At 47.3% G+C, this 60948-nt stretch overlaps 1 long non-coding RNA gene across 1 annotated transcript; it reads right to left on the bottom strand.

Moving 5' to 3' along the window:
* Positions 1-3173: 3173 nt before the first annotated feature.
* LOC138301211 (uncharacterized) lies at positions 3174-49048 on the bottom strand. The gene is made up of 2 exons (XR_011205064.1): positions 47415-49048; positions 3174-5726 (listed from the first exon to the last, which is right to left on the bottom strand). It is a non-coding gene; the product is annotated as an uncharacterized lncRNA (long non-coding RNA).
* Positions 49049-60948: the final 11900 nt, after the last annotated feature.

Below are 60948 nucleotides of genomic sequence, written 5' to 3'. Positions count from 1 at the left end.
AGTTTTGGCAAGTGGCAGCTTTGACCCCCATAAAGTAACGTAAAGGGTTAATATGCCTGCTGCATAGAACAGAACTGTATTTTATGGGGACAGCGGAGTGGATTAGTAAAGCCACGCTTTAAAACAAATTAATGTATGTGAAAGGGGGGCTATATACAGACGAGGGGCACATTTTCTGAATGGTAGTTAGTGAATCCGAGGAGGTGGTCATGGGGTGGGGGTGCCAAAAAAGACTGTTACACAGGGTGCCACCACTGCTAAAACCAGCTCTGCAGAGGACACTGTGATTTGTTTAAGATCACACCAAGGCCCATATTTATACTCGGTTTGCGCTGAATTAGCATAATTATTTTTTTACGCTAATTCCACACAAATTTAACTCCATGTTTATACTTTGGCGCTAGACACGTCTAGCGCCAAAGTTATGGAGTCAACGTCGTTTTCTGGACTTGAAAACCTACCTTGCATCAATGAGATGCAAGGTAGGCGTTCCCGTCGAGAAAAGGACGATATGGCCTTAGCGCCATAATTATCCCCCATGCTAAAATCCATCACAGGTGATGGTGGCCTTAAATAATGGCGCTAAGCTTGCTGGGTATGGGCAGGCATAAGAGGACCTTTAGACATATTTTTATGGTCAGAGACCATGGAAAGTGCCCACAGGTGCCCTTTCCCGGCCCAGGGACACCCCACCCACACCAGAGGGAAACCACAGGATGGGGGACCCATCCAAGGTAAGTCCCGGTAAGTATTTTTATTTTTATTTTAATTTTATTTTTACCTCTCAGGTGCCCTGACTTGGGGTCCCCTGCGCTGCACTGGCCCCGATGGCCATGCCCAGGGGACATTAGCACCATTCCATAAATATGGCGCCTGGCAGGCATCTTGGAATGGCGCTAGCCCTATACTATTTGACGCAAAACTGCGCTTAGTGGGGGAGATGTGACAAGAAAACACGTTATCTGAATCCACAGTTTCCAGTTTTGTATCGTTTCGTTTATTGAATTTTATTGTGGCTTTATCTTTCGTTTCCAAGCTTTCTTCTAAGACTGATACTTAAAAATAATAATACAAATGCAAGCTTACAAAATGACAGCCATAGATGCCAGATAGTTTTATTTCTTAAAGGAACACTTTAGCCATCTCTGGATTTTTAGCCAACAACTCTATTCAGGATATGATTTTCAGGTCTGTGCTTTCAACAATTCAATCTACAATTTCATGGAGGCCTGGAGGAGCCACTGATTTCTAGACCTTGCTTGATAGTGGAACAGTCTCCATGACCTTTTAATATAATTTTTTTAAAATATACCAACAGTGAGTTTTAGCTCCATCCAAGGGAGTATTGCACCTCAAGTTATTGACTGTTTGGTTATCATTCCACTTTCTTGGAAGTGCTTCCTTTGAAAAGTGTGAGGGGCTATTTTGCACCTGAAAACGTCACTCAATCATCACACAGTTTGTCACATTCCATTCTTTAGCTTTTATATATATTCTCTACCGAAAGTAATTTGATTATGTTCACTTCTGGAAGCTGTCTGGCAGTTTGGGATGCACAGTTCTAAGGAGAAGATTTTTTGCTCCTTTTCGTTCCCCAGAAGCCCCTTAAGAATAACGTCTTTAAATCCCACCATGTTATGCACAAAGTATTGGCAGAATGTGCTTCAAAATGTACTGTTAGTCAGGGAGCTCCAAAGATTTCCTTCGAGCTATGGTAAAATAATAACAAAAATGTATTATTTGTTGTAAAACCACAGCATGTAATGCCATTATTCCTGAAAAGTTTCAGGGGAGAACCTGCCCCAAAGCCACTGTTTTATGCTTTTATATATCTTCCGGAAGGGCGTGCTACTCATCGTAAAGCGCTTCAATGCCTCATCGGGAGTAGTACGCGCTATGTGAATTCCATTTACAATTCCGGTTACTTAATTTTGGCGACTGACTTAGCCAAAACTAAAAATGTACACAAACGGGAAATAATGTGGATAATCAAGTTAACTATTTTTTTTGAGACCTGCACATGGATGTAAATGACCCCATTGGTCTAGACAGTAATTTTACAGAAAGGCACGTTCCAGGGGGTCTGTCTTGCCAATGCCTTTCAACGCTACTGGCCATTCAAAGGCCGCAGTGCAGAGGCGGCATAAATAATGCTGTGTTAGTATACTGTATGCTTAGTACCGTATCCTTTGTAACACCCTACAATCATTGTTCAGACTTCTGAGGACACACTCTTCACCTGGCCTACAACCAGCAAGTAGTATTTTGAGATCACTCTTGACAGCATCATTCTGTGCGTACAATGGTCCCTAGGAAGAGCCTTGAAACTGGTCCAGACAGGTTGGTTATCACATGAGGTGTGTCAGAATCCAGTGGTCTTTGGCCCTCCTCGCCCACACAAGGCTCAACCCTCAAAATCTGTACAACAAGCAACTGCCAAAGGGATCGGAAAGCAAGCTATGACTTCCTTTCACACAGATGAGGGACTGTAGTGAGACCAGTCAGCTGGTAACATAGACAATGATTGTGCTCCATAATACAAAAGCAAAGCAATATCCCACTAACTGATGCAATAACAGCCACTGTGCTTGTGTTAGAGAATGTTGAAATACTCCAGCCGTATTTATTACACTTTATAAACACGACATCAAGATTCTACTGTTATAGTCATTTTTACAGTATATAAAAAAAATATGGTCCTACTTTCTGACTAATACCAAAAATCTTCTACCAACACATTCTCACCTTCCATTAAGAGTCATTCTTGACCACCCCTCGGGTCCTTGTGATATCACATAATTCAACTGACTTGGGCACTGGCCATTTTTGTGGATCCCTTAACAAATTGTTGTTTACAGGGTGAACTCTCCACTCACTCAGACTAGAGGAAGCTACGGCCAGCATCGCAGCTGCCTCCAAAAGAACCTTGTCAGAGCTGCCCAATAAAGGGAAACTCCTGGCACCCAGTCGGGGGATGAGCCTGGGAAACTGGGCCAAAACTCGTCCCTTGGCTCAGCCTCCATCTCCCCACATCCCTAGGGATGTATAATGGAGTATTCTATAGGGCTATGTGTTGAAGTAAGCCTCAGCAAGGCCTACTAGTGCAAGGGGTTCACCTTTCTCTGCACAAAGTCCTCAGACCATGTAGGAAGAAGTTGGCACGGAAACTGGAATAAAAGACAAAAGTTTATTAACCTCATGAGGTGGTACTACAGTTCAAACAGCACCCTAGGGTAATGTCTGAAGTAGCACACTGAACTGAGAGAGCATGGTCCTTTTATACCCACGCAGGGGCCAAAAGGAGATGGTACAATTATGGAAACAAGACTTGTATACATGTAAGGTCATGTGGAAAATGCACAGTCGACAGGTAGGAAGAGCTAACAGTTTCCAAGGACTAACAGCTGCAGACCTTACTGAGCATGTGCGAAAGTAAGAGATGCTAAATATAACTCGTCACTAGGCAGATTTCAAGAGCAGTTAACAGAAAGGTAGGACAGAGCACGTGGTGAGCACATGGCAGCATGTAGCAAAGAAAATGGCTGCCATGAATACAAAATGGATTCCGCAAAATGTTTACAATAGTAACTAAATACAAAATGTCTTCCGCTAATGCTTAATCTAATCACTGCTAAATTACAACAGACGACCCTTTCAGCATTAGTTGAAGACATTCGTCTTTCTGGGATAATCTAAATATTCATCCTGTATATTTATGCTCATCATTTCAGCTATTTCCTTATCTAACATATGTTGTGCCTTCATTTCTGTAACATTTCTTTTGGTAGGCATACAAGCAGTAATACACATGAAGCAGAACATTGGACCACACTGAATACAGATATAGCATGTAAAAAATATTGCAATTATTACACACAGGATAGTCAGTAGTTTCCAGCCCCAGACGGAAACAAGAGCCCAAAACCATCCAGAAAAAGTCCAAGTACCAGTCTCTGTATGGATTTCTGCAGCAATTTTATGCAATTTAGATATTGCTTCATATACTGAAGGTGAGTGATCTGGGATAAAAACACAACAACTACTACTGATGATTCGACATGCACCACCTCGATCAGCTAATATCACATCTAATACCATACGATTTTGGAGCGCTACAATCCTTGCAATTTGGAGCTCCTCAGTAATATTCCCGAGTGCCAGAGCTGCCTGATTGGTAACAGCTTCCACAACCCTAGTCAATTGTCTCACCTTCCTACTGTTTAACGCAACACCTACAAAGGGGAACAATCCTAAATTAAAATCAACATATTGTTGCAAGCTAGTATCAGTTTGGTCTACCTCATTTGTACTTATTTCCCTTTTATATCTATTGTTAATGATGTAATTGAACAGTTTTAAATCTCGGTGATATGATGCAGGAGCCAAAAACACAGGGGGTAATAGAAAAGATACATAACACACACCTGACCACCCAACAGGTAGTTGGTAATATCCATAGTTACCACAAATAAAATATGTATTATGTGAAGCTGTAAAACTACTATTATTTAATCCCTCAATAGTTAAAATCAAGGTACAATCGCTTATCCCTACTGGAATTCGTCCAATGCTTCGTATACATAAATCTGCTTTAGTTTTTGTAATAGAAATCACAAATTGTTCTTTCTTGTCAGAGTCTTGTATATTTGTGAAGACATATGGTATTGAAACATTGTCCGGTTGATACTCTTCCGATTCCCATTTAGTTCCTTTAGCTTGGGGATACCCATCTTTGTCTTGGTAGCATACTTTATTAAGACGAAAAAGAAGTCCGCCCTCTGTACGTTTTCCAGATGCAAACAAAAGCATGTACCAAGCTTGACAAGAACCATTGTGTGAAAAAGGAAGAGGAATGAAAGGTGTTCCTCCTTTCTTTTGATGCGCAGGTATCATTCCACATACCCAACAGTTAGTAGTATTTGTAGCATTATGAGTATGATGCAACATCTGATTGAAAGTATTATTGAAGTACGATTGACGGTGCTTCTGCTCCTGATAGGGAAGCGTAAAGTAATAGTGATCCTCTGGTACTGGAGTAGTGGCAACAAAAAACTCACGAGCAGGAGCCTTCTTTTCAATAAACCAGGTGATTGTTGCTGTAACCACCAAAACAACAACAAACCCCATAATACTAATGATCAATTTGTTATTCATTTTAGCAACAGTGATAATCGACCCTTTTCAGGAATGAATAAAAACAATCGTTGGAGCTCTTATCCCTGGGCAGCCGCTGATTTCTTCACCACGGGCCAAGACGGGTGTCACTACTCTAATGCACGGCTGATCCACCCCCCTTGCCACATTGGCTCTCTGTTTCACTAACCCAGGCCGGTAGCTCAACCAGTCTTTTCAAAACAATTTTCAGATTCTTTCCTTGGTCTCAAATTATATCGCGACACTCCAGAAGTCGTATGGTCCGGGAAGACCTCTGCAGATTCGTCAGGTGATATAGCACGGCCTTTCTCCGTAGTCAAAATCTCTCGATGATCGGTCAGCACAGCAGGTTCCACCAAGGTAGGTAGCACTCTCTTGCAGTGAGTACTATGGACCCAATTCTTTCGGTTCGTCACTCGAACTGCTGTCCTTGTCGCAAGGAGCACCTGTTCTGGGCCTCGCCACCTTGGTTCCAAGCTGCTTGATCTTTCAAAAGACTTAATCATCACCTGATCACCAGGTCGGAGTTCGTGGCCTTCACCTGTGGATCTGTCAGGAAGTGCTTCTCGAACCTGTTGATGAATAGAAACCAAATTGTCGGTTAACTGTGCCAAATAATCATTCATCAGGACACAAGGTACATCATATACAGATTTTGGTTTAGGAACTCCCCAAATGTTCATTGGCCTCCCGAACACTACTTCATAGGGGCTAAGGCCAAGTCGGGAGTGTGGCACTGACCTAATAGACAATAATGCCAATGGTAATGCATCCGGCCAAGTTAAGGATGTGGAAGCCTGTATCTTCGCTAATTTCAGCTTCAATGTAGCATTATACCTTTCCACCAACCCTGCTGATTGTGGGTGGAAAAACCACATGGAACTTCTGTTTGATCCCTAATCCTTTCAGGACATACTTAATAACTTCCCCAACAAAATGAGGTCCGTTATCACTCCATAAAAGTCTGCAAACACCAAACCTAGGGAAAAATTCTTTCAAAAGCACCTTCGCTGTGGTAATGGCAGTATTATCCTTTGTGGGGTATGCCTCTATCCATTTACTGAAGGCACAAACCACCACCAAGACATACTTTAAATTGTTGCAGCGTTCAAGCTGAATATAATCCATTTGTAGAACTTCAAAAGGTGCAGTTGGTGTAGCAAACCCTCCTGCAGGAGTACGTGTCCCTTTTCCAGCATTGTATTGTAAGCAGATCAAACAAGACTGTACTATTCTTTTAGCTGTACTGGAAATTTCTGGATGCTCCCAAACTTGCGTAAGCAACTTCGTTATTGTTGAAGCTCCAACATGTGCCAGTCCATGTGCCATCTGAACCATAGGTTGTACAAAAGCTATGGGCAATTTCCATTTATCCATCTGCTTATTCCGCCAACAGCCCTCATCATCCAATTCTCCATCTTTAAACCATTGCTCACGTTCTTTCACAGAAGCAGATTTCTGTATATCTAATACGTCTTGTCTAGCATTATGCCAACGTTCAGCTTGTGACTTCACTACATACATAGAAGTAGTACTTCGCTGCATCGCAGTCTCACGTGCTACACGGTCTGCAAGAGCATTACCTTGCCCTATCTTATCGGTCACTTTCTTATGTGCACTACATTTCACAATAGCTAATTTCTTTGGATATGTCAATGCAGTCAAGAGGTTATGCACTAATTCTCCGTGCATTATCTGCATCCCGTGGGATGTAAGAAAACCTCTTTCCTTCCAAAGCAAACCAAAATCATGAGCCACTCCAAAAGCATAGCGGCTGTCTGTGTAAATGTTCACACTTAAATCAGTACTAAGCTCACATGCTCGTGTCAAAGCTATTAGTTCAGCTGCTTGAGCTGACTTCTGTGGTATACGGGCTGTCTCCACTACCGTGTGTATTGTGGTGATTGCATATGCAGCTGAGGTCGTACCATCTGACAACTTCAAACAAGACCCATCAACCCACAGTTCCTCGTCTACATTTAAAAGGGGCGTATCTTGTAAATCAACACGACCCTCTGTCTGTTCTTCGGTAAGGAATATACAATCATGTGTTTCTTGTGACTGAGGCTGGGTCACCGGATATGGCAACAAAGTAGCTGGATTTAGTGTTGCACATCTCTTCAGTGTAATGTGAGGAGCCAACAATGTCAACTCATAACCTGTCATACGGGCGCTAGTTAAATGTTGTGTCTTTGTTTGATTTAAAAGAACATCAACCGCATGGGGTACTAGCACCAACAGCTTATGTGACAAAACTATCCCCTCACTCTGACGTATTGAGACAGCTGTTGCGGCAACTGAACGAAAACACCCGGGCAACGCTCGAGCCACAGGATCAAGTACTGCTGAAAAATATGCACAAGGACGCTGCTTATCGCCATGTATCTGTACTAAAACTGACAATGCACATCCATCTTTCTCGTGTACGTAAAGTGCAAAAGGCTTCATGTAATCTGGAGTACCTAACACTGGTGCAGAACAAAGGGCTTGTCGCAGCCGCCGGAAAGCAGTCTCACATTCATCTGTCCATGGGAGGGGCATTGGAGTATCTTTAGTCAAAAGTGCTAGCAAAGGTTTGGCAATGTGTGAAAACCCTAATATCCATTGCCTACAAAAAGAAGTAAGACCAAGGAATGCACGAACATCTTTCTGAGTAGAGGGTACTGGTGTGTCTAAAATTGCTTGAATACGATCTGATGTAAGTGCACGGCCCTCCTTAGACAAAAGGTGACCTAAATAGGTTACCTTTGGTCTACAATATTGCAATTTCTTTCGTGACACTTTATGATGGTGCGAAGCAAGAAAAGAAAGTAAAGACAAAGTGCACTTTTCACATTGCTCCGGGGTATCAGCTGCCAACAAAATATCATCAACATATTGTATGAGAGCCACACCTTCAGGTAAAACAAAAGAATCAAGGTGTCCAAAGTCATAGTACAAGAACTAATTGCTCCCTCAACTTCCTCATAAAAGGCGGCTGGATTTTTCCGCGGGTCAGGTAATGCTGTTTTAAGTGCCATTACATCTGCCCTATTCCAAGGAGTATACACCCAATTATAAATAAAATAACCCTTAGCATCAACAGAAGTTTTAGAATCACTTGTACCCAATCCTTTAGGAGGAACATACAAAGGCGCGGCCTCCCGCATTGGTTTCGCGTGAACTATCATAATCTTATTTGTTTCAAAGATGGAAGCTTGCGCCCCTTCGGTCTGAGATGCTCGTGCAACTGCGTCTGCAGCCCTTTTCTCCTCCTGCAAACGGACTGCCACAATACATAATTTCATTAAACGCCTGATTGCATCAGCCACCTGGGGGAAAACAAAAAGACCATCACGCATTTGCTTACGATCAGCTGCTACATCATCGGGCTCTAACTTATCAGAATATTTCCGGTATAGTTCAATCACTTCTGAGCCGAATGCTTCAGTAAAATATAGCTGCTCTTTTTCCGTCCACCCTTTCATGTTGTCTAAAAGTTCAGAAGCAGAAACAACGCTACGAATTGTTTTACAAGCAATAGATCTAAGCTCAGCCGCACGGTCAGCAGGCAGCATAGAGCGACTGTCCCGCATCTTCTGTTGCTCCGAACTGGAGACTTTAGGTAACTCATGAGGGGCAGAAGGGACGACATACGGAGGTGGAGGGTGATCTAGTAACAATAAATCATCATGTGGTTTATTAAGGATAGGATAGAGGGGTTGCCTAACAGTGTATTGGCCAGTTACCTGTAGCTTACGTTCTTTCTCCTCTAGCTCCTTTAAGTCATTTATTTCTTTCTTTCTCATTTCCAATGCTTTCACATATACATTCTTTCGCTGCTCTTTCTCAAGCAAGGCTTGCTCACGCTTCATTCGTCCACGCGCTTCTTTCTTCCATATTCGTACACAGTCAAACATATCTTGCCTAGACTTTCGCTTACGCATACATTGTTCCACATACTCAATCTTTCGCAAATCAAATGACCCATGCATAGGCCAACGTAACACAGGATCTGCGCGGGTTTATTTATTCCATAATGTGCTGTACATTATAGAAGAAAGACCATGTTTAACATACATATCTCTATTTGGCGTCCCCTCTGGGGGTGCTGGTTGCGATTCTTCCAGTCTCAAATTGGTACCATTACAAAAGCAACACATCCTACGAAGTGCGCTAAAAACAGGCATGCCAAAAATAGTGCAGAATATGCAATATTATAATCAAAGTAGCACTTAAGGTGCCGTTCAAATCAAAATTAAATTGGAGAAAATTCTCCTCATTACCTGCCTATATAAATTGCAATTTATATATCAAATCCAAAGAATACAAATTGACTAGTCACCCAAATCACAAAAGCCACAGTAAGTAGTACTAACTACATTACCAAACACAGGCATCAAAACCCACAGCAAGTGCCGTAAAACGGCTCTTACCAATCACAGGGTGTCCAGGTTCCAACTGCCAAGTTCTAAAATCGACCAAATGGTCACTGCATGACGAACGAACAAAAAAGGATCTCAGTCGAGGACCGGCGCCACCTGGATGGTCAAATCAGAAAGAAGGGAAAAACGCCGTGGTTGCCAAGACTCGGGTCTCTTCAGGCATTGATCATCCGCAGCGAGATTCCAATCCTTCGTCGCGACCAATCCGTTGGGCATCCGAGTCGCCGATGAGTCCCTGTTCGGGCGCCAATTTGTTGAAGTAAGCCTCAGCAAGGCCTACTAGTGCAAGGGGTTCACCTTTCTCTGCACAAAGTCCTCAGACCATGTAGGAAGAAGTTGGCACGGAAACTGGAATAAAAGACAAAAGTTCATTAACCTCATGAGGTGGTACTACAGTTCAAACAGCACCCTAGGGTAATGTCTGAAGTAGCACACTGAACTGAGAGAGCATGGTCCTTTTATACCCACGCAGGGGCCAAAAGGAGATGGTACAATTATGGAAACAAGACTTGTATACATGTAAGGTCATGTGGAAAATGCACAGTCGACAGGTAGGAGGAGCTAACAGTTTCCAAGGACTAACAGCTGCAGACCTTACTGAGCATGTGCGAAAGTAAGAGATGCTAAATATAACTCGTCACTAGGCAGATTTCAAGAGCAGTTAACAGAAAGGTAGGACAGAGCACGTGGTGAGCACATGGCAGCATGTAGCAAAGAAAATGGCTGCCATGAATACAAAATGGATTCCGCAAAATGTTTACAATAGTAACTAAATACAAAATGTCTTCCGCTAATGCTTAATCTAATCACTGCTAAATTACAACATATGGACAATTGCGGTAGGGGATATCACAATCCCTTTAGTAATGACCGTGGCACCCCTGCCCCGAGTTAATAGAATCTTTAATTCACCTGCCCTTAAATTTGTGATGCCTAACCTTGTCAATCTGTTTTGTGGTCCAACATGACTCCTTAACCACCACGTGATTGGTTTCCTGACCACCACATACTCCCTCCAGGTGCCGTCACCTAACGATGTGAGAAATGCTGCATTGCGATGTCCACCAAGTTCTCCACAAAAAGTTTGTTACTCTGAGCAGAAAGATGGACCCCATTCTTGTGAAATAGTTCCTCCTCCAGAAGGTAACCATGGGAAATTGTTTTTAGCCATGCTGTGTTCAGGCAATCATTTTAGCTTGCTGTTCAAATGCCTGACTGATTTATTGAGGCCCTTCGAAGACCATCCAAGCTTCTAGTCTCTCCTTGGTATGATATGAGACCATGCTGTGACCGCGCCCATATATCTCTTAGCCAGCCATGTGATTTCAACCAGCAAGGTCTCAAATAGGGCCCTTCTGCCCATTAGAGCCAAATCATTGCCTCTGATATGAAGAATCATGAGTGCCAGAAGCTGTAGCCCAGTTCTGCAACCTCCTCAGTGAGTGGGTGTAGGCCATCCAAATGAAAATCGCCCCTACAGGCCCAGTGAAAATTGAAAACTTGCGTCTGCATAAACAACTTTGTGTGAAAGTTGACTTTGCACAACGCACAACGGAATGAACAAGAACCCACACACTGGAAGTGGACATGTGCCCTAAAACAAACATATGTGAGATAAAAAAGCATTGTGTTACTAAACCATTCTAGTGAGAAGCCCTTGTGCCTATATGATATAAAGATGCACATAGGCCCTCATTATGACCCTGGTGGTCTCACCGCCAATGGGCCGGCAGTGAAGACCACCACATTATGAGTGTGGCGGGTTAGCCACTGCCAACCCGCCACATCCCGAATTGTACCGCCAAGTTTTAGCATCTCCAACCTGGTGGTCCAATGAAGACCGGCGGCGGTATTAAGAGTCTGCTTTCCACCAGGGTATCTGCGGCGGTAGCACTGCCACGAAAACCCTGGCGGAAAGACTACCAGTGACAGGAAATTTCTTTCTTGTCACCAGCAGACGACTCCCCCAACGCCCTCCCTCCAATCCCAATACATCCCCACTGCTCCCCTTCCATACCAGAACCCCCGCCCCCTTCCAGAACAGTGCCCCCACACTCCTTCCAGAACAGCACCCCTCCTTCTACCCCCCTCCTTGCATACATGCACACACACACACCCACACGCACCCCGCATAGACTCATTCACCAGCACTTCCATACAAGCATTCACTCACAGACATCCTTACACGCATTCACTCACACGCATCAATACACTCATTCACTCACACACATCCATACACGCATTCACACAAACATTCCACTTCAACAATCAGACACGCATTGAAACACGCATACACACACGCATTCAAACTGGCATACACACATGCATTAAAACACACATACACACTTACACTCACACAAGCAGACAACGCACCCACATACACACACACACACACAACACCCCTCTCCGCTGTCGGACGATCAACTTACTTTGCCCGTCGAGGAGGTCGTCTGGCAGAGAACGGGGACAGGTACTTCCACCGCTGGCAGTACCCTGCCATCAGGGCACTGCTAGGCTGTACTAGAGTTGGTGGAGTCCTTTTGGTGGGGTGCGGCTGGTGGTGGAACCGCCCCTGCGCCTCCGACCACCAACACGACTACTGGAGGATTCCTGCCCAAACTGTGGCGGTCTCCTGTCGCCCGTGGCTTCAGTGGTTTCTTGAAAAGACCACCAAAGTCATAATGAGGACCATAGTGTTTACAGCAGTCTAACTTCCACCTGCCAATCCTCCTGACCACTTCTGTGCTAAGCCCTGCTCCTACTGCAGATGTTGCTGCACCTATCCTAAAGGAATGTGTGCTGAAAGTACCCTGTATGCCTGCTGCCAGAAGAGTTGTGCGCAGAATCTGAGTGAACTGGTACTTTGTAATTAGGACGTCTGTATCATGGATCAATAGTAAAACTGATGCAACTTTAGAACTTATCTGCAAGAATGTACATACTAACCTAACCGGACACCCCAAAAACTACCCTCACTCCTCAGGATCACATGACCTCCTTTCCCCAGTTGGTCTGTTTTAGAGCATGGTACACTGGCAACTATATTGTCCCCTAATCAGGAGATGTGGTGGAGTAATGTTCCACTGCAGATGTCCGGCTTAGATCTTGCCACAATTTCAGAGACCCTAAAGGCACAATAGAAAAGGAGGGGAAAGGCTGCTGTAAACAAGGTTACCTGATACCCAGACCCACATACCCTGTCCAGGACCCTTTTGATCCCTTCCAGTTTATCCACATTTATGGAGCACCTTTGGTCCGGAATGTACCCCTCCAACCTTTCCCATCTCTTTAAGGCTTGCCTAATCAACAAGCATTGTCAAAGGCAATAGGTCTTGCCTATTCAAGAGCTATTGGCATTGCCAATGTGCTTTAGCCATGTTGTACACCAGCGTGGCTGCTGTTCAGCATGGCCAAACGTTAGTGACATAGAGGAGAGTTGTGTAGAGTGTTGTAGAGTGGAATGGGGAAGAGTGGAATAGAGTGTTGTAGAGTGGTGTGGAAGAGAGCGTTGTGTATTGGCAGGGCATCGTGTGGAGTCACGTAGAGAAACATACACCGGAGTGGCATAGAGTAGATTGGACTGGTGTGGAGTGCACTGGTGTAGAGTGTTGCAGAGTATAGTGCAGTGGTGTTGATATCAGCTGCATACAATGCAGCATCCTAGAATACAGTTGCGTATATTAGAGTAGTGCATAGTCGAGTAGAGTGGTGCAGAGTGGAGTGGTGTAAAGTGAAGTGGCACAGAGCAGAGTGGTGCAGACTGGAATAGTGTAGAGGGCATCGGCGTATGGTAGAGTTGAGTGGCATAGAGTCCTGTAGCCTAGAGTGGTGCAGAGTAGAACAGCATAGAGTGGTGCAGAGTAGAGTGCAGTGGTGGACAACATGTTTTCAATTGAAATGACCATTTCATTTGGACAGACATACAGTTTTACTAATAAGCTATACATTTCTGAAGGGGTGGGCGGAACCCGCAGAATTTTACTCTGTGGAATTCCGCAGAGTTACCTAAAAATTCTGGGAGATTCCACGGAGTTCCGCGAGTGGTGGAATTCTGGTCCACCCTACATGGTTGTTACTAATTTGTTGTACAGACATGCCGGGAATAGCAGGGCAAAACACTGCATTTTCAAAATAAACAATAGCAGCAAATGAAGTGACCGAAGTCAGAGCCATGGACAGTTCCAGTGCACTGAGAAAGACATTTATGTGAGTGTGTGCGCTGCACACAATAACTTTTGGTAGAGGTGAGGCGAGTACTCTCTGTGCGCCTGGCCTGGAAGTCCAGGATGACACCAAAAACAACAGCACACCAGCACATGGACTAAAGGCCATCTCATTTCTATAAATTATCTTCAATTAAAAAAATCCCCCTCGACATCTCCTCATTAATTAGATTTGGCTCCGCCATTCTTCTCCAGCAGAATCAGAAAAGCGGGCTAATGAGCATGTTCCCCGTCAATTCATAGAAACACAACTTCTCGTCTCTGAGTACATGCAGTTCTTCGAGGGCTGTCTTTATCAAGGGGATAAAACTAGCACCTCGACTCTTAATAAAGCCCTCAGATCTCCCCGGTATTCTGCCAGAAAAGCGGTTACTCCATAATACACTGAATACTAAAGTACTCTTGTCAGACAAACTGGAGGCCCTGTGAGCGATAAGACTGGGGCCGAACTGAGCTAAGCAACATGCAGGGCTTTTTTTAATTTGTCATATTTTGGTGAATAACCAACCAGACAACCAACCTGTACTGCATCAAGATACAGATACTAGAAACTGAGTAAGTGTTCTACTCGCTTAAATGCTTTTTTAACTATTCTGTTAATATGGTTTATTTAGTAATGCTGTTCTTAACACACCTAATACTGGTGTCACTGCGTGCTACAAGCATCCTATCTACTGGGTTTCCCAAGTTTCCTAAGTTCACATTCACATATTTCGATTGCATGAACCCTGAGGCACTACAAGAACATCAGAGGGAAACTACTGTTAAGCAGATTTGCAGAGAACAAGAACAGTGCACTATACTTGTGACCAACGTGCACTGCGGGCCAATGCACAGTGATGGAAGTGTACCTTTTCAAGAGAGGACAAGGGAAGAGGGTTGCCACCCTTTAACTAAGATCCTACTCTTTCCACTATGTCACTCACAACTGAAAATAAAAAAGTGCATTTGAGAGTCAGTAAAAGTCTGAAACATTGAAAAAAGTTCTGGGAATGTTTCACAAAGATTGCTCAACCTCTCCTCAAGAAACCTAAGGCTGACCTCAACGATCTCAAAAACTTCCGACCAATCTCCCTCCTCCCTTTCCCAGCGAAAGTCATCGAGAAGATTGTCAACACACAGCTCGCCCACTACCTTGAAGACAACTCCATCCTAGACCCCTCCCAATCCGGGTTCAGACGAAACCACAGCACAGAGACTGCACTCCTCGCCGCCACAGATGACATCAGACTACTAATGGACAACGGCGAAACCTCAGCCCTGATCCTCTTAGACCTATCAGCCGCCTTCGATACAGTCTGCCACCGCACCCTACTAACCCGTCTACACGAAGCCGGCATCCAAGACAAAGCCCTCAACTGGATCTCCTCCTTTCTCTCCGGCAGAACCCAGAGGGTCCGACTCTCACCTTTCCACTCCAAAGCCACCAACCTCATCTGCGGCGTCCCCCAAGGCTCCTCACTAAGCCCAACGCTATTCAACGTCTACATGGCCCCCCTCGCACAACTGGCCCGCCAGCACAACATCAGCATCCTCTCCTACGCCGACGACACCCAGCTCATCCTCTCCCTGACCAAAGATCCTCACACCGCCAAAGCCAACCTTCACGAGGGACTGAAATCCATCGCCAAATGGATGAGCAACAGCTGCCTAAAACTTAACTCCGACAAGACGGAAGTTCTCATCCTCGGGCGCACCCCCTCGGCCTGGAACGACTCGTGGTGGCCCACCGCCCTGGGCCCTCCACCCACCCCAGCCAACCACGCACGAAATCTCGGCTTCATCCTCGACTCTGCCCTCACCATGTCCAAACAGGTCAACGCAGTCTCATCCTCCTGTTTTAACACCCTCCGTATGCTCCGCAGGATCTTCAAGTGGATTCCAACAGGAACCAGAAAGATGGTAACCCAAGCCCTCGTCAGTAGCAGACTCGACTATGGCAACGACTCTACACAGGCATCCCAACAAAAGACATCAAACGACTCCAACGCATCCAGAACGCATCCGCCCGCCTGATCCTCAACATACCCCGCCGATGTCACATCTCCCCTCACCTGAGGGACCACCACTGGTTCCCCGTGGACAAGAGGATCACCTTTAAACTCCTCACCCACGCACACAAGGCTCTACACGACACCGGACCCACCTACCTGAACACCAGACTCATCTTCTACGTTCCCTCACGTCAACTACGCTCTGCCAACCTTGCCCTCGCCATCGTCCCCTGAATCCAGCGCAAGACCTCTGGCGGCAGATCCTTCTCCTACCTCACCGCCAAGACCTGGAACGCACTCCCAACCTCACTACGCGAGACCCAGGACCTCCTCACCTTCAGGAGACTCCTCAAGACATGGCTCTTCGAACGATAGCAGCACCACCTCCCCCCCCCCTAGCGCCTCGAAACCCTAACGGGTACATAGCGCGCTTTATAAATTATTGATTGATTGATTGATTGAAAGATTGCTCCTACATATTTAGGCATATTTTACGGTGTTATATCTTCTAACTTTTAGGAGTGCTCTCTCTTTTGGGTGAAAATACATTAATTGAGTTCAATTGTTTCTAAAAATGGAATCCGTAACTAAACTTGACTCCAATGGGGACACCCGGAGACATGATAGCCAGCCATTGAGGAACACTGATCATCTTGGGAGCAAGGGGCACAAACATGCTTTCCAAAAACAAGCTGACTGGGCCCATGTAAGATGGAGTGACGTTGGATTGCTGCCACCATGCATTATACTTTACAGCTTTGTCCTAGGCTCTTATACAGGGAACATGAGGCCCTAGGTCTGTCTCACACCATCTTCCTTCTCCGCCCCTCTCACCTCGGGCGGCGCAGGCCCCACAAAAGCATCCCGAGCAGGAGCAGAAGTGGCGAGCTCTCAACCCCAGAGTCTTTGCTGCTGATTGTCCCTGTACTCCTAGGCCTCGCAGAGCCTTATGTCTCCCACTTTCAGTGTTGCCCTCTCCCTTCAGCTGTCTGTCGCTCGTCCCATTGCTCTCCATGCCTAATACTCCACCCCTGCGTGTGAAATGGACCCAGAGAGGTCGAGCCACAAGTACAATATGGAAATTGATTGGCCGGTAGAAGAAGCAGAGATGGAGCTCAATCAGTACTAGCAAATCAGAATCCTACCAACTGTGAGATGGAATCTACTGTAGGTAAATAACACTCAAAAAGCATTAGCCTTGGTAGATTCAAGCGCAAATATTAATAATGTTAGGGAGCGCTGGTAAACTCCGCCACGTGGCGGTTGCCAGTGTTTTTACTGAACTCCGCACTCCAAGCAGAGCGTGGTGTAGCAAAACTCTGTGAACTCCGCCGGTGGAGCAGAGTTTGCCGCCCACTCCTACAATGCACAAATGAAAATGTGTGGAAATTGCATCGCCTAGTGTAATGATTTGCCTTGATCATATTAAAGTATTTGTTTCCAACACAATTCAGAAATAACAAATGTGCTTCATTTGTGTTACTAATTCTTATATATTCTGAAATACTTACACAGTTCATTTAAATGTTGCTGTGTGCTACAAAACCTCTTTCCTACACCCTGTATCCAGCAAGAATGTCACATAAATCCTCTTCACTTTGAAGTCAGAGAAAGAAAAGTAAACAAGCACCCTCAGAAGACAGCGCCTGACATTTGACCTCAGCCTTTAAATCAACAGCAACTGTGATAAGTTAAGAAGAAGATTTAAAGGTATTTTTTCAGAAAGGGAGTTTGTGGAAGGATACAGTAGACCACGTGTAAGTATCAAGAGGAACAAACTGAACCTGGAGAGCCTAAAGCAAACAAAGCCACTAAATAGAAATCCAGAAAATTTGAGTTACAAACCAGATTGCCACTGGTAATCAATGGGCAGAATGCATTCACAGGTCAACTTTCTGGAAGTCCCCAAGATGTCTTTAGGCTGCGTCCAAGTGTTCTACCAGTTTTGCAAAGAAAGTGACTGCTGCTAAGTGCTGCCTAGCAGAAGATGCAGAATTACTCTGTACCTGCATATGTTCCAAGAAACACAGCCAGTTATCTAAACCAATGTGCTGCGCTTGAGGATTGCAAGCGCTGTGTGCAATGTAGTGACAGAAAGCCCTTTATAGGCTCTCCTGGTCTGAGGGGAGAGGCTGGCTGCACTTAGGCAAGGGATAGTTGTGTTTCAATGTTCCAAAGATATGCCGAGAAGTGTGTGGGCTCTGCCTCTGTCTGTGGATAGTAGCAACAAAAATCTTGCAACCTGAGGCAAGATTATGCATTGGCAGCATTATTCAAAACACTGGGCACACACTTTGCTTTAAACAGAATGTTATTCTTCAGACAAATCGAGACCAACTCTTTTGGAAAAGCGCCCTCTCAAAATGGGGGGAGCGCGGCCCCTTAGTGCTTGGGCCACCATGGCCCAAACCTCCCCCACTAGTTGTATGTCGGGCTGGCCAGGGGTACTTCTGCCCTCACACCTCGCGGGGTGTGGGGGTAGAAGTAATGATGTAGAGTTTGCGGGGGCTGTGTTGCTTCCGGTTCCGGCCGCCACGCACTATGAGGGGGAGCTATTTAAGCACCCCCCCAAAAAGGCTCGACCTTTTCGTGTGCACGGTGGTCGGGATCACTGGAGGCAGCGTTGTTGGACTGCGGATCTACATTGAAGGACTTTGGACCCACGTTGCATTTGTCGACTGCTGGCTGCCGCCTCCTGCCGCTTTTCTCGTCATTGGATCTTGCCTCGTTGGGACCGTCTTCGTTGGATACTCGCCGGATTTGCTTCTGTCCTCCGGCTGCTTGGAGGTTGCAGGCCAGAGGTCGCACTTGTGGAGGGCACCGGTTAAAATACCCGGCACTGTCCTCGCATGCCTGGATTCTGGTAATCCTCTGGCAGTCATGTCAGGCGGGAGGTCACGCTCGCGGAGAGCGTCTGGTGATACCCGGCCCCTCCACCCTTTTTTCTAAGATGCTTCCTTTTTGGCCTCTCGCCCACTCTTGAATGATTACGATAAATTAAGCGCGCAGTTTTAGAAGAGGCGTGTCTATTGAGTAATACAAATTGGCATCACATACTGGCCCCCCCTTTTTCTGTATTAATTTTGTAGTTTGACTAGATAAGGTACCCAGACCCTTGCTCCTTGGTACCCTCCAGTTATTACTTCCTGCTAGGCCTTCCTGACCTAGCTAGGTGACGCCCGGTTTGATGTCACACTATGTTGGCCTGGTCCGGGCCAGGAACGCTCATTATTTCAGGGTAAGTGGGGTCATTGAGGGGAGGAGTTGGATTTGTGGTAAGGACGCTGAGTAACTGTCTATTAATAATTGGTGCATAAGCTATAAAAGTAAGTTATATTGGGATTCTAGTGATACAGTGCTGTAATTGACTGTGCGCATTTACAAAGTTGCAAAGTATACGTTGATCTGTAGTGTGTCAATTTTGATTGCAATTAAAGATCCATGGCTTGTAATCGCAATAAGTTGGGTAAGAGGAAGGGCAGGGACACTGAACTGTCACAGCTGTTGAAGTTAGTGTTGGTGAAACTGGGCAATGGGGATTAGGACAGCGGAAACTCCGCATAGGACGGAGAAAACAATTGTGCAGCGAGTGACCGCCCTAGGCGATCGCATGTACCCTCTTGCGAAGCATTTTCCCTGTTAAGCGCAGAAGTAAGAGGCAGGCTCCAAACGCCCAGCAGCCATCTTCCGCCCCAACATCAACCACCCTTCCTGCGCAGTCCCCTACAGCGGATACATTAGCAGTAGCAGTTTGCGCCACTCCAGAGGTTCCCCCAGTGGAGCAAAGAACAGTACCTGCACCTGAGTTAGGGGTATTGGCAATCCTAACTGACATTAGAAAATCACTGTCAACCTTGGCTGCACCACCTTCAGTGCCAGCAGTCCAGAAGACACCTGTTCAGGCTGCAGTTCCAATTGTCCCTCTTCCGGCATTGCAAGAACAGGGCAGTTCAACTGCCCAGGTACCTATGCAGGATGCAACCTCACAAGCACTGCTAGCGGTGGCCCAGCTATTGGCTAATATTGCTACCTCAGCTACCCCCGCTCCACCTACAACTCCATGGGCCACAAATGACACTCTAAAGAACTCAGTGGCAGATCTCAAGCACCAGGTTGAGGCGACTGCAGCGCCACGCAGTGCTACATCAGCGCCTTCTGGGTCGGCAGGTCTGAGTGTCACCCCGGCACCGGGCGTGCAGCCTCTTACCCCCTTCAGCATAGACAAAAGTAAGATCACTGAGCGCAACAATAACACGTCTGGGGGCGGTACTATGGCAGCGGGAGCCGGGCAAGACATGCTATTATCCAGACAAGGTAAGCTCGGTACTCATGTTGGATCAGAGGTAAAAGAAAAGATCTGGAAAGGTGAATTTGTTGACATTTTCTCTCTCAATAGAGCTAAAAGAAGAGAGATAGAAGTCAAAGACAAGGAGGGGAAGGCATCTTCCTATAGTGATAAAAAAAAAAAAAAAAGTTGAGGAAAACATAACAAATTGGTTGTTTGGGTTCAATGTTTTTATGTCCGTCATGCTTGAGAGGAAGCCTGATTGGCAGTATCAATGATTTGCTATATTAATAAGATTTTGAGAGCGCACCATATGTATGGTGCTAATTCCTGGTTAGAATATGATAGGGACTTCAGGGGGGCTAAGGTAGAAGACCCAGGAATTGGTTGGGACCAAACCAAAGTGACCGTATGGTTAGAATGCGTAAATAGCAAATTGCCCGGGAAGCAGCCCTTTCGCACACAATATTCCAGTGATAAAAAAGGGTTGTGCTGGGCATTCAATAGAAAAGTATGTTCTCACCCACCAGGATCTTGCAAATTCAGACATACCTGCTCCTTCTGCGGGCACCCTTCTCACCCAGAGTACAAGTGCATTAAGAAATCCAAAGAGAAGGTTAAGGAGGAAATTAAGCCCTCTACCTTAACCTACTTTGCCATCACACATACAGATTAACGCATTTCTCCCATAGTTACATTCCTATCCTAACAAAGACTCTGCAGACTTCCTATTTAATGGCTTCTCCTTTGGTTTCAGGATTCCCGCCTTACAAGTCCCCCCTATTCCGTATTACAAAAATGTACTATCAGCCTTGAGGAATCCTGGGGTGGTAGCGAAGAAGATAGAGAAAGAAAGGTTGTTAGGCAGGGTGGCGGGCCCCTTTTCCTATTCCCCCAGCAACATTTTTTGTCTGTTATTCTTTGGGGGTGGTTCCAGAAAAAGAGCCAGGACAGTTCAGGTTGATACATAATCTATCAGCTCCGCAGGGATCTTCTGTAAATGAGGCGATTAACCCTCAACTGTGCTCAGTCCGATATGCAACTGTAGACCAGGCCCTAGTGAAATTACGAGCCTTAGGTCATGGGGCACTTCTGGCAAAGACTGACATCGAATCTGCCTTCAGGCTCCCTCCAGTTCACCCTGATGATTACGATTTATTAGGGTTTCAATTTGAAGGGTCTTATTTCCATGATAAATGCATGCCAGTGGGTTGTAGTGTGTCCTGCAGTTACTTTGAACAATTTAGCACCTTGTTGCAATGGATTTTCACCAAGCGCACAGGACACAAAGAAGTGATACACTATTTGGATGATTTCTTGGTGCTGGGTCGTCCGGGGTCGGCTAGATGCTTGTGGGCCCTACAGGCTTTGACATCCATGTTTGCAGAATTTGGGGTCCCATTAGCCGCTGACAAAACTAAAGGCCCCTCTACCTGCATTACGTTTCTGGGAATTGAGATAGATTCCATAGCGGGTGAGTGTCACTTACCCTCTGATAAAATTCAGGTTTTTAAGAATTCCATTAGCTCAGTATTGTCACAAAAGAAAGTCACTCTGCATCAGCTGCAAGTTGTGGTTGGGGCAACGGAATTTCGCCTTATGGATTATCCCCATGGCCCGCCCCTTTTCCAGGTCTATCGCTAGGGTAATGGTTGGTTTGACCGAGAAGCATCATCACACTAGACTGTCGTTTGAAGTTAGGGAGAATTGGAATATCTGGGATGCCTTTTTACAGGATTTTAATGGTGCGGTCATTTGGCCTCATCGTCCAGTTCCTAGTCCTACCCTTGGATTATTCACTGATGCAGCCGGCAGTGTAGGTTTTGGCACCATTCTGGGCATCAACTGATGCAGAGGTAACTGGCCAGTTTAGTGGGTGGAGAACGGGATTATAAGGAATGTAGCATTTTTAGAACTGTTCCCCATTATTGTTGCTGTCACCATCTGGGCCCTGACGTTTAAAGATAGATCAGTGGTATTCTGGTCGGATAACATGGTAGTGGTAGAGGCGATTAAAAGACAAAAAGCAACCTGCAGGATGGTGCTCCGTCTCCTAAAACACTTGGTTTTGATCTGCTTGAAACTCAACATTACCTTTCGTGCAAAACATGTACCGGGGGTCCATAACAATGCAGCTGATGCTCTATCTTGCTCATTGATGCAGGATTTTCTGAGGTTCCACCCCCAGGCGACGGAGAAGATGACGGAGTTCCCAGCATATCTGTGGAAGATTGGAGCCCCACCCTCCCCTCTTTAGTAGCACCATCCCTAGCAACCCGCACAAGGGAGGCATATGAAAAATCATTCCAGCAATACAGACATTTTCTGAATTCAAATCAAATTACAGAGTTGTTTTCTACACAGGCCATTTGGGGTTTTCTAAGTCATCTGAAAGACAGGGGCAAACCAGTTTCATGCACAAAGGCTCACTATTTGTTTCTTTGCAAGACTACAGAATCAGAAGTCCCATTTGAACACCTTTGTCATTAAGAGGGCAGTGGCTGGTTGGGCTCGACTAGAGGGTGCTTAAAAGGACACTAGGTGCCCCATGACTGCTCCTTTGTTAGGGAGGCCCCAGGACAGCAGCCCCAATGTGTGTTCTACACCTTTCGAGGCAGCGTTATTCGGCGCAGTATTTACTACAGCTTTTTATGGTGCTTTTAGGATCTTCCAAGGATGACCACTCAGGACGCCTTCAGTGGGCCGATGTACAAATCATACTGGGGTTGGTGACAATTCAATTGCAAAAGTCCAAGACAGATCAATTAAGAAAGGGCTCACACATTGAATTCAGAGTGGCACCAGGGTCTCCGTTGTGCCCGGTGGGTCACCTGGGATCGTACTTGTTGGACCGCCCAACCCCGGGGTCATCTGCACATTTTCTACACGCAAACTGGGAATGCTTATCGCGGTACCAATTTTTGGCAGTATTGAAGGTAACTTTGGAGCCACAGGGGTGGACCCTCAGGGGTACTCCTCACATTCTTTCAGGATTGGGGCGGCTACCTTAGCGGCCGGCACAGGGATGTCAGTAGCAGACGTAAAGTCTATCAGGAGATGGTCATCCAATTGTTGTAGGCGCTACATTAGACCTGAATTGCAATTATCGGTGTTCCCTCACTCATGGTTTGTGAAAAGTGTGTTTTTGTTACTCATACAATTTTCTTTCATTTCAGTTCAATGCCGCCTCACGTGGTTCGGGTCTTATGACATTCTTTTCTCCGGCGGGCAGCCAACAGGTTGCAACTGCTCCGTAGGCCTAAGCCGGCGACGATTCAGGAGGTGGCTTTTTGCTGGCGTGGGGTCGGTGGACTAGTAATCACGCAGCTCCAGCAACTCGTGGAAATGGCAGGAAGGTGCGAGGGACTGCAGTTCCTGGATCTCATTATTATACATATTGGTGGCAATGACTTGGTGCGAATGGGACGCAAAGCACTCAGGGAAACTATTTTCACAGAAACCACCAAGCTACCCAAAGAGTTCCTGAACATGGCCATTGCATGGTCATATATGGTGCCTCGCCTCAACTGGGGTCCAAACATTAAATCAAGGACAATCAATGCGTCGGTCTGAAGGATCAACCCTGAAATGCCAAGACTGTGCCCGGGTCCTGGCCGCTTATGGAACATACCGCATAATCTTTTAAAAGGTCCAGATATGCTCCACAGAGATATGGTAGTTTTATCTGACACAGGAACGGATCAATTTATTGCGGACATTTGGTCCTTCTCTCTCAGCTTGTTTGCGGGTGGAGAGGGCGAAGGACCTTTGGGCCTCTGGTCGCCCTCGTGGTGGGAGAAGAAGTACTCTAGTCACCATAACCAACTGAGGGGTCCCCAAGGCTGGGGCCCTGGGATAATACCAGAGGTAGGATCCTGAAGTCCTGAACCAACCTGCGGATGTACACACCAGCTTTGGGGGTAGGGAGCCCAGATCGCTGGGATGGCCATGGGGCTCCCGTTCCTGGCCACCCCGTTACACCCCCTTGGCGGATTAGTGTTTGGGGAGGGCGCGGAACCCTGAGCATGAGGACAAGGAACGGTGAAGTCGGGGGAGCCGCCCCCCCCTAGGGATACAGGTGAGGTGCGGTTCACCTATGAGGTCCAAAGAAGGTTCAGAACAGGAATGGGATCCTGTCACATTGATTTATGGTTGATGAATAAATCTTATCAAAAATGGATTTTAGAAATGTTTTTTATAAATATGTTTTCAATATTGTGTTTTGCAGGTGAATTATTACTGTCTGTGTTTTATGAAATAATTGGTAAAGGATATAAATAAAAATCCTTACAACAAATAAGTTTTTGTCAGTCTGCGTGTGGCAGGTGTTGGGGTGAGGGCTCTCTGGTGGTCTCCAAGTTCTATGGAAATGCGTCCCCCCAAAATGGGGGGAGAGCGGCCCCATAGTGCTCGGGCTGCCATGGCCCAATCCTCCCGCACTAGTTGTGCGTTGGCGCTGGCCAGGGGTACTTCCGCCCTCACAAATCGCGAGGTGTGGGGGCGGAAGTAATGATGTGGAGTTCGCAGGGGCTGCATTGCTTCTGGTTCTGGCTGCCGCGCACTATGAGGCGGGGCTATTTAAGCACCCCCCCAAAAAGGCTCGGCCTTTTTGTGTGCGCATTGGTCGGAATCACTGGAGGCAGCGTTGTCCCACCCACCACTCCCTTATTTTTGAAGCTGGAAAAGAAGTACTAAAGTCACCATAACCAACTGAGGGGTCCCCAAGGCTCGGGCCCCGGAATAACACCATAGGTAGGATCCTGAAGTCCTGAAACAACCTGCGGCTGTACACACCAGCTTTGGGGGTAAGGAGCCCAGATCGCTTGGGTGGCAATGGGGCTCCCGCTCCTGGCCGCCCCATGACTCCCCCTTGGCGGATTGGTGTTTGGGGAGGGGTGGAACCCTGAGCATGAGGACAAGGAATGGTGAAATCGGGGGAGCCGCCCCCCCAGGGATACAGGTGAGGTACGGTTCACCTGTGTGGTCCAAAGGAGGTTCTGGACAGGAAGGGATCCTGTCACATTGATTTATGGTTGATGAATAAATCTTATTAAAATGTTTTTTATGAATGGTTTTTATAAATATGTTTTCAAGATTGTTTTTTGAAGGTGAATTATTACTGTATGTGTTTTTTGAAATAATTGGTAAAAGATATAAATAAAAATCCTTCCAACCAATAAGTTTTTGTTGGTCTGCGTGTGGCAGGTGTTGGGGTAAGGGCTCTCTGGTGGCCTCCGAGTTCTCTAGCAACAAGAGCACTTTTTCTGCATTTTGCATTCTGGAAATTAATGCTTTCTGCTACAGCCATAGTATCAGACCAGATTGTCACATAGTGAATATGGAATGTGTCAGTCCAGGTGTGCAATGCTACCAGGATAGGAAAACGTTCTAAAAAAGTGATGTTCCTCACCAACCCTGACTCAAACCAAGCCTGGGGCCATGCCTGTGCATCCCACTTCTTGCCCAATATAGAACCAAAGCCAATGCTGCCTGCTGCATCCATGAACAACCCAAAATCATGACGACCGCAAAGAAGCCAGCCACACCCTGGAACCATTATAACATTTGAGAAATGACAACCAAATTCTCAAATTCTGTTTTAGGTCTGCTGACAAGTGTGTTTTATGATGCTTCTCCTTCAAACCAGACATAACCTGTGCTATGGAGCATGAGAACGGGCGATTCAACAATATCATATGTAGACCAAAATTGAGTCACCCCACTGGTATTTGTAACTGGTGTAAGGTGACCCTCCTTACCCCCAGACCGGCGACAAGTGTAGCTCTAAAGGCCTGCTGTTTTCCAATGGCAGTCTACAGCCCCCTTAATGGATACAATTTATATCCCTAGGAAAACCAAGGTTAACATCAAGATTCCACTGTTATCTTCATTGATGGTCATTTTTACAGATTGTACAAAAATGAATATGGTCGTAATTTTCTGATTCTTAGAAAAAAATCTTCTACCAACATATTCTCACATTCCATTAAGAATCATGGTTGACCACTCTTCAGGCCCTTGTGGCAGTGCATAATTCAATTGACTTGGGCACGGTTCATTTTTGCGGGTCCCTGAACACATTGTTGTTTACAAGGCGAACTCTCTGCTCACTCAGGATAGAGGGAGCTTGAGCCAGTATAGAAGGTGCGTAACACAAGATTATCAGGACATTCCATATCTATTGCTCCATATCTCTCAACCCTTCCATGGAAAATGATATAATGAAAATAAAATGTCACGAATCAAACTTTCCAAATACCAAAAATAAATAAATAAATATTGCATAAGTCTTTCTTAAAATGTTGTGGTACAGCACGTGTGCATGGGTTATGAATATGCTGTCCTACATTCATGAGCATTGCTATGTTGAAATGACAGAAACAATGTGATATTGCACCTTCCAATACCCTGTCATTCTCTTCCGCAATGGACTCACAGTTGACTGAGGTTCATAGGTGTAGGAAGAGTGAGGTGGATGTTTCCAAGATGGGTTTGGGATTGATCAGAGTCCATTACGAGTGAGGACAAGGAGATGACTTAATGTCAACAAAACACAATACTGCAGCCTATGGCTTCTTTTAAAACATCTGGCATATTTTGAAAAACCAGATATTGCCATAGTATTGGAAGTTGGACTAAAATTTACAAACGACCATGTGGCAAAGGATGATCTGATTGACAGCAGTCATCAACATAGAACATGGATGCCAATGAGGTGGTAAGTTCCCAAGATACAGCGTGCAGCATGCGTAGGGCAAAATTCATCACACACAGACTACAGTAGGCACAAGTCAGACCTAGTTCAGGACACACAGAAGAAGTGCAACACATACTATGCAAACTTTCACATAGAACCGGTACATCATATGTAATATAACGTTCTATCACATGAAGACCATGCACAGCACAGAGTGTGGTAATAACACACAGAAAATTAAATAAAAATTCAACACATATCATGATCTTTGTAGCTTAAATCTCTGATTCATAATCCCTACTTACACCAATCCTACAGCAGAATGAAAACAAAATTTACTCTGTTTATGAACGCTCAAACACCACACTGCACCTTTTCAGGCAACAACATGGTACCTGTGAGTGAGGATGAGGCAGCATAGTTGAGTTTATTAGTTTTTTTGTTATAAGTTGTTATTATTTTTATGTTAAGTATGTTTAAATATGTTTTCTGTTTTTGTGATTGATGGAATTTAAGAGGCCTTAACACATAGGGGCATATTTCTACTCTGTTTGCGCTGTTTTTTTTTTACGCAATTCCGACGCAAAACTAAATCCATATTTATACTTTGGCGTTAGACGCGTCTAGCGCCAAAGTCCATGGAGTTTGCGTCATTTTTTAGCGTGGACACCTACTTTGCGTTAATGATATGTAAGGTAGGCGTTCCCGTCTAAAAAATTGACTCCGAGGCATGTGCGCCGTATTTACACTCCCGGGCAAAATTCACGCCCGGGAGTGGGCGTGTCAAAAAAAATGACGTCCAGCCGCTTTTGCGCCGTTTTTTAGCGCCTGGTCAGGGCAGGCGTTAAGGGACCTGTGGGCTCAGAAGGAGCCCAGAGGTGCCCTCCCATGCCCCCAGGGACCCCCCCTGTCACCCTTGCCCACCCCAGGAGGACGCCCAAGGCTGGAGGGACCCATCCCAGGGAGATTAAGGTAAGTTCAGGTAAGTTTTTTTTTTTTTTTTTAAATTGTGGCATAGGGGGGCCTGATTTGTGCCCCCCTACATGCCACTATGCCCAATGACCATGCCCATGGGACAGAAGTCCCCTGGGCATGGCCATTGGGCAAGGGGGCATGACTCCTGTCTTTGCTAAGACAGGAGTCATTTCAATGGGGGTTGGGAGTCGAAAAAAATGGCGCAAATCGCCCAAGCTCCATATTCCCCTACGCCGGCGCTGCCTGGTGTGCGTCATTTTTTTTCACGCACACCAGGCAGCGCCGGCGGCTAACGCCGGCTAACATCATTGAATAAATACAGCACCCGCATGGTGCTTCAGAATGGCGTTAGCCGGCGCTAATTTTTTTGACGCAAAACTGCGTTAGCAGGATCACATGTCCTCCTCCGACTTTGGTTTCACATCCTTGCCAGTTCTGCAGCGTTACCGCCTTGTACCATCCTTCTTTCCCCTGGAGATTTCTCAAGTCCAGGCTCTAGGGTGAGACTCTGGTTTATGCTGGCACCAGGGAGGAAACTCCCAGCCCCTGCGGCTCTGCTCTGTACCCAGGTATCCAGTGGGGTGGGCTTGCCAGAAGGGTGTTTGACAACAACTTCCTTTTCCAATCTCTCGCTCAGACCAGAAGAACGCAAGCTTAAAGCCACTGACCCCACCTAAAAGGATGGCAGAGATGGGGAAAGAGGCCACATACGGTCCACAGACTCCGCAGGTGCGGGTGTTCTGTTTTGTTACTTGTGCGGCACTAGGTACCCCTGATTTGGCCTCTTCCGCTGCGTGTTCTTAGGTGTATTTGGCTGAGCGGTCCTGGGCTGTCAGGAAGGTCTGGGTGCCCTGTGCAGCAAGCAGGGTATTCAGAGTTGAGTGCTGTCAGGGGCTTCTGTTGTGTGGTGGCTTTGCAGGCACTGAATGTGTGATTGAGTCCGTAGTTGAAGAGAATGTGTGGTGTGAATTGTTTGTGAAAGTGTGCTAGAGTGACTGTTCTGTGTGAAACAGTGTATGCAACTTGGCTGTTTAGTGTTTGTATGAGGTGTAATAATGTGAATGGCGCGAGTTTATTGTGTGCAAATGTATACGTGAGAGGAATGAGTTGTGTGTTAGTGAAGCGAAAATGTGTTGTGTTTAAAAGAGTATGTGGTATGAATGTGACATAAAGGTGTGCTGACAGAGCTGCATTATATGCAAGGTTGTGTTTGTGTGATGTGAATGTATAATTTGCAATTGTGTGTTGTGTGAATGGATCTTCTTGACTGTACCTCACGGAGGAGCGTGTGTGATGAGAATGTGTTGTGTGTAAGAATGTTTGTCGTGAATGTGTTGGGTGCAAAAATGTGTGGTGTGAATCTGCTATAAGAGTGTTTCTGTCATGACAGTGTTGTGAGCAAGAGTGTGCAGTGTGTATGAGAAATGTCTTAGAGATTGTGCTTCATAAATGTGGCATTATTATGAGTGTGTGACACACAAATGAGTTGTATGTAAGAATGTGTATGATGTAAATATGTTTTGTTTCAGACTGTATGACTTGAGTGCATCATGTGTATGAGTGAGCGACTGTCAGTGTGTGAGGTGAATGCGTCACATGTATGCATGTGTATGGTGAGATTGTGTCATGTGTAACTTGTTTTTAATGTTATAAGAGTGTGTTTCATGAAGATGTCATGTGAAAGAGTATATGAGGTGTAATTGTGTGTGATGTGAATGTGCCATGTGTAGCAATGGGTGTGCTATGGTGTGTTGTGTGCAAGGGCCTGTAAAAAGTGATTGTGGTAGTGCAAGATCATGTGTGACATGAATGTGTTGTGTGTAAGTGTATGGCAAGAATGTGTCATGTGTAAAAGTGTGTGTCATGAATGTGTCATAAGAGTGTTTGCAGTATAATTGCTTCATTTGTGTACATCACAAAAGTGTCATGTCCACGTGTGCCCTGTGATGTGCATGTGTAGGAGCATGTGTGATATGAAAGCCTTGGCCATAAGATTGTGAATGGCGTGAATGTGCTGTGTATGCGAGTGGGTGTGACATAAGAGGATGTATGGCATGAATGTGTGCTGTTTGCATGTCCAAATGTGGTCGGTGGCATTGTGCTTTGCTGTTGGGCTGGAGTTTATGAAGTTGGCCTTCACCAACTTTGTTTTTTTTTTGTTACCTAGGTTTGTACAAAATTATAATTCTTTTGGACAACTTTTCCAAAGGTGACAAGCCATTGCAACATCAAATCAAAATGTAACCTCACAAAATTCAAACGCTGACACAATTTCTGACCAAAAAACATATTGTGCTCATAGATTGTTCTCGTAGGTTATTTTCCAGCAAAAATATTCTGTAAAAAAATCTTTTTGGCAGATATTTTCATCTTTTATTTTTTTTTAAACGTAATGAAATTAGTGAAGTCCACCTTTTGTACACCCCTATTTAAAAAAGTAAAACCGCTAGTTTCAAGAGGCTAGGGCCCAGATTTATACATTTTGCCACAAAACTGTGCAAACGCAGTTTTGCGGCAAAAAGTATAGCACCGGCTTGCGCCATTCCACAGTGCCAGCCTGGCATCATATTAAAAGAATGGTGCAAGCCGGCACTAAACTTGGGCTAGCGTCTTCAAAAAAAGACGCTAGCAGGGTGGCGGTAGGGAAGGAGTGGGTTGTGTGTCAAAAATGACGCTAGGCTGGTTAGAGGCAAAAACAAATGCCTCCAACAAGGCTAGCGCCATTTCCTGGTGCACAACCACCAAAAACATGACTCCTGTCTCAGGAAAGAGAGAAGTCATGCCCACCACTCCAATGGCCAGCACAGGGGATGAGTGTCCCCTGGGCATGGCCATTGCACCCTGTGCCATGCAGGGTTCCCCAAGTTAGGGCCCCTGATGGCAAAAAAAATATTACTTACCTGGGATGGGGTCCCCTATCCTCCGGTGTCCCTCTGGTGGGGGTGGGGGTGTTCCTGGGGCTTCGGGAGAGCACCTGTGGACCCATTCCATGGTGTTTAACCATGGAATGGGTCCACAGGTCCCCTAACGCCTGGTCTGACCCAGGCTTTAAATAATGGTGCAAAGTTAGCTTTGCACCCTTTTTTAGCCTCTCCTCCCACCCGTGAGTCATTTTAGCATGGTGGGGATAAATATAGGGCTATGGGGATAGCACCATTTTTTAGATGGGAACGCCTACCTTGCATCTCACTGATGCAAGGTAGGTGCACCCATCCAAAAAATGGTGCAACGTCCTATATTTTGACGTTAGACCTGTCTAACCTCAAAATATAAATATGGAGTTAGGTTTGTGTCCAATTTGCATTAAAAAAATGACGCAATTTCAGAGCAACAGAAGTATAAACATGGGACTAGGTTTGGTGGCTTGTGTGCATGGCTTGGTATGCTATTATTAAGCAGCCTCTAAGGAATGGAGGGGGCAAGCTATGTGGAAACGAGAAACAGCGGAATAGTGTGATATGCAGAGGGAATCATGGGGACGGCAAAGTTTTAAAGATTAGCAATAGAACATTTTTCAAAAAATTTGGTTTTGTGGGAAAGAAAACAAAGCGTATTTTGCACCCGCTAAATAGCAGCTGAAGAAATTCTAGAAACCCGATGCAGTGTCACTTGATTTTCAGAATTGTGGATTCATCGTGGAGGTGATGGGTGACGTCATATCCTGTCCCATTCATAGAAAGGCTGCCATGAAATCGACACGCTTCCACATGGCCCCCTGGTTGAAGTGTCGAAATAATTGGTGCACAGTACAGAGGCTCATCAATCACTGTCCCAATTACCCGAAACAAGTGGGGAATGGAGAGGAGGAAACGGGACCCGGAAGCATCTCTATTTCCACCTCCTACGAACAGCGCCATCTTGACCCTCACCTTTCTCTAGGAAGAGCTGAGCTGACCTGTCGATATACTGTTGGTGCGGGTCAGGCAAACTAGACAAATATCCCTCTCAACACATACTATTTTTGGGTGCTGCTGACTTCTTGGAGTAATGTTCCCCTTCTTTAACAAGATAATTGGGCCTATATGTATACTTTTTTTGCGCCGCATTTGCGCCGCTTTTTTACGCAAAAGCGGCGCAAACTTACAAAACAATTGTATTTTGCAAGTTTGCGCCGCTTTTGCGTTAAAAAGCGGTGCAAATGCGGCGCTAAAAAAGTATAAATATGGGCCTTGGTTCCATAGATGCTTACAGGGTCATCAGCCATACAAATCTCCTTGTCATAGTTCATAAAAATATTTCTTAATCCTAAAAACGAAGTTTAACATCAGCACTATAAGAGGACCCTCCGGACATTTAATGTCACTATCCAGGAGATGGAACAGGTAAAGGGAGGGGATAAGACATGGATGGGACCGGGCTCGGCAATGAACCTGGGGATATAAACAAGTCTTGTGGGCAAGGCCAGGACCCAGCAAGTGGTGCTATCGCCGAGCTCTGGCCCGAGGCATGCAGGAGCCTGGTGGGGGCTTCTGAAAAGCAGCAAACAGGTGGTCCATATTCGGAAAGCTGAGGATCAGGCAGCTGCCATATAACATGGATCTCCCCATTAGAAGATTACATTTTGAGAGGAAACTCGAGCTGGCACACCAGTGGACAATCAAGAAAGCTTGCTGTGGCACATCAGCCACACTGCACTGCAGCTAGTCCACTGGGCCCGAACTGGGAGGTTCCTAGAGCCGGCTGCTGAAACCTGCAGTGGTTGGAGAGAACAATCAGGGTGTGTACACAAGCGAGCATAAGGTGAAAGCAGCATCCATCCTACATCTATTTGGGTACAGATGCTGAGTCGTGATGGCCTGATGTAGGCGTGACAAGCCTCTCCTTGGGCATGCAGAAGGAATGAAGGCCAGGTCCTCACAGAGAGGTGGTGAGGAGGAGAGTCTGGAGCCCAGATAGCTGCACTGCCAGGACTCTAAAGAGAAGGGCTAAGTAAGGAGTAGTGTTTTTTAATAAGAGAATACACTCACTATGCTGACTGAATGACAGCAACCTGTTTGGCTAAACACCTCTCCTAGAACGCCGGTTTGCTCTAGGTTCAGCCCTTTCCCCATACTAAGACTAAAGTGCAGTGTGCTGAAGCACCAAAGAATAGAGCGAGAGCAAACTGACACAAGCACATCGCTGCAGACAGACATCTGGACATTGTGCAGCACCCTAAAGGCCAGAGGACTAAACAAAACAACAATTGTCCCTTCTGAATATGCCAATAACTTTAACTACTACAGCTAGATGGTACATACAACTTCCTTAGAAAGAGAGAAGGGGCTAGCAGCTTCAACTAAACAAGGTGTGGGTTGGGGAATAATAACAGAAAGGTAATATGGTTCACTGAGAAATAAATAACCCAACACTCTCTTAAAACATATGCAGGGTGCACAGAAGAATGACTAGAAGAGATTTTGGACACCCTGAGCCCCCAAGAAAGCCAAAATATGAAGCTGAACTAAGACCAGAGGATGCCCAAACAACAAGAAGGGACATCTGGATGATGCTACGTGCCTATAGGAGAGAACTATTGTCTTTGTGTCAAGATCTGGCAAAGACCATTTCAGAACTTGATCTTAATCTCCAGAAGGTAGAAACTAGACCTGATCAAGTGCAAACCTTCGGGTTCACTAAGCATATGAGGATGCCTTGTCCAAGAGGGTGGGTAAGCTTGAAACCCAGTGCATAGACATCCTGGAACGGCTGGAAAATAGCAACATTAAATCCTGCAGGAACGATATCACAATTTGTGGTGTTAACCCTGATATCAAGAACTCGGACTTAGTTATATTTTAAAGCATTTTTTGCCACATGCTGTCCGAAAACGAGGACTTTGTGTACTCATCCTACATGCTCCACCGAAAACCTATGCCTCATACACTCACAAGAGTAGAATGTTTCAAGCTTGAAGAAAATGACGACGAACGCAAGATCAATGGATGCTATCCATTTTCGTGGCTACAAAATCCCACTACATAAAAATATCTTCTGACCACCCTACTAAGCCAAACAGATTTCAGTGATGTGACAAAAAGGAATTCCATGAAACTGAGGTTAACTTGTGTGTCGTCATGTTGAATATGAGGGCAGGGGTCACATTTCGAAACCCAGAAGAAGCACCCTTACCTCACATTTTTAGCTTTGCATTCAACTCAATGAGACACACTTTTATGACTCAGTTTTGAAGCAAATTTTCATGTCAAGATCTTTGATTGAAGATGGCTATGTCGCCCATCTATACAGGGTTTAGCCTCAGACCGAGTTATGTGGTGTAGCTGATGGTGCCCCTTCAATTGATGTGTTCCAGATTGCACAGAGGACTGAACAGGGGCGTCTCCTCCGTAATAGAGGAGGAGCATCGCCTCCCTGCTCAGAGGCATGCAGTGACAAGTAAAAGGGTAATAAAACAATTTTATTATTATTTTATTTGTTGCTGCCTCTCAGACAGCCATGGAATCTAGGACGGGGCCGGGCCAAAGGAAGGAGGAGTGGTGAGCACTGTAAAGTGCCCTTTTTGGTTTTGCCAGCCGTCTTAGGCCATCCAAACCGTGATGCACACTTACATTTCTCCAACCCTGCTGTATTGCACAGCCGGGGTGAGAAATGGCACTGGCTCCCTGTGCCTGAGCGACCATCATACCAGCCCACTCAGGCAAATCCTGGCACTGCTCTCATTCTTGGTATAGCATGAGACCTGCATCTGGATTGGGAGCCTGTGCCTTTTTGGTGACTGCCAGGAGGAGAGGGAGCGGCTGGCAGTGGGACCAGGAGCAGCAGCATCTGTTAATCATTTTTTTTTAGCCCCCGACACCCACCCTCTGGCACACCTCCCAGCCACCACTGGGACTGAATGTTTGGAATCTTTGTCTACAGGGTATATTAACGGCTGTTAGAGGTTGTTTAGAGGCCTTAGAGTACTCATCTAACACAAACTATTTACCAGTTTAGAAAATGCTCGAAAAAATGATGAAGGCAAACAACAGATATCCCACCCTCACATGTCAGATGATCCACCTATCTTCTGGTGGCACCACGGGTGACCCCTGCACGATTTGTGGAATTATTTCAAGGACCCAAAAACAGCAATATGACTAGCTAATAAAGACTTTTATTGACTGTGAAGGGCGTGAACTCTACTTAAACGACAAGCAGTATGTAAGTGGCTCAATGATAAAGAAGTAGGCATAGCACTACTGCAGTAATCCCATCTGCTACAAAAAGTTGCACATCTCATCCATGCCCATTGATTCCGAATCCAATTACACGTTTTTATGCTAAAGTGAGAGAGGTTGTCAAATGATCGAGTAAAGGACTATCATTTAAGTTAGAGCCTTCACTAGAAGTTGAGGAAGGAAGGCTAGTGGGCATTAGAGGCAAAATCACTGACCATAACTCTCATTATTTTTGTCTATGACCCCAATGAGAAATGACTTCTATTTTATGCTACCCACTAAAATAGTTGGCTTTGCATGAAGGCTCTTTACAATAAGAGGGCTAAATGAAAATTTAGACAGGTCTGCTCCTAGTCAGGCATTAACACAAACCCATGAGGCATATGTAAGAGGTATAGGCAATCTTTGACTGTTTTATGTATGGAAAATACAAGACGGACAGAGAGAGAATATACAGAGCGAAAATACAAATGTTATTCAAATATACACAAAACTCACTCTAGAATGCATTTCTTCTTATTGAATATGTTGGCCTTCGATCAGGAACTGGAAACATCTTCTGAAGTGAGTGCCCTGTCAGCCCAGTCTCCAATAAGGCTGTCACGGGGGTGAAGACCACTAGGGTCTGAGCCTCATCAGACTTACTTAAACAGCACACCAAATGTCCAGTTGTCTAAGTCCGTCAGAAGAGAGTCACTTCTTACCTGCCCCAGACATGTTGCCCGATTTAAAGATGCCATCTCATCCCACCACCAGCTGCCATAGCAGGACTGTAACCTGGAAGGTGGGAGGGGCATGGATTTTCAAAGGGGACAGGCCAGAAACTGATTGACCTCTCACAGGAGGGGGAATGGTAGAAGGCAGTAGGGAGTCAGTGTCAGAGTGACTTTGATGCCATCTCATGCCAGAAGACAGCATAGAGAGACACTAGCCCATTAATAAACCTAAGCCAGAAATTATAACACTCTGAAGGAAAAGGTTACCTAAGACTACCAATGCAGGCATAATTTTCAACCCAGCTTTCATTTATGATGTAAAAAACAATTGACAGAGATATGTGAACTATGGTACATTTTTTGAGGGATAAAAGCAAAGAATGAGGGACTATGTGATCAAAATATGAAAGTAGTGCACGTGTTTCATTACCAGTGTTCAATATATGCTATAAGACCAGACCAGAAGTGACAGGGAACCATGATAAAGTTCCTTTTTAGTGTCTTAAACGTGGACTGTCAGAGTTCCCCTCGCATCGAACAGCAGAATACAGAACTAATGTTTTTGTTGCTTTTGTTCAGAACAAGTACCAGACGTGCCAGCTCATGGTACCACCATGTGTCAAACAATAGCACCATTCTTCACATTGTCAGCTTGTGAAGTCCAGCTATTACTCAGTGAACACAGGGTGAAAAGAAAGCCTTAAACAGAATACGGACAGAGCGTACCCCACAGGCATGGGAGTAGTGCACTTTTCCCTACTCTCATGACTCATGGCCAGGAGCAGGGAAGGTGCCATGAGACAGAGCAGGTTAGACTTTCCCCTTGTCTCGCGAGTCACGTGCCAGGGAACGGAAGCCAGGGCCACAACTAGCACATCACTTCTATCCCTGGTGTCACAATGGCAAGGGGGCTAATTAGACAAGCCATGACTTGGCCTCCCCCTCTTTCAAGGAGCAACCATTGAGACATCAGGGCCTGAAACGGGTGCCCCAGCACCAAAGGGGCAGCGCTTTGAACCCATCCACCTAGACCCTTAATTTTAATTAAATAGGGGTTGGTGCAACACTGAATGTTTAAGATACAATGTCAGCATCCAGCGCAGAGTTACCTCAAGAATAGAGGGTCACTCCATCAAATACTTCTTGGGTCAGCACTAAGGGGATGGGCAGCAAACCTTATTCTGAAAGGATATTCACACTGGCTTGGGGCATGGGCCCACAGTTTACCAGCACAGAGCATGAGGCTGAAGCCTCTGCTCTCACATTCTGTGGGCCCCTTGTGGCAGCATAGTATTGGGGGCAGGACTATGACAGGTTTCAAGGACACAGAGAGTTTGGACTGCCCTTGAGGGATACAGGTGATTTTACCTGTGTGGTCCAAGTAGATGAAGGGAACGTAGGGCCAGATGTACCAAAAAAGTGGTTTGCAATTTCCTAATAGCGAATGTTTGCAATTCGCTATTAAGAAATCACAAACTGTGATGTGCTACAGTGTCTCGGACACTGTTTGTGATTCTCAAATGGGTCACAAGCGACCTGCCTCATTAATATTCAGGAGGCAGGTCGCAATATGCGACCCATATGGGAATGGCCACAACCACAATGATAGTGGCCTGCTGGGGTCAGCTGACCACCATGTCTGTGTTTGCTTTTTAAATAAAGCATTTTTTTGCAGCGCCGCCTGTTTTCCTTAAAGGAAAATGGGGTGCATTACAAAAAGAAAAATCAAAAGTTTTCTTCCAATTTTGTAAGAGTAGGCAGTCTTCCGTTGGACCACTGCCTGCACTTAAAAAATGTTGCCACCCCTATTTATGAAGGAAGGGGGTCCCCAGGGGACCACCTCCTTCACGGAGTCAGTAAAGTATGAAGGTTTTGAGACCGCATTCCGGTTGGAAAACATTTATACTTACCATTGCGATTTGGTACTAGGAAGCGACGCCCTAAACCTAACACCCCTTCCTAATCATGAATCGCAAAATGTGATATAGTAACAAGTTACCAAGCCGCATTTTGCCTGTGGTACATGGCACAAATGCTTCGTGCATCTGGCCCCTAGTCCTTAGTGTTAGGAGGAGGGGGGTGGACAAGACTGTTAGTCTCTGGGTAATGGGTTTTTAGCTGGTGTGTGCAACTTCATGATTACAGACCATGATCTCCCACCTCTTTCCTTAGGCTCATATGGTGAACATGTTTCAAACATGGCAGGACTATATTGTAACCTTAATGTCTCAGAATACCAATTTAGAAACGGTGCAAGATGGTGAGGGGCAAAAGACAAAGGGGCATATTTAAGAAAAGTGGTGCTGCATCCAATGCAGCGCCACTTTTCTAGCACCCCTTAGCGCCCCCCTATTGCCACCATGTGTGCGCCGTATTTAATACACAGCACACCAGTGCGCAGGGTAGGGGCAATAGCATTAACATTTTTGATGCTATTGATGTACTTTGCAGCACTAGCGCCAAAAATGTTGGCGCTAGTCCTGTAAAGTACATAAAGGCCCATGTTCATAAAAGGTGTGCTTCCTTTTAACGCCTGTTCAGAGCAGGCGTTAAAAAATGCCGCTAAAAATGGGGCCAAGAAATCTTTTAGATTTCATTGTGCCATTTTTTCAACAGCCCTAACGGGGGAACAGCACCCTTGCATACATTAAGCATCATGCATTGCGCCACTTTGTAAATATGGCGTAGCGTTTTTGCCATTACATTGCCACATTAGCGTCAAGTGACGCTAATGTGGCAATTTATGGCTCTAGGCCCTCTTAAATCTGGGCCACAAACTTTTAACTAATTCAAGTCCAATGGCCTGATTCACAAAGGCATCTTCAACCTACACCACTGTATTTACACCTGCTACATATTTAAAAAATAGAAATTATTTTACCTCTGCATATTTGTATACTACAACTGTGCACAATTAGTCAGGTCTAACTCCCATGGATTGGGACGAGGGTATAACAATACATCATCAGTCTTAGAGTTTTATGAACGCCACCAACATGGCATCTTGATAGTATTCACCTACTGCTGCCCAACCCTTTCTCAGACTGGGAATGGCTGGAGATTTTCTCCTGCAAGTGGCTGGAGTAAATCTCTCAAAAGTTGGAGGTGGAATAGTTCAACAACAAGCTTGACAGAGGCACAGCGGAAAGGGTTTCGGCGGGGGGAAATGCTTTCCTTGTGGAAAAAAACAATGTAAATATGCAATTGCATCTCAGCAACTGAATTTCCAAATGCAGAATTGTACAATTCTGATGTGGACGGATGTTAACGACTGAAAGGGTCATGAGGAGCAGCCAGTGGCGTAGCGTGGGTTGTCAGCACCCGGGGCAAGGCAAGTAATTTGCGCCCCCTAACCCGTGGATTTAGGGCCAGATGTAGCAAACCGTTTTACCCATTCTGTGTCTATGGGAAAATGTGTTCGTACATATGGCCCTTAGTCTCTTCCAAGATGTTGCGCCTGGTGCGGCCGGACCCCCCCTGCACCCCCCACGCTACGCCACTGAGGAGCACAGCTTTCCAGATGTATTCCTGGAAAAAAAGATGGATTGGAAAGCAGTGTAAGGGTGAGTTCAAGTGGAGGTATACATCTTCTATCGCATTTTTACAGATTTTTGTTAAATGTTTAAAATAGGCGGAGGGTCTTTCTGACTCCTGCGGGGAGAGGGAAGGCCGATGAGTTTGAAGGAAGGAGTTTTGAGAGCGCAGACACCTTACCTCAATACATTAGTATCGGAAAGTAGAGATGGGGACCTGGGGGCACGGGGGTGGCAGACTTGGGGGGAAGGGGAGCGATCTAAGGCCCCTGGTCAGGTAGTGTGAGAGGTGCACTCCTAAAACGCACTCCGCAGGGACGTTATGCAGGCACTGTGGGGAAAGATGATTTAAAATCCCACCCCCTGTTAAGAGAGGCGACGCTGCAGAAGAGATGATCTGTTTCCATTAAGAATGAGTCGGTTACGGTGTGCGCTGCGAGGGATGTTCAACGTTCCAGATTTCCCCCGTGTAGCCTGTTTTCAAAGTGTCCCAGTTTTCCTTTGCAAAGATTCCCTTCATATTCTAAGATCATTTCCACTAGATTGCGAGACAATGTTCACTTTAATCGAGATCAGTGAGGCAGGCAAAACTATGCCAATTGTTTCTCTGCAAGTGAAAACTGGAAGACCTTTTCTGTGCGCAACAGCATCGTGTAGGAGAACAACGCTGGCTTCTACTACGTGTTATCTCAAGCAGTGATATCTTGTCAGTCTTAAGCCAGGACAAACGCTAAATTGTTGTACGAGTCACGATTTTCAAGTGGAAGTGGCAAATTGAAAATCGTTGCGAATTCACAAGTTGTGATTTTTTTCTGAAGTCCTCTGCAAAAGTAGATAAAAACCTTGGAACTTCGCACACTAATTTACTCCTCGTTTTTAAAGTAAAGCAACAGCCGCTGAACTCAGTAAACCGTGGCCAGATGGGATGGGAATGCATGTGAGGTTGGGTCTGAGTCCAGTCTGGTCCAAAGGTGTGAGCAGAGCTTTGGAGGGGATTTAAAACCTCCATGGCCGCCTGTTCACTGTAGCTCGCTTTCTGTTTCCCTCCATCGCTCGCCCTTCTCCCTCTTGTTCTGCCTCTCTCTTGCCACCCCTCGCTCACACCTGCCCAGTGCAGATGCCCTCTTTTGTGTACACTGTGAGCTGCCTCATTAGACGTGCCAGCCTCTCAGCATGAGTGCAAATGGCCTGTCTGGGCACAATATGGCTCGCTCTTTTCAATCTGCACCCAGAAAGCACGAAAACGGATGGCTTCTCTGTGGGTGCAACAATCTCCCAACACATGTACGGATGCTCTCCTATGGGCACAGGATGGTCTGGGTCGCTGGAAGCCGTGTTTTCCGAGCAGAAGTGCAGATACTGTACCTGAGGACAGCGCAAGGGGCTCATTCTAAACCAAATTACCCCCTCCCATTGAGTTGTTCTCACGGGGCACCCTGTGGTCTAGCTTTAGAGAAGCTGCACCCATACAACATACAACAGGTATACATACAGACGCCCTTACTGTGGGCACAGTTTAAACTTCATCATTGGAAGCCACGGTTTCTCAGCACAAATACAGATTAATTCGTTGGGCACAGTGTGGGGTGGCTCATTTCACGCCACAATCGTACACCACACGCAGAGATGCCCTCACTGGACACAATGTGGGGCAGCTCTCTTGAAGCAGCACGCATGCAACACATGTACGAATGGCGCCTTTCTGGGCACGGTCTGTGCTGGCTCAGTGGAGGCCACGCGCTCTCAGTACATGGGCAGAAGCAGTGGCTGGGTACAGGGCCAGCTGAGACTCCTTTCCGGCCGAAGTCCATAATATGCTGCTATGCCTTCTTTGCGCACAGTGCTGGCCGGCTTATTTCAGCCACAGTCTACCAGTACATGCACGATGCCCTCCTTGGACACAGTGCCTGTTGGCTCATTTCAGCCACAGTCTCCCGGTACATGCACGATGCCTTCCTTGGACACAGTGCCTGTTGGCTCATTTCAGCCACAGTCTACCAGTACATGCACGATGCCCTCCTTGGACACAGTGCCTGTTGGCTCATTTCAGCCACAGTCTCCCGGTACATGCACGATGCCTTCCTTGGACACAGTGCCTGTTGGCTCATTTCAGCCACAGTCTACCAGTACATGCACGATGCACTCCTTGGACACAGTGCATGTTGGCTCATTTCAGCCACAGTCTCCCGGTACATGCAAAGCAGCTCAGATGCCTCGTTTAGACAAAGTGATGGCTGCCTCGTTCCAGCCGCAGTCTCCCATTACACGCACAATGTCCTCCTTGGGCACAGTGCAGGATGGCTCATTTCAGTGACAATTTCCCAGTACATGCACAGATACCCTCTAAGGGCACGGAATTCACTGGGTATTCCAGCTCCAGGCTCTCACACCCAGATGCTATCTGTGGGCACAGCGCGGACTGGCACATTTCAAGTCACACTTGCACATCGCTCGGAGATGGTCCCAGAAGGTCCGCATTGTGCGTAGCCCTGTAACCCGGCCTTGCCCTCTCCCTGATCGGCTTTAGCAAGTGGGAGGAGATCCTAGCAGGAAGCGGCGCCCCAGGAGGCTGGATTGTGTCCGATTTTACTCTGCTCACCACAGGCTCCTGCTGGGCAGGGGACAGCACCGTCACGACCTCTGACGGGACAATAGCCCGGCCCTTTGATTTATTGTCTTTTAGTCTCAGTACCCCCTGCCGCCTTGCTGTGTCCCCGCCCGCGGGACGCTCACAGGGCCTCGGGCCGCTCTGAACCAGCTCACACACATCCCGACCAGTTTCTACAGACACAGACCCTGTGGGGGAGATGGCTTTGAACCAATCTGTTCGCTTTTAACACTGCTGGTCCCCAGAATAGTGTTTCATCCAGGAACGCAATTGGTGATTAAAATACCACTGTCCTATAGACCAGATCCAAGAGATGCGCCCGTTGAAAATGGCTCCTGAACAGAAAATATATACACGGAATATGTGCATCAGAAACGATCGTCTGTTCTTTCTTTCAGTGTTTTAAATGGAAGAAAAAAATACTAGCTGTCGGTGTGCCTGCCGCCCGTGGAAAGTGTTCGTATTGCAGAAGCAAATCGCTTTATTAAAATTGGGCCCTCTATGCCTATTCTAAAATGGCTGCTTTCTTACTAGGGACAAGTCAGAGGTTAATATAAGAGGTGTGCAGTGGAAGGGGGAAGCCATTTTGGAGACAGGCATGGGCCTCTCCACAACCTTGCTCACATGCTGGTGCCTGTGTGCCGGCACCCACGGCTAAAACAGAACTTGTATGAACAGAATCCTGTCCTGGTGAGTAGCACCCCAACCAAAAATTAAGAGCCGGACTTAGCGTTTGACAGAAAAGGTACTATATTGCAACTGCAATGGTGGACCCTCTCCTCCACACCCTTGGTCCGCACATCTGATTTGCGGGTTTGCAGACCTTAAGGATGACAGTGACAGAGTCTACGCTAACCCCTTTGCTGGCACGCTCTTCAGACAGCAGGCCATCAGAGTTTTGCCCATTATGACCTTCCATACAATTTAGAGTCAGCGTTCGAATGGCCAGTTTTCACTCTCCCTCACAGCAGTAAAAAAATATATATGCCACTGCTGCCATATAAGGGAGCCTTAATATGCTGCTTCAGTTACTGTCCCTATATGGCTGGTATCGCAGAGGCCTCCCCATTGACAATAGTCCACTTCTCCCACAACACACCCACCTCACCCCACCTCACTCTATTAGGCAAAGACTTCATGCATCTCTTGAGTTAGGGGTCGTGAATCCCCAGCCATATTTTATTAAAACATAAAAACATTAGCAGCCAAAACATACAAAATTTCCAATGTTGATATGCAGTAGCCCTTCATATTTAAAGCTTTATTTATAAATGTAAATAACTAACCCTAACAGAGACGCTAATACATCAGATTTTCTAACACTATCTAGAATTGTTTCTACGTGTCATAAGTTAGGCTTTCGAGTAAGATCATGACTGGTTCCAGTGGTTTCTCCTACTCCAGAACCTCCCTTTTCCTTCTATTGGACCTGTGGTGGGTCCCTCCTTAGGGAAGGACCCCTTCCACCCACAACCCCTCCTGCAGTACACCTGTGCAGGGGACTTGCCTGCCTGCCAGGATACCTACCTCAGGCACCCCATACACCCTTAATTATCCCCCTGCCAAGGGCCAGTGTTGGCTTTGCACCAATTGCCCATGCGCTAGTGGTTGGCCAGAGGACTAGATGCTAGTGATCACTCGCAACCCCGCACCCCTGAATCCTCCATTCAGGTCCCTGCCAGCACCCCTTGGAGGGCCCTGTGACATCACTCTCATGTTTATCTAAGGAAAAGGTATGCCTTATTTGGACCCAAATTGTCCACCAATCATGACCTCACCAGCTACAGGCCAGGATTGTTCCCCTTTTATCTGGCCTCCCCCAGTCAACCACACTACTGAGTGCAGTGAATTAACCAGGCCAGAAGGTTCTATAGGAACATTTTGTTACCAATCTTTGACAAATGTACTTTGTCCTGTAGGAAAAGCGTTCACCTTTTATGCAACCAAGAGGTATGGATGACAGCCTGGGCGATCTGAACAACTTGCCAAGTTTGTTTTTTATTCGCTTCACTGAATCATTTAGAGCCCTGAACGACTTACCATCCCTCAACTATAACCTTAAGATATTGTTAGAGCATGCAAGCACAGCCGGAGGAAACTTCTTTACCGGCTACCCAATCTCAGAAATCAACAGTTCAAACAGATGCTGCCAGCCAATGTGCACCAAATCATTGCTACCGAGATGCACTATGATGATCCCAGGGTGTGCGTACCCGGTGGGTAACACCTTTCCAGTGAAGTACTCAAGTGGGCCAGCCACAGTCCTCCTTGACCACAAAAGGACAGGTGGTAAACTGCCTGCTGCGCCCTGGCAGCAAAACCACCTACAAAATAATCCTCCTTTGAGTGCCTCACATAAGAATGGCCCAAAATCATCACATCTGTAATTCTGTTGCCTGCGCATTGACAGGGCCCACCAAGAAATCCAGCCACTTACCCGACTCTCCGTGCCCACCACCTTCATCAACATGAGAAAAAAGAGGGGAAGAAGACAAGGATCAGGTGTAGTTTCTGCAACATGTGCAATCTAACGTGGCGCTTGTAGCAATCCGAAGACCACCTGCCAATGTTTCGCACAGCCGAGTCCAGGCACTCCATTGTTGTCGCCACGGTGGCAGCACTTATCCTAAAGGAGTGAGACCCAAACTCTGCAGAGTCATACCCCACTACCCGCAGGGCCCCATTAATAATTCTGCAGAAGTGATACTAAGTCAAAGGAGTTCCATTAGCATGGACCAGGAGGGTGCCCTCCACACTCTGGACCCAGTGAGCTAGGAATGACTCAAGGTTACTTACGGGGCAACGCTCATTACCTGGAGCACTGTGCAATAGGTTGTGGTCACCTCTACCAACCTGGTCCATCTCGGAGCAGGGAACATCAGGGCTGCTTTCACAACTGAATATCTACCAGCTGCAACCCCCCTCCAAAATCCCTTTTGTTGTTGGCCTCCAACTCGCTTACCCTGAGGGGCCCATAAAAGGTAAGGGTAAATGCCTTCAGATGTCCCCCAAGAATCTATGAATTGCTGTTAACTTGCCTGTATCAATGAGGAGCCTAGAGTCCAACTTGGCTCCCTCTAAGTGCTGCCAATCCCTCAAAACCCTTTGTACCAAGAAAGACTTGGTCGCATCTGTGTGCCCCATCATTTTTGCAAAAAAAGGATATTGCCACAGTGTGGCGCCTGGTGCAGGTCACTGACAGCCTTTCGCTGCTTAGCCACCCCAGGAATGCCATGGCTGAAGGGGAAGCAAACCATTCGGCCACCCCCACATGTCCCAAGAAATTGCAATAAACATTAAATGACCCCTCATATGCACGCCTGGTCCTGGGTGCTAAGCTGGCTGCCACAAGGTCCGGTAAGCTTGGGCTCCAAGCTGCCACAGATGGACCAGGAAAGACGTAGGGGACTCCACTACTCCTGGGTAATGGAACCTGAAAGCCTTCATCCTGAAATAAGACAATGCATCAGCAGCATTGTTTAACACGCCAGGTACATGTTTTGGTTTGAACAGCACATTTAACTTTAAACACAGCAGAACAATTTCCTTCAATAGCCTCAGAATAATTCTGCATTTTGCTGTCTGCTGATTGATGCATTCTACTACTGTCATATTATCAGACCAGAAGACAACTGAGTGGTTGTCGAACTGCTCTGGCCAAATGGACTGTGCCACCGGGGTTGGAAACAGCTCAAGGAAACCAAAGTGAGTAACCAACCCATAGTGCACCCACTCTCTGGGCCACTGCTGCGCACACCATGCTGAGTCTAGAATAGCTCCAAAACCTTCACTGCTCGTTGCATCGGTGAAGTGACCAAGCTCTTCATTTGTTCTAGGCTGACCAGGCCTCACGACCGTCCCATTAAAATCCCACAGGAATGTCTCCCAGATCTTTCTTTCTTGCCTGACCTCACCAGATAGCCTGGTGTGATGGTGCTTCACCTTTAGGCCAGACATGGCTTTGGCAATAGACCCGGAGAAGGAGCGTCCCTCGAGAATGATCCGCAAGGTGAAATTTAGCTGCCCAGCCAAGACTTGTAACTGATGCAATGTGACCTCCCTGGAATGCCTGCAAGGCTTGGGAAAAAACATTCACTTTCTCCAAAGAAAGCCTCAAGACCCATGCCACAGAATCTAACTCTATTCCAAGAAATGTAGTCGTGGTGGTAGGCCCCAATGTCTTTCCCTGAGCCATTGGTACCCCAAATTCTCTCATCAAGTCATGGAAGGACCACAAGGTCTTGGCACAATGCCCCATTAAGGCGCCTCAAAAAGAGAAAGTCTTTGAGGTAGTGCATAATCCATTGATACCTCAATCTTTGCCTGAAGACCCATTCAAGGAATGTGCTGAACTTCTCAAAATAGGAGCATGAAACAGCAGCCCATAGGAATATACTCATCAAAATAAAATGCACACTCAAATTAGAAACTTAGCAGATAGAAATGCTGTGGATGACCAGGAAGAAAGCAGAAAGCATGCTCAGTGTCAGATGTTGCTAACAAGGTCTCAGGCCCCAGCTTCTGCAGCATCTGTATCGCTTGATCAAGGGAAGCATACCTCACCAAGCATAACGCACCGTCAGTAGCCTTATTCATTGACTGACCCCCCGGGAGCCGATAGGTTATATAACAATCTAAATTTGCCAGGCTGTTTTTTAGGGACCACCCCCAAGGGATGGCAGATGAAACCAACAAGGGGGGTCGCATTGCATGGGTCAGCCACCCTACCAAGACTCAGCTCCTTCAGGATCATTGCCCTGGTCACCCCAGAATTGGACCTGAGTGACTGCTGGTTGCTACAATATAGGGAGCCCACATAACCCTCTGCTGGGATCCTTAAACCCTCCTTGAAACCTTCATACAATGTCTAAGCTGCCAATGGATTAATGTACACATTGAGCCATGGGACCATTGAATCAAATTAACCAGTGAGTGAGCTTATTTAAAACTGATGTGATCATTCCTGTTTCTTAGCACCCTTTTTCTTGGACTTTCTAAAGAACTTGGATTCTGGATGGGATGCCAAACCACAGAATGCTTGAACTCGCAGGTCCCTGCAGGCCGGGTACAGGCTTGCTTGTTAAAATCCCAACTGGCACCTTTCTTTGCTTCCATCCCCAGGCTGCTAGTAGACCCTGCCCCTGTGCTAAAGGGCTGACTAGCAGTAGTATCAGAGTGGTGAGGTTTCATATAGTCGAACCCTGTGATGACATCTATCTGATTCCAGGCTAGTATGTGCATAGTGGCCTTAATTCTCCTGAATTCCTTATTGCATTCCTTCCAGGTCCACCCACCATACTCTTCATGAGCGCACACAATCCTATTTGGATAGCATACGAGTTGGGAACCCAAATATTTAAAACGCTCAACCAGAATAGTCTGGTAACTTGAGAAGCCTCTAACCAATTCACTAGTGTTTCCAAAACCTTTTTTTTTGTACGGCCAATGGCCACAGTCCCTAGAGTGAGAACAGTCCCTGCAATGCTTGGCTTACTCTATTTCAGGCTTATCCACCAGTAATTCAAAAATATCTACATATGTCCCTTTCCAGATTTTCAATTTCACCTCCATTGAGACATGCCTGCCAAGCTGTTCATGCTCAGATCGCACATCACCCAAACCAATGGCCAGCAACGGAGCTCCCGTACCTGAGGTCACAGATTCCTGCCAAGATAGAGCCATCACTGTTGCTGCAGAGCCCCCAGATGCACTGCCTCCCACTGCAGTGTCTGGTGCTGAAGGTACCTGGACTGCTGGCTGAGAGGGGGCCCCACCAACCCCTGCTGCAGGGGCTACCCCCACCGATCCCACCTGACTCCCTGATGGGGCTGCCGAATTAACTGGAGGCACCCCGCTGTCCCCTGCAGCAACCCCTGCAGAAACTGCACTCCCTTGCGATCCCTGAGCAACAACCGTACCTTAATGGTGAGCTACCAAGCGCCTGGCCCTTTCCAGATAATCCCAATCACTTTCACCGGCAAGGTCCCACCCACCAAGGGGGAGAACAACATCCCTTCTTTGGAGAGCCTAGCCAGCACACTCTCTAAATTAGCCACTAAATCAGGCTGGGCGTGGCCCACCACAGGTTTAACCCAGTAGTCATACATCTGTTGCCATTCTGCACAATACCATTGCCAGCTGCAGATACCATTACTGCTCTGACATTATCTTGAGCCACTACATGGCCTGAGTCACCCACCACATGGGTCTGACCCACCAGTTTAACTTCACCCTGGGGTAGAGACCTGAAACCCAGATGTACCAGGGTTGGCTTCTGCCTGCACCCGCAAATCCCCTTTCCGCAGGACCTGCGCCAGGGCCCTCTTCGAGGCCAGGGGAAGTATCTCCCTAGGAGCCTCTCATGACCTTCTAGGTCTCTCTACTGGCTCTTCAGGCACACCTGAAGGTTGCAATGTCATCAAAGCCAACTCCTCGACGACAGCATCCATGCTATGCATTAACTCCACCAGAAGCACCCGAGTCCATGAGTGCTCAGCACCTTTTCATGTACCTCCAGACATTTCTGCAATGCAAGCCAGGCGACAACAGCAATAGTGAGATAGCTTGTAACCAATCCAGCAAGAACACTAAAATCACCTCCCCAAACAACGCACTACTTCAGGCACACAGCCCCCTGCAAGAAAACAAGGCACCAATAAAAGATAAAGATGACCTCTAAACACAGTGCCCCAATGAGAGGACTTGATCTTTGTATCAGAGAAAGCTGACAAAATGTACGGGACCCTGCCCTAGCACTATGAGCATCAACTGTCTTCAAACAACAGGAGAAATAACCTTGAAATGCAAACAAGGCTAAAACAATTGCCAGCAAAATTGCCCTACAGTGCTACGCAAATTGCCCCCAAAATGGCCCCTCACCTGCCACAAAGCGCCAAACAATGGCCCCAAAATTACCCTCAAATGCTATACAAAATAAGTAGCTCCCAGATGCCCCCTTCACCTGCAAAACGCTAGGAAAATGACACAAAATTGATTTGAAACACTATAAAACTGCCGGTTGCCCCCACAAGGACCCCCTAACCTACAGCAACTGCGGCCCCCGGCTGGAGCCGCCATAAAGTACGCAAGTACCCAGGTCAGGTGAGCTAAGCCTGAACCTTTGCGGCCCCCTGGCAGGAGATGGCTGAGCTGCTGACTGTTCCAGTGCAGAGTGTGGAGCGGAGTGCGCTGGTCCTGCTGGGAGGCAAAAAGGGAGAGAAACAACACAAAGAAAAAAATCTCTTATTGTTAAAGGAAATCCCTTGTTGAAGTTCAAAGAGAAGTGGGCGGTGTCCTTGCGAGGCGGCGAGCGGGATGGAAAGACCCGCTTGCAGCCTCCCAGCCCCTTTGATGGGTGGGGCCTGCCGTGCACGTCTAGGGCATGCGGCCCGGAAGCACTCCAAGTGCTTCCAGGGCTGTGACATCCTGCCACCAATTGCCACCCGCCTTTCTGAAGTGCGGGGCGTATCACACCGCTGAAGCCCAGATCTGTGTCTGGCAAGGACCGTCATTTGTGCATTCCCCTGATTTGGGGGAGTCTTCGCCATTCTACACGTGTCAGTGATGTGTGTGGAAATGTGCACAGCTAATGCTTGTACAGCTGCCGCACATTTTGTACCTGCTGTGTATGTGCTTAATTATGTTCTGCTTGTCCTTTTTTGTCACCTGTTGGTGTGGAAAATCCTTCAGTGCACTGCTGCTGTCGGTGACCTTAGTCTTCTGTGTAGGCGAGTGATGCTTGCACTGCTGCTGCACTTTTTGTACCTTTTTTTGCTACATTTTTTGTGTGGGAAACATTGCACCGCTGCTGCCAGTGACCTTAGTGTTCTGTGTTTGTGTGGGATGTTTGCACGGTGCATGCACACTGCTGGCACTCATGTATAGCCATTTTCTACAGAGACCTTTCACACAAATTCCCACATCACTCCCAGATACAGCCATATAAACGTACTTTGCCTTGTACAGAACTACACTCTTTTGGGTTTAGGGGTCGTGAACCCCCAGGCCACATTTTTATTGACAAAACACATAAACCAATCAACAGTCATCAAAATCAACAATCATCAAAATATACGCAGTAACCCCCATCATATTTATATAGTACGTACAGCATTTCACATACCTAGCCTTAACAGAGTACGCTAATACATCCAATTTTCCTATCACTAGCTAACTCAGTTCGTTACTGCATATCCTAATGTTGGTGACTGTGAATGAGATCATGACTGATTGCTAAGACACCCAGTCCCTGTCCCACCTCCCGCTAGGATGCCCAGGGATAGGATCTCCATAGGGGAGCATCCTATCCCCTTCCAAACCCACTTTTGGGTACACCCTGTGGAGGGGGCTTGTCTGTCCACCAGGATACCTACCTCGGGCACCTCTTCCACCCTCAGGCACCACTACCTCAAGGGCCAGTGCTAGCTTTAAGGCCTTTGCGCATGGGCAGGTGGTTGTCTGTAGGGGTCAGATGCCAGTGACCACTCTCAACCCCCCACACCCCTGGATGTCATCCTCACTTCCCAACCAGCACCCCTTGGAGAGTCCAATTTCCTTGCCGTCCTGCTCAGGTAAGAAAAGGTACCCAATTGTCCCCCCAGTCGTGATCTCACCCCAGCCCAACACCATCCCAATACATTAAATACGACAATATGCATAACATGTTTAAGAGACAAATCCAATTGCGCTGTCAGGAGAGAATATGGTAAGAAGCCACCACAGCCATCTGTAAAGGAACAGAATAAGACAAGTTTTCAAAACTGTGAATCATGAGTAACAGACTGAATAGCTGCCAAGGGGGAGGTGGGTGGGTGTTTTCCCGTTGGGCAGTGATGCACCGCCTTTTGGTCACAGCTGGCGAGCGGGAGCAAGAGACCTGCTCGCCGACCGTGACCCCTTTTTAAAGGTGGAGCCTGGTGCGTCATTCTTATACTAGAAGTGCTTCCAGAACCATGCACACCAATATCTTAAGCCCTTATTAGATGGTGAGGACGCGTTGTACCCCCCCACACATTCCAGGCCCAGCTTCGCTTCCATATGTGGGCCCCTCTGATAGGGGGTATCCCCTTGCATATGGCCGTGTACCGCTGAGGCATTCCACAAAAATTTCCACATCACCCCCCCACATACACCCCATATAAACTTACTTTGCCTTGCACAGAACTCCACTCTATTGGGTTGGGAACTCCCGGCCATATTTTTATTGACAAAACACATAAATCAATCAACAGTCATCAAAATTAACAGTCATCAAAATATACGCAGTAACCCCATCATATTTACATAGTATGTACAGCGTTTCAGATGCCTATCCTCAACAGAATACGCTATTACATTCAGTTTTCCTATCACTATCTAAATCAGTTCGTTCCTTCGTATCCCAATATTGGTGACTATGAACGAGATCACGACTGATTTCTAAGACACCTAATCCCTGTTCCACCTCCCACTAGGAGGCCCAGGGGTAGGATCTGCAGAGGGGATCATTCTATACCTTCCAAATTCCACTTATGGGTACACCCTGTGGAGTGGGCCTGCCTGCCCACCAGGATCCCTACCTCGGGCGCCCCATCCACCTTCAGAGACCACACCCCCCACGGGCCAGTCCTAGCTTCAAGGCCCTTGCGCATACGTGGGTGGTTGGCCCTAGGGGCCAGATGCCAGCGACCGCTCTCAATCCCCTGTGCCCCTAGATGTCATCCTCACTTCCCAGCCAGCACCCCTTGGAGAGTCCAATTACCTTGCTGTCCTGCTGAGGTAAGAAAAGTTACCTAATTGTCCCCCCCAGTCATGATCTCACCCCGCCACAGGCCAGCATAGTAGACCGACTATCTGACCTTCCCCTCCAGCAGTCACTCCTCTACCGAGGATGATGGACCAACCAACCAAGAAGGTTTTCCAACAACGTCACATCCAACACAAGGAAGAGGCACCCCATCCCGCAGGAAGAAACCCTCCCCATGAATGCAGCCATGTCGAATGACAGCCAGCCTTAGTGATCGAAACAACTTAGTTCTCCTCACCGAGTCATTGAGAGCCTTAACTGGCAGACCGCCCCTCCATTGCAGGCCGGTGATCATGTTTGACCAAGCAAGCACCACCTGTGGAACTTTCTTGACTAACCAACCGAATTCTGAGACCACCAACTCAAATAGCTGCTGGAGACCCAGTGGAACCAAGTCATTACCCCTAAGATGCAAAATGATGACTCCCGGTGGCGGGCACCATAGAAGAAGCATTGATTCTAGCACCAGCCTTAGTTGAGTGAGGCGCAGCCTGCCCCGGCCAAAGAAAGAAAAGTGGTATCCAGCCTGTGATGCACATGACACAAAGGCACTCTTTACGTATAGATCACCTGCCCATCGGACATGAGAGTGGCCATCTGCTGCATCACTGTGCCATCACTCTGACGCAGGAGCATCAGTGGCCCCTGTAGCTCCTGCGTGAACTGGAACCCTTGGGACCTTCAAACAGTTGTCTCGGCCACCTAAAGAGAATACGGGAAAAGACACAAGATGTAGAGACAGGTACTCACAGCATATGAAATCTCACATACTTCTTGTAGCAATCAGAGGACCACCTGCCAATTCTCCTAATCGAAGTGCCTGAAAACCCCATTGTCATTGCCGCCGTGGCTGCTCCAATCCTAAAGAAATGAGTACCGAATTCAGAGGCGTCAAAACCTGCTGCGCACAGAGCACGCTTGAGTACCTGTGAAAACTAGTATCTGCTCAGCGGCGTGCCGTCAGCATGCACCAAGACCGTACTCCTTGCCCCAAAGGGGCGCTGCGCTAGGAAGACCTCCATATTATAAACTGGACAGCACATACAACCAGGAGCTCTTCACAGAAGAATGTGATCACCCCTTCCCTCCTGGTCCATCTTAGTACGAGGGATGTTGATCACCAAGGACCCTGACCCTTCCGGCTAATCAATATCCCCCAACTGCAGCCCACCTGGGATGTCAGTTTTGTTTCTTGCCACCAATTGGCCCAGTATGGGGGCCCCATAAAAGGCCAAAGTAACGGCTGACCTAAATAAGGTGACCTCCCAGATACACTCCAACGCTCCCGGATGGATCCCAGCTTTGCAGCATCAATGGGACACCTAGAATAAGGTTTGATGCCCTGGAGCCACTGACAGCCCTTGAGAGCCCTTCTTACCAGGAAGGATTTTGTTCTGTCAGGCACCCTCCGCAGTTGTGCAAAGAAAGAAATGGAGGCAGTGCAGTGCCTAGCGCATGCAACAGACCTCCTTTCCTCCCTCAGAACCTCCAAAAACGCCAAGACTAATGATGCATCAAAACAAGGAGACAACCCTGCCCCCTAAGGAAATTAATATAGGCCGCAAACGCTCTCTCATAAGCCTTCCGTGTCCTGGGTGCTAGACTGGCAGCCAGAAGTCTGGTCTTCCTTGGCACCAATCTGCCACAGATGTTTCGGGAAGGGCATTGGAAACTCCCCTGCTCCCAGGAGGTGGAACCTGAAAACCTGCATCTTAAAACAGGACAGGGCATCAGTAGCATTATTCAAAACACCAGGCATATGCTTTGCTCTGAAAATCACATTTAACCTCAGACATAGCAACATAATCTTCTTCAGTAACCTGAGGATCATCCTGCACCTAGAACCCTGCTGGCTAATGTATTCCACCACTGACATATTATCAGACCAGACGATCACAGGCTGGTTGTGAAATCCCTCAGGCCAGATTGACAATGCCATCAGAATAGGAAATAGTTCCAGAAAATCAATATTGGTTACTAGACCCTCTTGGACCGACTGTACGACGAAACAACGACTTCAAAAACAACTACTGCCTTAACAATGAGGTCGGAACACCGACCTCGTTGCTACTACTAATGATTTTACCACGAATGCCTTAACAACGATATTTCGTTGTAAAGGCATTCCTGATAAAATCATTAGCAATAGGCACCATTCACCCTACATCCCTCACCCCACCCCCCCAACCCCACAGCAAAACCTAAAACCCTCTGAACCCCCACCCACTCCCCAAAACCAAAAACGCCCCACCCGCCCAACCCCACCCCAAAACCTAAAACCCCCTGACCCCCACCCACTCCCCAAAACCAAAAACGCCCCACCCCCCAAACCCACCCCAAAACCTAAAACCCCCTGACCCCCCACCCACTCCCCAAAACCAAAAATGCCCCACCCCCCCAACCCCACCCTAAAACCTAAAACCCCCTGACCCCCCACCCACTCCCCAAAACCAAAAACGCCCCAACCCCACCCTAAAACCTAAAACCCCCTGACCCCCCACCCACTGCCCAAAAACGCCCCACCCCCCCAACCCCACCCCAAAACCTAAAACCCCCTGACCCCCCACCCCCTCCCCAAAACCTAAACCCACCACTTACCTTCGCCTACTCACTTCTTTGTACCTTAACCACACATGTTCGTTGTTCAGAACATACGTAGTTAAGGCACAAAAAAACGGAGTCTTTTTTTAAAAAAAGCGTTGTTGCGCTTTCGTTAACCACGACTTTCGGAAAAAAAAAGTCGTAAAAAAGGATGTTCCCCTCTTGGACCCATTCCATGGGCCACCACTGTGCACTCCAGGCCGTACCAAATATAACCCCAAAACCCTCACTGCCTGTCGCATCTATAAAGAGACCCAGCTCTTCGTAGGATCTAGGCGGACTCGGCTACATGACTGTATTATTAAAGTCACATAGGAAAGACTCCCAAATCCTCATATTCTGTTTGACTTCACTGGACAGTCTTGTGTGGAGGTGTTTGACCTTCAACCCTGACCTGGCCTGAGAAATAGACTGAGAAAAGGGGCACCCCATGGGGGTAATTTGCAGAGCAAAGTTGAGCTGGCCCCCCAAACATTGCACTGGTATAGCATGACCGTCTGCACCATCAAGCATGCCTGGAAGGCTTGAGAGAAGGCAACTGCTTTGTCCCTCGGAAGCCTGGGTACCCCTGCCATGAATCCAATTCAATCCCTAAGAATTAAAATGTGGTGTAGTGCCCCACCATCTTGCCATGCGCAACTGGGACTCCAAACTCACCCATGAGACTCTGAAAGACTCCCAATGCACCGGCATACTGATTAAAAATGAGGAAATCATTCAAGTAGTGAAGTACCCATTGATGTTATGATTTGTGCCTAAAAACCCACTCCAAGAATGTACTAAATTGCTTTAAGTTGGAACAAGACACAGAGCAGCCCATTGGCGTGCACCTATCAAAATAGTACTTCCCTTCCCACTGGAAACCCAAGTGATGGAAATCAGCCGGAAGGACCGGTAGCAGCGAAAGGAGGATTTAATGTCTGACTACGCCACCAGAGCTCCAGGCTCCAACTCCTGCAGCTTCTGAACTGCTTGATCCAAAGATGTATACCTCACAGAACACAGAGCCCCATCAATAGCTTCGTTCACAGATTGGTCCTTTCGCACAGACAGATAGTATATTATTCTGAACTCACAAGGTTCTTTCTTAGGGACCACTCCTAGTGGAGATCAGACAAAACTCTGCACGGGAACTTCATCAACAGGGCCCACTACCCACCCCAACTTCAGCTCCTTGAGCATCTTAGCCCTGGCCACCTCGGGATTGGACCTCAAAGACAGCTGGTTCTTACAATGGGGTGAACCTACATAGCCTTGAGCGAGTTCCTGAATCCGTCCCTAATGCCCTGATACAGTACCTTTGTGGCTGCCTGACTGGTGTAGGAATTAAGCCAAGGGACCATAGCCAATAATAATAAAGTTGGATAAGGCCTTAATGAGAACCGAAACACCATGCCCAGTTCCTGCTGAATCATTGTAAGGAAATGCCTCCTTGGCATGGTTACCCCCTGACTTTTTGCCTTTGCTGATGCTAAGTTTTGATTTGAAAGTGTGCTGAGGCCTGCTAACCAGGCCCCAGCACCAGTGTTCTTTCCCTAACCTGTACTTTTGTTTCCACAATTGGCACACCCTGGCATCCAGGTAAGTCCCTTGTAACGGGTACCCCTGGTACCAAGGGCCCTGATGCCAGGGAAGGTCTCTAAGGGATGCAGCAGGTCTTATGCCACCCTGGGGACCCCTCACTCAGCACAGACACACTGCTTGCCAGCTTGTGTGTGCTGGTGAGGACAAAACGAGTAAGTCGACATGGCACTCCCCTCAGGGTGCCATGCCAACCTCACACTGCCTGTGCAGTATAGATAAGTCACCCCTCTAGCAGGCCTTATAGCCCTAAGGCAGGGTGCGCTATACCATAGGTGAGGGCACCAGTGCATGAGCACTGTGCCCCTAGAGTATCTAAGCAAAACCTTAGACATTGTAAGTGCAGTGTAGCTATAAGAGTATATGGTCTGGGAGTCTGTCATGCACGAACTCCACAGCACCATAATGGCTACACTGAAAACTGGGAAGTTTGGTATCAAACTTCTCAGCACAATAAATGCACACTGATGCCAGTGTACATTTTATTGTAACATACACCTCAGAGGGCACCTTAGAGGTGCCCCCTGAAACCTTAACCGACTATCCGTGTAGGCTGACTGGTTTTAGCAGCCTGCCACACTAGAGACATGTTGCTGGCCACATGGGGAGAGTGCCTTTGTCACTCTGTGGCTAGTAACAAAGCCTGTACTGGGTGGAGGTGCTTCACACCTCCCCCTGCGGGAACTGTAACACCTGGCGGTGAGCCTCAAAGGCTCACCCCCTTTGTTACAGCACCACAGGGCACTCCAGCTAGTGGAGTTGCCCGCCCCCTCCGGCCACGGCCCCACTTTTGGCGGCAAGGCCGGAGGAGATAATGAGAAAAACAAGGAGGAGTCACTGGCCAGTCAGGACAGCCCCTAAGGTGTCCTGAGCTGAGGTGACTCTGACTTTTAGAAATCCTCCATCTTGCAGATGGAGGATTCCCCCAATAGGGATAGGAATGTGACCCCCTCCCCTTGGGAGGAGGCACAAAGATGGTGTACCCACCCTCAGGGCTAGTAGCCATTGGCTACTAACCCCCCAGACCTAAACACGCCCTTAAATTTAGTATTTAAGGGCTCCCCAGAACCTAGGAACTCAGATTCCTGCAACCTAAGAAGAAGAGGACTGCTAAGCTGAAAAACCCTGCAGAGAAGACGGAGACACCAACTGCTTTGGCCCAGCTCTACCGGTCTGTCTCCCCCCCCTCTAAAGACACTGCTCCAGCTACGCTTTCCCCAGGGACCAGCGACCTCTGAATCCTCAGAGGACTGCCCTGCTCTAGAAGGACCAAGAACTCCCGAGGACAGCGGCTCTGTTCACCCAAGACTGCAACTTTGTAACAAAGGAGCAACTTTAAACCAACTTGCGTTTCCCGCCGGAAGCGTGAGACTTGCTACTCTGCACCCAACGCCCCCGGCTCGACTTGTGGAGAACAAACACTTCAAGGAGGACTCCCCGGCGACTGCAAGACCGTGAGTAGCCAGAGTTGCCCCCCCCTGAGCCCCCACAGCGATGCCTGCAGAGGGAATCCCGAGGCTCCCCCTGACCGCAACTGCCTGCTTCTCAGATCCCGACGCCTGGTAAAGACTCTGCACCCGCAGCCCCCAGGACCTGAAGGATCCGAACTCCAGTGCAGGAGTGACCCCCAGAAGGCCCTCTCCCTTGCCCAGGTGGTGGCTACCCCGAGGAGCCCCCTCCCTTGCCTGCCTGCATCGCTGAAGAGACCCCTTGGTCTCCCATAGAAACCCATTGAAAACCTGACGCGTGTTTGCACACTGCACCCGGCCGCCCCCGTGCTGCTGAGGGTGTACTTTCTGTGTGGACTTGTGTCCCCCCCGGTGCCCTACAAAACCCCCCTGGTCTGCCCTCTGAAGACGCGGGTACTTACCGGCTGGCAGACTGGAACCGGGGCACCCCCTTCTCCATTAAAGCCTATGCGTTTTGGGCACCACTTTGACCTCTGCACCTGTCCGGCCCTGAGCTGCTGATGTGGTAACTTTGGGGTTGCTCTGAACCCCCAATGGTGGGCTACCTTGGACCCAAACTTGAACCCCGTAGGTGGTTTACTTACCTGCAAAAACTAACAAACTCTTACTCCCCCTAGGAACTGTTGAAAATTGCAGTGTCTAGTTTTAAAATAGCTATATGTGATTTATGTGAAAAGTGTGTACGCTATTTTGCTAATTCAAAGTTCCTAAAGTACCTACCTGCAATACCTTTCATTTGAAGTATTACATGTAAATCTTGAACCTGTGGTTCTTAAAATAAACATAGAAAATATATTTTTCTATACAAAAACCTATTGGCCTGGAATTGTCTTTGAGTGTGTGCTCCTCATTTATTGCTTGTGTATGTACAACAAATGCTTAACACTACTCCTTTGATAAGCCTACTGCTCGACCACACTACCACAAAATAGCGCATTAGTATTATCTCTTTTTGCCACTATCTTACCTCTAAGGGGAACCCTTGGACTCTGTGCATACTATTCCTTACTTTGAAATAGTGCATACAGAGCCAACTTCCTACAATCATCACTTCTGCTTCTTGTTACCTTTATTTTGTGATTTCTTGAAGCACTTAAATTCGGGATGGGAGGCCTGCCCACAAAAAAAACGGAGACCGTGAGCATGTTCGCCAGTTGATATTCAAGCAGGCTTCTCCCTTGGCCTTACTCCCTCCGGCATTGCCAGAGGCAGTTCTTGATGCCACCGAAAGGGCTGACCTCCAACCCCCTGTGGTCGATTAGTGTACCACAGTCAAGTAATTACATGGATCTGATCCCATCCTAGGATAGCCTTATTGGCCTTGATCATTCTAAACTCCCTCTCGTAATCTTTCCATGCAGTACCACCATACTCATCGCGTGCCCTTACAATCTTGTTCTGGTATTAGGCTAACTGGGCTCCCAAATCATTGAACGTTCTGCAAAAATGACCTGATAAGTAGAGAAAGCCTTCACCCAGTTGAACAGTGACTCCTCAACTTTCTTCCTCTGAGGCCAATGGGCACACTCCCTCGAGTGAGTGCATTCTTTACACCGCTTAACTTCATCCTTGTCTGATTTGTCTACAAGTAGATCAAAAATATCAGGGTAAAACCCTTTCCAAATCTTTTCCGTCACCTCAATCAGCACATGCAGCCCCAGTTGTGCATGCTCAGAGCGAATATCACCCAGGTTCGTAAGAGGTGAAGAGTGACCAGTATCTGAGTTTGTCACTCCCTGGGTTGAAGGAGACTTCCCCGTAGTGCTTGCTGTTGCTGGTGCATTGCCCGATTGCTGGGCAAAAAACACTGGTGGAGGGGCAACCTTACACTCCGCTGTGCGTCAATGACAGGGGTTGGCCTTCTGTCTCCCTTCCCTACGCTCTGTCCCAGGCCTGCTCCCATGGAACCCCTGGCTACCCTTTGCGGTCCCAGATGTGAAACCAGACACCGAGCTCTCTCCCTAATGTCCCCTTCAATAGTACCTACTAAGGGACCCCCCCACTAGGGACGCGGACAGCATACCACCTCAGAAAGCCATAATAACATTGAAGCCAAGTGACCTACCAGGTCCTGCTGCCCAACACCCCCACTTTGGGAAGTCCCCCCCCCCCACATTCCAGGTCCAGCGTCGCCTCCATACACAGCCCCCCCCCAATAATGGGGTCCCTGTGCATTGTATCTGTTCTTTCTCTTCCCAGTGTAATTCTTCACTAAACAATACATTAACTCGCTCTGACTTTGCTGGCAACGATCCAGTTTGACTCAGCACTAAACACTAGGAAATATGACAGGTCCTCTATATAAGATTGCATGGATCCAACAAAACCAGAACGTGCAAAGTGCAACTAGATTCTAAAGCACTGCAAGACCACACAAATGATGGGCACTCTTTCTGCAAATGCACTTAACAGAAGAACGACACAACCAATGATATTGGGTGAGCACCCCGACTTACCTGGTCACTGCATTAGGAACCAGGGTTTCTCTGAGTCAGGCCCCCTTCCCACATCAGCGACTCTCTGGCTGGGAGGCTGGGGGTGGGGTAGAAGTTCCAGACCCTTCATTCGCAACAACGCAGGGCGCAGCGGGGGTGACGTCATTGATGCTCTCCTGGTTGCGATAGTTGGGGCTATTTAGCCTGCTTACAGTGTTGTGGCCTCCTTTTGAGGCTTCGCGAGGGGGGAGTGGTGGACAAGCAGGCAAGAAAAGCAGCTTCGGCAGGGGCAGCAATCGGGCCCCTCGACCCCTTATAAAGGCTTGCAGTATTGGAGGACTGGTGGGCGCGGCCCCAGAAGCGCTTTTAGCGCTCCAGGCCAATGGTGAGAATGACGCACCAGGACCCACCTTTAAAAGGAGTCCACAGTCAGCGAGCGGGTCTTTTGCTCCCACCGCTGGCCGCGATGAAAAGATGGTGCATCACTGCCCAACGGGCAACTGTGGGCCTGCTCCGGGAAGCTGAGCCTCGTTTCCCTGCCTCTCAACGCCGAGCGAAAATGTCAATGAGCCCATGGATAACTTCCCATAGGTTGCTCTCCTACTCCCTGGGGCTCATTACTTTTTGTCCTCTATTGTACCCCCGCTTTCTCAGCTGGCAAACCCAACAGGCGGGAGTCAGGGAGGCATGGGTTTGACCACCCCGTGGGTTTCATCTCCTCCTGTGTTGTCCATTATTACCGACTTACAGAGACAGGTGGTTGTCTTGGTAAAAGCTTACGCAATGGAGCTGAGCCCGATCCTGAACCTCGGAAGGAGGGTGCTGATGGCTCGGCCAGGAGTGTCGGTTCCACTGCTGTAGCATCAGGTACGGTATCTGACGGCAGTGGTAGGGATTCAGGCCCGGCGACCAAACTGGTGGGTAGGCAGGACATTTTGCTATCCAAACCAGGGAATTTGTCATCGCACATGCCTCTTGAGGTTAAAGAAAAGATCTGGAGAGGGGAATTTGTGGACATATTTTCTCTAATTAGACCTATGAGGCGGGAGGGCGAAGCAAGGGAGAAGGATCTAAAGGACCGCTCCTTAGAAGAGAAGAGACCTAAGGTGGAGGAGTCCATAACTAATTGGTTGTTTGAGTTTAACGTGTTCATGACGGTCATGTTGGAAAAGAGGCCGCAGTTGGCTGTCTCTATGATTTTTTTGCAAATAAGATTATTAAAGCTCACCAGACATATAGCGGGTCAGCCTGGTTGGACTATGATAGAGACTTTAGAGGGCAAGGTAGAGGATCCTGAGATTGGGTGGGGTCA

Source organism: Pleurodeles waltl, chromosome 6 (assembly GCF_031143425.1).
Source record: "Pleurodeles waltl isolate 20211129_DDA chromosome 6, aPleWal1.hap1.20221129, whole genome shotgun sequence".
NCBI lineage: Eukaryota > Metazoa > Chordata > Amphibia > Caudata > Salamandridae > Pleurodeles > Pleurodeles waltl.
Note: the sequence above shows the minus strand (reverse complement) of the source record. Positions and strands in the feature narration are given on the sequence as shown.